Genomic DNA, 72,089 nt, shown 5'->3' on the forward strand with positions numbered 1-72,089 from the left:
CCTTCTGTAATACAACTGTACAGTACGATATTTAATCCAATAACAGCGCGACTCACACTAACGCACCAATCCTGGAGCGTCTACGTCACCTTGTACCCCTTCCAATCCTTGCGCGGCTCACACCAACGCACCAATCCGAGCGCGAGCACTGTTTTGATTCAATATCCAATCAGAGCGCGGTCTGTATGACGTCAGCAGTCGCTGCAGTCGTTCCTGCTCCTGTCTCCTGTCACTCGTCTACCCCTCCTTTACAAAATCTTCTCAGTAGACTTTGTGTCAAAATTTTACAATATCTATTAGTTACAACATATAAACATCTCCATTGTCTGCTTCGCTAACCATAGAATAGTAAAGAAAATCTTTTTCACAAGAATCCCGTCTTTTCCCTGAAACAGCACTCACTTCTGTTCCACTACGGAATTATTACTCTCGTTGACACAGTAGCACATTCTTCTACTCTGCCCTTCTAACATGCATCCAGTAACTGCTTCCTCCTGGACTGCTCCAAAGAGTCTTACAATCAACTCAATGCTCATACATTCACGCACTTTCATACAAGAAAATATAATACATACACACAGAATCCTGCTTTTCCCGATAACAGCGAACAGTCTGTCCCACTACAGAATTATATCACACATTAACCAAACAGCATTTACCTCTGCCCAGTCCTCCAAACAAGCTCAGAGAATACCTATTACTTCTCCCGCGATAAGCTTTAACGGCAAACCTTACGGATCCCTGGGACTTAAGACCAGAGTTTCACAGATAACCTTCGCTATCATACACACTCCTTTTATACTAGAAATATATCCCTAATAGTAACACACGACGATGTCACTAATTCCGAACCCAGACAATGTGACGCGCAACTTCAATTGTCACACGTTTTTCCTGCATACGTACAGGTAATTCCAACAATCCCGTCTTTCCCGATAGCAGCATATTCTTCCCTCTGCCCTACTACGGAACTGTCACCAGCTCCCAAATTCCAGAAGCACTACATAAAACTCAACACGACGACTCCAACATATAGTATTAGTACATATACCAACATCAATCAATAATCAATAAATCAAAAGCCAATATACAAGCAATCTAATCAGATCAAGACAATAATCAAAACCATCAAATTCTGCTACCAGGAAATTGGTGCAGATCAGGGCATATAAATTCTCCCTACTTCCATGGATAGAGTAATTTCACAGATATACACACATACACTCACCATACACTTGGGCCCATTTCACTAACATACACTCAGATTACTCTATAAGTACCAACCATGAGAGAGGAATCCTCCTAAATACCCTGCATCTACAACAAGGTCGATAAGACCTAATTGACACTGTCTTGAGTCATGATTTAAACAACAATAATCACAATAGAGTACTCAATAATTGACAAGAAATAACCACCAACACTATATTTTAAAATTATGATTCTTTATCTAAAATTAGTTCAATTAGAAATGCAATCAAAATAAAATCATTATTCTCATAGTTACCTATTCTAGCTAAATGTCATAAATGGGTCAGGACAGGTCTCTTAGTAGAAGTCTCCCAAGTCGCCGTCCTCACAGCATCGATCCTCACCAACGCAAGTTCGGAAAGAAGTGGCCTCAGAAATCCAAATGCAATGACCACGAACCCTCTCTAGTCTAGTATATTTATAATCAAAATTACAAAATAATAGCAACATAAAATGTTCTTGATTTCCGTTGAGCCACTGAGCAGAGCGAGCAGGAAAGGATGTAGCATCGCTACATTTGGAAAATCTCCGCTCAGAAAAATCACAAAAATAAAAAACGGAAGAAGGAAACTCAAATTTACAAATGCTTCTTTCGAAGCCGCTCTTCCTTGATATCTCTAGCAGAGTCACCACAAACTGGACAATGTTCATTGTACTTTATCCTTGCCCAAGGACTTGGACTTACGCCCAGAACTGCTGTCCTCACGGAAAACTTTTAAACCAGGCGAAGGCTGTGGTCAGGTGACTCTCGACCATGTTCAGCAAGGCCCTCTCATCAAAATTCAATCACTCGAATACAGGCTGCAAACGGTAGCCATCTTGTCTTAGGCCAAAATGAACCATCTTAATCGAAAGAAATACAAACAACATTACTACATCATCGCAATGATTAAACAGTGTTAATTCCCACTAATACCCTTATGTGTATGTAATTAACTAGCCATCTGCAACATATTTAAGCATTAGTACACGTTATTTCAAAAAGCGTTTTGTGCTTTAAAACAAACAACACTTAGCAACATCCATTTAATAAAACCTGCACATTATTATTAGGCAACACGTATGCTTTCCCACGTGTAATTTCTCTTGTTAGTTCATGTTGATTAATCAGAATTTTCACACAAAACAAATAATTAACGTTACAAATTAATATTTTTAATTTTCGACATATAGACAAACCGGAGCGTAAAAACCCAATAGATTTTCAACAGAAAACTCTGCTCCAGCATCAGCACAATGGTTTGTTATACCTGCAGGCACCAGATGTTTTTTTTAATGTCTTAGTATCATCTCAAGTCTTTTGTTTAACGCATTTTGCTTTCAGTTATATGTTTTCATGATTATGATTTGCATGCAAACCTACATCGTTTTTGGGTCAAGAAAGTAGGTCTAATAAGAAGCGGTTCTAAACTATAGTATGGACAGTTTTACCAATACTGTTTCATGATGGTGGGAGTCAGGCACGCAGCACCCGGGTCTTTAGTAAAGTTACTGCTTGCAGTAGGTAATTAGTTGCATGACTAAGGACATAACTATTCGATACGTGGTAAATGGAAGCTATTTTCTCAAATGGTTGTGGAACCCAAATAAAAGTTGCGATTATACATATTTAAGTGGCACCTGGTGCACATTTCAACACAGAAAAGGCATAATGTAAGGGGATAACAGCTGTTTAATAGTAAATAGTTTTTAGTCCTGTTTCCAACCGAGGACCGCATCATAGTTAGAGAAACTCTGTAGCTAAGTGCTTTTGTTTGGTCATGAGGCACTGTCTTTTGAGTTTATATTTTTAAGCTGGTGTTTCATAATAATTGAATTTGTCTTTTTGGATGGACTAAGGTTAACCGATGAATCCATGTCATCATGGATGCCATTTTCCAGTCCTGGACTTTCCTTATTCACTTCCTGTATTGCTAGGGGTTTTGGTCTTAGTTAATTTCAAGTGAACCAGTTGGACTAACACTCTTGATAACAATGATTGGTAAATGTAAAGCCTAGAAATGTAACTTCATATCACTGTTGTCATGGAGCTGTATGGACGCTGTACACATCCCTTGTTTTGCATTAAATCTTATAAATGTTTCTTTTCTCACAGCTATTAGTTAAATACTAATTCTAATTTTATATTTTTGTCCCCTTCACATGTATTTCATAATTTGAAGTCGTTCACCCCCATATTCCATTGTCTTTTATTTCACAGGGGCGTACAAGCTATTGAAAGAGGTGAATGGATTATATTGGCCGCTATAATTTGTTATGCAATCTTAACTTTAAAAAAAACTAGATTTATGACCTGTGATGGCATGTTATAGATATCTCATCATCCTTTAACTAGGTCCAGGATTTTTTTTAGAAACTTGAGACGGCCAAATACCTGTCAAGAATGAACAGATAATCTTGGACAAACCTAGTTTACTTTCTTGTCATCAGCCACAAAGGAGCTAATTTGTAACATGTAGATGTACACCTGGATTTTTTTGCATGTTATCAGGATTTCAAAAGTCCCTAGAGCACTGAAGGGACACCTTCTATATGAACACCTGCAGATAACTTAGAGGTGGGCGAGCCACTGAAAGCTTGAGCAAGTCTTGAGCTAAATGCCTGGCTGCGGTGCAGCTAGAGGTCTTCGTTATCCATTGAGCCCAAAAGGTGCCGAGCTTTCATGTGGCTTCTGTCTGTTACCCACACTCTAATCTCATTTACCAAGAACAAAAGACAATGTCTTCATTTTTTTTATATATAACAGGGGAACAAGATAGCGGTCTAATATACATCTACAACACCTGGGATCAGTCCCGTCTTCCCTGCTTAATTGTGGGATACTTGTTGACTATTTTATGTCTCTGAGCCTCCTGTTTTGTTTAGCACATAACACCACACCTTAAAATACATGACTTGCCTTTTATTTCAGTAATGGCATTGACCTCTGGGCAGAGGTGGGGCATGAATGTGTCAGAGTTGAAATTTAAAAACTGTCAATGCCCCTCTGTGTCATCTGATGGGCCAAGGGGAAACGCTCCTGCATATTAACCCCTTCGCTGCTAGGCCTTTTCCCCTCCTGTGCTAAGCCTTTTTTGGGCTATTTGGGGTAGTGCGCGCTTAGGCCCCTGTAACTTTTTGACCACATTAGGTATCCACGCCAAATTTGCGTCCTTTTCTTCCAACATCATGGGGATTCTAAAGGTACCCAGGGTTTGTGGATTGTCCTAGAGGGTTCCCAGAAATTAGTCAAAATACAGCAAAATTTAGTTTTTTTTGTGAAAAATGGGGAAAAGTGGCTGCAAATGAAAGCGTCTGGGTTTTTCTCTGCAAATGATATCAAAAAAGGGTTTGTGGGGCTGAAGTCACCATTTCTCCAGCTTTTAGGGAATGACAGATTTTTGTCAGAAATCCAACATTTTTTACACAGTTTTGACATTTTTCTGGGACATACCCTATTTTTGCTATTTTTGTGCTTTCAACCTCCTTCCAGATAATAGTAGAAATGGGTAGAAAAGCAATAATGGATCCTGGAAAGCTATACATTTTTGAAAAGTAGACAAAATTCTGAATTCAGCAAGGGGTCATTTGTGTAGATACATCAAGGCTTCTTTATAGAAATAACAGTTAAATATAGGAAAAATTAAAAAATTGTTGAAAAAAGCAGCCTTTTGAGTCAACGTTTTCACCTGTAACTTCTTCTAATTATGACATCTATTTGAAAGCAATGTACCGTTACATCCAGTGGACCTTCCTGGTTGTGGGGATATATAGGACTTGTAGGTTCACCAAGAACCCAACGAACCCAGAGTAAAAAACTGAGCAGCATTTTGTAATGGTTTTTTTTTTGTTCCGGGTATATAGCAATTATTGTGGGAAAATGTATACATGGAAAAATCGATATGAAAGACACCTATGTATTTCTGAAATGGGAACAAATTACAGAGGTTAGAAACAGTGCATATTTGCACATTTTCGAAATTGGGAATACTCATACTTGCATGACAATTATTGGTCATTTTTCAAAATGACTTTTTTTTTACACAATGTCTTTCATTTGGAAGGGAGAAATGCATCAAAAATCAATAGGTAATAACAGTTGCTTTACAAATCTAAACTACCCTAAGTCTCCCGATAAAAATGGTATCTCACTTGTGTGGGTAGGCATAGTGCCCACGACAGGAAGTGGCTCAAAACCTAAGGTGAACACACCACATTTTCACACTGAAAATTTACACTTTTTTTGCGAAGAGTCTAGCTGTAGTTTTTGAACCCTAGCCATGCCGGCACCTAGGGAAACCTAGCAAACCTATACATTTTTGAAAACTAGACACCCACGGGAATCCAGGATGGGGTGACTTGACTGCCTCCCACCATGGTCTGTTACCCAGAATCCCTTGCAAACGTAAAAAATTGACAAAAAAAACACATTTTCCCCACATTTCTGTGATGGAAAGTTCTGGAATCTGCGTGGATCCACAAATTTCCACCCACCCCGCGTTCCCCAAAGTCCTACGAGAAAAATGGTACCTCACTTGTGCGGGTCGGCATAGTGCCCGTGACAGGAAATGGCGCAAAACGCAACGTGGTCACACCTCAATTTTGCAGTGAAAAATGACCCCTTTTTGGCAAAGTGACTAGCTGTAGTTTTCGAACCCTAGCCCTGCCGGCACCTAGGGAAACCTAGCAAACCTATAAATTTTTGAAAACTAGACACCCAGGGGAATTCAGGATGGGGTGACTTGACTGCCTCCCACCATGGTCTGTTACCCAGAATCCCTTGCAAACGTAAAAAATTGACAAAAAAAAACCACATTTTCCCCACATTTCTGTGATGGAAAGTTCTGGAATCTGCGTGGATCCACAAATTTCCACCCACCCCGCGTTCCCCAAAGTCCTACGAGAAAAATGGTACCTCACTTGTCCGGGTCGGCATAGTGCCCACGACAGGAAACGGCGCAAAACGCAACGTGGTCACACCTCAATTTTGCAGTGAAAAATGACCCTTTTTTGGCAAAGTGACTAGCTGTAGTTTTTGAACCCTAGCCCTGCCGGCACCTAGGGAAACCTAGCAACCCTATACATTTTTGAAAACTAGACACCCAGGGGAATCCAGGATGGGGTGACTTGACTGCCTCCCACCATGGTCTGTTACCCAGAATCCCTTGCAAACGTAAAAAATGGACAAAAAAAAAACAAATTTTCCCCACATTTCTGTGATGGAAAGTTCTGGAATCTGCGTGGGTCCACAAATTTCCACCCACCCCGCGTTCCCCAAAGTCCTACGAGAAAAATGGTACCTCACTTGTGCGGGTCGGCCTAGTGCCGGCGACAGGAAACGGCGCAAAACGCAACGTGGTCACACCTCAATTTTGCAGTGAAAAATGACCCTTTTTTGGCAAAGTGACTAGCTGTAGTTTTTGAACCCTAGCTCTGCCGGCACCTAGGGAAAGCTAGCAAACCTATACATTTTTGAAAACTAGACACCCACGGGAATCCAGGATGGGGTGACTTGACTGCCTCCCACCATGGTCTGTTACCCAGAATCCCTTGCAAACGTAAAAAATTGACAAAAAAAAAACACATTTTCCCCACATTTCTGTGATGGAAAGTTCTGGAATCTGCGTGGATCCACAAATTTCCACCCACCCCGCGTTCCCCAAAGTCCTACGAGAAAAATGGTACCTCACTTGTGCGGGTCGGCATAGTGCCCGTGACAGGAAACGGTGCAAAACGCAACGTGGTCACACCTCAATTTTGCAGTGAAAAATGACCCCTTTTTGGCAAAGTGACTAGCTGTAGTTTTCGAACCCTAGCCCTGCCGGCACCTAGGGAAACCAAGCAAACCTATACATTTATGAAAACTAGACACCCAGGGGAATTCAGGATGGGGTGACTTGACTGCCCCCACCATGGTCTGTTACCCAGAATCCCTTGCAAACGTAAAAAATTGACAAAAAAAAACACATTTTCCCCACATTTCTGTGATGGAAAGTTCTGGAATCTGCGTGGATCCACAAATTTCCACCCACCCCGCGTTCCCCAAAGTCCTACGAGAAAAATGGTACCTCACTTGTCCGGGTCGGCATAGTGCCCACGACAGGAAACGGCGCAAAACGCAACGTGGTCACACCTCAATTTTGCAGTGAAAAATGACCCTTTTTTGGCAAAGTGACTAGCTGTAGTTTTTGAACCCTAGCCCTGCCGGCACCTAGGGAAAGCTAGCAACCCTATACATTTTTGAAAACTAGACACCCAGGGAAATCCAGGATGGGCTGACTTGACTGCCTCCCACCATGGTCTGTTACCCAGAATCCCTTGCAAACGTAAAAAATTGACAAAAAAAAACACATTTTCCCCATATTTCTGTGTTGGAAAGTTCTGGAATCTGCGTGGATCCACAAATTTCCATGCACCCCGCATTCCCCAAAGTCCTACGAGAAAAATGGTACCTCACTTGTGTGGGTCGGCCTAGTGCCCGCGACAGGAAACGGCGCAAAACGCAACAAGGTCACACCTCAATTTTGCAGTGAAAAATTACCCCTTTTTGGCAAAGTGACTAGCTGTAGTTTTTGAACCCTAGCCCTGCCGGCACCTAGGGAAACCTAGCAACCCTATACATTTTTGAAAACTAGACACCCAGGGGAATCCAGGATGGGGTGACTTGACTGCCTCCCACCATGGTCTGTTACCCAGAATCCCTTGCAAACGTAAAAAATGGACAAAAAAAAACAAATTTTCCCCACATTTCTGTGATGGAAAGTTCTGGAATCTGCGTGGGTCCACAAATTTCCACCCACCCCGCGTTCCCCAAAGTCCTACGAGAAAAATGGTACCTCACTTGTGCGGGTCGGCCTAGTGCCGGCGACAGGAAACGGCGCAAAACGCAACGTGGTCACACCTCAATTTTGCAGTGAAAAATGACCCTTTTTTGGCAAAGTGACTAGCTGTAGTTTTTGAACCCTAGCTCTGCCGGCACCTAGGGAAAGCTAGCAAACCTATACATTTTTGAAAACTAGACACCCACGGGAATCCAGGATGGGGTGACTTGACTGCCTCCCACCATGGTCTGTTACCCAGAATCCCTTGCAAACGTAAAATATTGACAAAAAAAAAACACATTTTCCCCACATTTCTGTGATGGAAAGTTCTGGAATCTGCGTGGATCCACAAATTTCCACCCACCCCGCGTTCCCCAAAGTCCTACGAGAAAAATGGTACCTCACTTGTGCGGGTCGGCATAGTGCCCGTGACAGGAAACGGTGCAAAACGCAACGTGGTCACACCTCAATTTTGCAGTGAAAAATGACCCCTTTTTGGCAAAGTGACTAGCTGTAGTTTTCGAACCCTAGCCCTGCCGGCACCTAGGGAAACCAAGCAAACCTATACATTTATGAAAACTAGACACCCAGGGGAATTCAGGATGGGGTGACTTGACTGCCCCCACCATGGTCTGTTACCCAGAATCCCTTGCAAACGTAAAAAATTGACAAAAAAAACCACATTTTCCCCACATTTCTGTGATGGAAAGTTCTGGAATCTGCGTGGATCCACAAATTTCCACCCACCCCGCGTTCCCCAAAGTCCTACGAGAAAAATGGTACCTCACTTGTCCGGGTCGGTATAGTGCCCACGACAGGAAACGGCGCAAAACGCAACGTGGTCACACCTCAATTTTGCAGTGAAAAATGACCCTTTTTTGGCAAAGTGACTAGCTGTAGTTTTTGAACCCTAGCCCTGCCGGCACCTAGGGAAAGCTAGCAACCCTATACATTTTTGAAAACTAGACACCCAGGGAAATCCAGGATGGGCTGACTTGACTGCCTCCCACCATGGTCTGTTACCCAGAATCCCTTGCAAACGTAAAAAATTGACAAAAAAAACCACATTTTCCCCACATTTCTGTGTTGGAAAGTTCTGGAATCTGCGTGGATCCACAAATTTCCATGCACCCCGCGTTCCCCAAAGTCCTACGAGAAAAATGGTACCTCACTTGTGTGGGTCGGCCTAGTGCCCGCGACAGGAAACGGCGCAAAACGCAACAAGGTCACACCTCAATTTTGCAGTGAAAAATTACCCCTTTTTGGCAAAGTGACTAGCTGTAGTTTTTTAACCCTAGCCCTGCCGGCACCTAGGGAAACCTAGCAAACCTATACATTTTTGAAAACTAGACACCCAGGGGAATTCAGGATGGGGTGACTTGACTGCCTCCCACCAAGGTCTGTTACCCAGAATCCCTTGCAAACGTAAACAATTGACAAAAAAACACATTTTCCCCACATTTCTGTGATGGAAAGTTCTGGAATCTGCGTGGATCCACAAATTTCCACCCACCCCACGTTCCCCAAAGTCCTACGAGAAAAATGGTACCCCACTTGTGCGGGTCGGCCTAGTGCCCGCGACAGGAAACGGCGCAAAACGCAACGTGGTCACACCTCAATTTTGCAGTGAAAAATGACCCTTTTTTGGCAAAGTGACGAGCTGTAGTTTTTGAACCCTAGCTCTGCCGGCACCTAGGGAAACCTACCAAACCCATGCATTTCTGAAAACTAGACACCCGGCGGCTTCCAGGGACGTATGGCTTGTGTGGATCCCCCAACGTTTCCTTACCCAGAATCCCCTGCAAACCTCAATTTTTGCTGAAAAAATCACTTTTTTCACACATTTTGGGGTGGGAAAGTTGTGGCATCACCGGGCTCACACAAATTTACCACCACCCAGCGTTCCCCGTGGTCTCCCGGTAAAAATGGTACCTCACTTGTGTGGGAGGCCCAAGTACCCGCGGCAGGCAAGGGCCCAAAACATAGTGAGGCGACATTAAAATGGCCTATCGCAAAACCACCTGGTTTTGCAAGGGGGGTCACTTGGGTTTTTGGCCCGGTGCTCGGCGGCCATCTAGGGAAACCTACCAAACCCATGCATTTCTGAAAACTAGACACCCGGCGGCTTCCAGGGAGGTATGGCTTGCGTGGATCCCCCAACGTTTCCTTACCCGGAATCCCCTGCAAACCTCAATTTTAGCTGAAAAAATCACTTTTTTCACACATTTTGGTGTGGGAAAGTTGTGGCATCACCGGGCTCACACAAATTTACCACCACCCAGCGTTCCTCCAGGTCCCCCCCCCGGTAAAAATGGTGCCTCACTTGTGTGGGAGGCCCAAGTACCCGCGGCAGGCAAGGGCCCAAAACGTAGTGAGGCAACATCAAAATGGCCTTTTGCAAAACCACCTGGTTTTGCAAGGGGGGTCCCTTTGGGTTTTGGCCCGGTGCGTGGCGGCCATCTAGGGAAACCTACCAAACCCACACATTTCTGAAAACTAGACACCCGGCGGCTTCCAGGGACGTATGGCTTGTGTGGATCCCCCAACGTTTCCTTACCCAGAATCCCCTGCAAACCTCAATTTTTGCTGAAAAAATCACTTTTTTCACACATTTTGGGGTGGGAAAGTTGTGGCATCACCGGGCTCACACAAATTTACCACCACCCAGCGTTCCCCGTGGTCTCCCGGTAAAAATGGTACCTCACTTGTGTGGGAAGCCCAAGTACCCGCGGCAGGCAAGGGCCCAAAACATAGTGAGGCGACATTAAAATGGCCTATCGCAAAACCACCTGGTTTTGCAAGGGGGGTCACTTGGGTTTTTGGCCCGGTGCTCGGCGGCCATCTAGGGAAACCTACCAAACCCATGCATTTCTGAAAACTAGACACCCGGCGGCTTCCAGGGAGGTATGGCTTGCGTGGATCCCCCAACGTTTCCTTACCCGGAATCCCCTGCAAACCTCAATTTTAGCTGAAAAAATCACTTTTTTCACACATTTTGGTGTGGGAAAGTTGTGGCATCACCGGGCTCACACAAATTTACCACCACCCAGCGTTCCTCCAGGTCCCCCCCCGGTAAAAATGGTGCCTCACTTGTGTGGGAGGCCCAAGTACCCGCGGCAGGCAAGGGCCCAAAACGTAGTGAGGCAACATCAAAATGGCCTTTTGCAAAACCACCTGGTTTTGCAAGGGGGGTCCCTTTGGGTTTTGGCCCGGTGCGTGGCGGCCATCTAGGGAAACCTACCAAACCCACACATTTCTGAAAACTAAACACCCGGCGGCTTCCAGGGAGGTATGGCTTGCGTGGATCCCCCAACGTTTCCTTACCCAGAATCCCCTGCAAACCTCAATTTTAGCTGAAAAAATCACTTTTTTCACTCATTTTGGTGTGGGAAAGTTGTGGCATCACCGGGCTCACACAAATTTACCACCACCCAGCGTTCCCCCAGGTCTCCCGGTAAAAATGGTGCCTCACTTGTGTGGGAGGCCTAAGTACCCGCGGCAGGCAAAGGCCCAAAACGTAGTGAGGCGACACCAAAATGGCCTATCGCAAAACCACCTGGTTTTGCAAGGGGGGTCACTTGGGTTTTTGGCCCGGTGCTCGGCGGCCATCTAGGGAAACCTACAAAACCCATGCAATTCTGAAAACTAGACACCCGGCGGCTTCCAGGGAGGTATGGCTTGCGTGGATCCCCTAACGTTTCCTTACCCAGAATCCCCTGCAAACCTCAATTTTAGCTGAAAAAATCACTTTTTTCACACATTTTGGTGTGGGAAAGTTGTGGCATCACCGGGCTCACACAAATTTACCACCACCCAGCGTTCCCCCAGGTCTCCCCATAAAAATGGTGCCTCACTTGTGTGGGAGGCCCAAGTACCCGCGGCAGGCAAGGGCCCAAAATGTAGTGATGCGACATTTGGGATAGGCAATGTTGATGTCGCATCACTACGAATTGGAGAAACTAAAGACAAAGATTCCTACACAACCATCTATTCCTCAAACACACACACATACTGGTTGGATTTGGCACGAGGGCGAGTCATGGTTCAGTGTATTAAATTTTATTAACAAGAGATTTCACAAAAATGAAATGCACTGTCAACAATTAAATTCACAAAAAACCAAACCAATGACTCGCAGCTCGTGAGCTGTAAAGCCACGTCAAGGCACCAACCACTTTACAGGCCATTCACACACCTTTCATACGTGATACAAACAAGACCATTCGCACCACCAGGCACAAAATCAACACATTACAAAATTCACCAAAAAGGGACAAGGTACACCCTGCTTCAGAAAGACAAATATTACTGCACAGCCATCTAATCCGCAAGCACACACACATACTGGTTGAATTTGGCACAAGGGTGAGTGATGGTTCAGTAGATACAATTGTATTAGCAAGTGATTTCACAAAAATGAAATGCACTGGTAATAATTGAAAAGGCGAGAAACTGAACCATTGACTCACAGCTCGTGAGCTGTAAAGCTACGACAAGGCACCAACCTCTTTACAGGCCATTCATACACCTTTCATACGTGTGAGACATACAAAACCATTCACACCGCCAGCCGCGGGCCCATCACATAACAAAACTCACACCAGCACACAGCGCCATTCAAGGGCCCATCACTTTCACACGCCCACAATTCAGACACAGCAACTACACAGGCTGATGGATTGCGTGGAGTGGCACTAAGCTAGCAGTGTGTGTAGTGACCAGCAGAAAGTCACTACTCACACACAGCCAGCCGAGCACCAGTCCACACACACCGCTAGCAGAGCGCCAGTCCACGCACACTGCTAGCCAAACACCAGTCCACGCACACCGCTAGCCAAGCGCCAGTCCAGGCACACCGCCAGCCAATCGCCAGTCCAGGCACACCGGTAGCCAATCGCCAATCCACGCACACCGCCAGCCAAGCTCCAGTCCACGGACACCACCAGCCAAGCACCAGTCCGCACACACCACCAGTCCACGCACACCGCCAGCCAAGTACCAGTCCACGCACACCGCCAGCCAAGCACCATTCCACGCACACCGCCAGCCAAGCTCCAGTCCACGCACACCACCAGCCACGCACCAGTCCACGCACACCGCCAGTCCATGCACACCGCCAGTCCACGCACACCGCCAGCCAAGCACCATTCCACGCACACCACCAACCAAGTGCCAGTCCACACACACCAACAGCCAAGCGCAAGCCTACACACACCGCCATCACATTTAGGATTTTTTTTAGAAAAAAATAAAAACACAAACAAATCGCAAATAGATACAAATCTTCTAACAGAAAATCAGCAACTAAATACATTGCACTAACACCAACCTTGAAACAGAATCAAATTATCCAAAGAATACAGACCAGGCAGTTCACTTTACCACTCATGAATGCTCCCAAAAATTCTTTTGCGTGTGGTACGCTCTAAAACTAGCAGGGACACACAGTGCAGGATGAGAAGGACAGTCAGGGCAGTACATACGACTCTCCTTCCGCGTACCCCTTCGCCAACAGACTCTACATCTCCTACTGGGAAAATCTTTTGAGGGTGTGGGAGGAATGTGATCTGGAAAGTGGCGATCTTTCAATCTAGCAACATCCTCCACCACTCCAACTCTAGGAACACTTGCCTGTTCCACTACAACAAGGCTGCCTATTACAGACTCCTGAAACTTAGCAAAAGTCATCTTTGACTCAGGGCAAGAATCCTGGAACACAACAAAAGCATTAAACATTGCCAAGTGGAAAAGATGGATAGCCAACTTCTTGTACCAAATGTAAGCCTTACGAAGAGCAGTGTAAGGTTCCAACCTCTGATCTACTCTGTCAACACCACCCATGTGCCTATTATAGTCTAAAATGCACACAGGTTTGCGCGCTTCAGCGACCTGACCCCAAACAGTCACAGGTGCAGTGCTTTCTTCATGGATGGTAGTCAGCATATAGACATCTCTCCTGTCTAAAAACTTCACAGCAAGAAGCTCCTGGCAACGCAACGCACTGCACTGTCCCCGCACAAGCTTTTGACAAACAAGTTCTTTTGGGAAACCTTTACGGTTAGAGCGGATTGTGCCACAAGCAACAGTGTCCACTTTGGCCAATTCCCTGAACAACCGCACACCAGTGTAGAAGTTATCTACATATAAATGGTGGCCTTTGTTAAAAAATCCTCTACCAAGTTCCCAAACAATTTTCTCAGTCACTCAAAAGTGGACGGACAACTAGGGAGGTTAATCCTAGATTCCTTACCGGTGTACACCCTGAAATTAGAGACATATCCAGTCCTACTGTCACACAGCATATACAGCTTTATTCCATAGCGTGCCCTCTTACTAGGAATGTATTGCCTAAAAACCAAGCGGCCCTTGAACAACACCAAAGACTCATCCACTGCAATTTCTTTCCCAGGGGCATAAATCTCAGAAAATCGATCAACAAAGTGATCAAGGACAGGCCTAATCTTAAAAAGACGGTCACACTCAGGGTGATCTCGTGGCAACGCTAAACCATTATCAACAAAATGCATCATCCGAAGCAGAAGCAAATACCTGTCACGAGTCATGACTGCCGGAAAAATAGACGTTGCCATCAAGGGACTGCTAGACCAATATGAAGACATCGATGGCTTCCTTAGCAAGCCCATCAAAAAAGTTAAACCCGAGAACTTCTTCATCTCTTCAACATTTGTGGGAGTCCACCGAGTAGCTCTAAAGTATGGCTTAAGACTGGCACTGTTGTCCCTCAAAAACTGTTCGGCATACAAATTAGTCTGCTCAACAATCTCTGCCAAAAACACATCGTCCATAAACAACTGAAAAAAATTTACCGGCAAAAAGTTTTCAGTATTCACTCTAGACCCTGGAACACCAGTAAACTCTGGCAATGCCGGCTGCACCATGCCAGGGGCAACCCAGAGGTCATCACTTTCAAAGGGAAGCCTTGCAGCCCCAGCCTGCAGCCCAGATGCCTCTTGCCGCACTACACCAATGGGAAGCCTTGCAGCCCCAGGCTGCAGCCCAGATGCCTCTTGCCGCACTATCGGCACATCAGTCTCCTCCTCTAACACAGGCACTTCATCCGCACTAAGAGTATCTTCATCATCCGATGACTCCATACGGAGAGAAAACTCACTGCCAGAATCGTCCCCTGCCTCCTCTCCCTCAGATGCAGAGTCAGTCTCTGAACCATGGTCAGAGGAAGACTCAAACAGCAAACCAACAACCTGCTGAGCAGTAATCCTGCGGCTAGCCATTATACTTACTAAGATAGACGACTGCACAAACAAGTCAACAACAACCAACAATGTGCAAACCAAGTAAGTAAAGAACTGTGTACCTTTATCACAAAGATCAATGTACTCAAAAACTATACAATTCAATTACAAGAGACAGCTGCACTCACCAGAAACCAACTCTGCAGTGACACAGCAAAAACCAACGATATCCAACTAGAAAGAAGAAAAAAAACCAAATTACTCACAAGACAACAAAATACACATCGAGCACCAATGCAAAAAGTTTTTGACACTCAAAAAACTAAACATACTGCTATTATTGCACCATTTGCAAAAAAAATTCATGCAGAGAAATCAAACACATTTACATTGTACAAAAAAAAGTCTCTTACCAAACTACACAAACAGCAGAACCACCAGTAACAACACGGCAAACTGAAAAGAGCAAAAGCCTTCACCTAGAACAAAAAAGTAAAAAAAAAAACATTACTATTGCAATTCACAAAAAATATAACAATAAACATTATAACATGCTATGTTACTACTGAAATGGTCAATCGGGTTGTGTGCCAGGTGGGGCAGAAAACAGCAGGAAAAAAAAAGGCTACTCTGTCCCGGGGCGGGTGGGCCAAATACATATTATAAAAATTGCACCCTGGAAGCGACACTTGCCAAAGGGGTCACTTCCATTTTTATTTACACTAATTCCCTGGTGTCTAGTGGGCTTTTCTGCCCCCCCCCCCGGGGCCAGAAACGGCTACACAAAAAGCCGCTTCCTTTACTCAAAAAAACACATCCCTGGTGTCTAGTGGGCTTTTCTGCCCCCCCTGGGGGCAGAAACGGACTGAAAGTCGACCGATCTGCCCCCAGGGGGGGCAGAAAAGTCTTCCACTAAATTATGCCGCCAAGGAAGCGACCCTTGCCCAAGGGGTCGCTTCCTAAATGAAGATAAAGACATCCCTGGTGTCTAGTAAGCTTTCGGACCGAAAGTCGACCGATAAAAGTCTTCAAGAAAATTATGCCCCCAAGGAAGCAACCCTTGCCCACGGGGTCGCTCCCTAAATGAAGAACAAGACATCCCTGGTGTCTAGTGGGCTTTTCTGCCCCCCCCTGGGGGCAGAAAGGGACCGAAAGTCGACCGATCTGCCCCCAGGGGGGGCAGAAAAGTCTTCCACTAAATTATGCCCCCAAGGAAGCGACCCTTGCCCAAGGGGTCGCTTCCTAACTGAAGATAAAGACATCCCTGGTGTCTAGTGGGCTTTTCTGCCCCCCCTGGGGGCAGAAACGGACCGAAAGTCGACCGATCTGCCCCCAGGGGGGGCTGAAAAGTCTTCCAGAAAATTATGCCCCCAAGGAAGCGACCCTTGCCCAAGGGGTCGCTCCCTAAATGAAGAACAAGACATCCCTGGTGTCCAGTGGGCTTTTCTGCCCCCCTGGGAGCAGAAACGGACCGAAAGTCGACCGATCTGCCATAAATTATGCCCCCAAGGAAGCGACCCTTGCCCAAGGGGTCGCTTCCTAACTGAATAAAAACACATCCCTGGTGTCTAGTGGGGCATCCCTGCTCCACGATCGCGACGCTGTGCGCGATCGTGGGACAGGAATGCCCAGCATTGAGACATCAGGGGAGAGGAAATACTCTTTCCTCTCCCCCGATGCCTCAAGGCCTCCCAATTCCGCCCCCCCCCGCCACACCAGAGCCAAACACTCACCTTCTCCGTTGGACGCGCTGGAAGAAATGAATTCCAGCGCGTCCAACGCTTCCTGATGACGTCGGCGCGCGCTGTGCGCGCTGACGTCATCAGGAAGCGTGGGGGGGCTCGGGGGTGGCAGCGGAAACTCTTCCACTGCCAACCCCCCAATTGGTGTCAAGATCGAGCCCCCAGGGGGGGAGCGCCAGCGCTTCCCCCAGGGGCTGTGCTCATGACGGAGTGGTTCCGTCATGAGCACAGCCCAACCGATGCTCATGACGGAACCGCTCCGTCATGAGCATCGAAGGGGTTAAAAAAAAGAAGAGTTTTGAAAATACAGACTTTATCATACTTTTAAATGGTGTTTGTTGACCGGTTTCCCAGGCATACATTTTCAGGGCCTGGCCTGTGCACAGGCTGTTAGAGCCAAGCCAGATCATTGGCTCAGCTCTCCCTGTTAATTTTTTGGCTCACCCCCCTCTCAGATTACTTTCAGGAATAGTTTATGAGGAAATACTCATTTGTACAATTCCTCCCCTTTTTCAGTGTGGAAAATATAGTATGGGGATGTTCTGTGCTCTTTTGGTATCTAGTTACACTACTTCTACATAGTTTGGGATTTGTGTTTAAAGTTAGGGTGACAAATGCATTGGTGATGTTGTTAACACAGATAAAATGTGACTTTGTAGCATTCCATGCATTAACAATAAGCACTCTGGTGGCAACCCCACTAACCTCCACTTCTGATTTTTAGGTCTCGCCTACGTAGCGCGCATGTGCTGCTTAGGAGGAGACCGTTAGTAATCGATTTCCTTTTTCTGCCAAAAACGTGCACGCTTTACATTGCTTTTAATGGCAACGTGTGCACGTTTGGCGATTCCCTTGCAGGAGCGAGCTTTGAAACCCTCTGTTTGTAATTAACAGGTGGTTCCTGCTCGCTCCCGCAAGGGAAACAGGCGCAGGCCCCCTCCTCTCTCCCCTCCCCCTTTTGCCTCCTCCTCTCCTCGTTTTATTACCTTGGAGGCCATGCACGATGTTTACAAAATGTGCGCTCGCCCGACTAAGGTTGGTTGGTCTCAGTTTCAACAAATGCAGCGACTCCATTTTAAGAACCGTTCCGCGGCCTCCATGATCAGAGGACCAGACCCCAAGTGCCCCCAGCAGGATGACGCCATGCGCAGCCACATCGGCACCCACAATGGCAACTTCCACGGCAACAAGTGTTTAGCCATGCAACAGTTGATGTTGTTGCACCAAGGATATTGTGCTGGATAACTAAACACTTATAAGGTCCCAAAGGCAAGACCTATTGGCTATGCCAATGCTTGTTGTTTGTACTACCTTTAACGATTCATGGCATGTGTGGAGTTTATTTTGGTTCAGTGTAAAGTATTGGCTCATAGAACAAACATGTAATACACCCCACTTCCCTTCAGGTATTTGGTTTGGTGTGTACCATTGTGTGCTCGTCCCTGATTCCTGCATGACTTGCCCGTTCATTTCAACCGAAAATAAATGCCCTGTCTTGTTTTTGTAATCAAATGCATTTTCTTACCTTGCAGCAAATGGCGGACAACGCCGGTGAAAACAGGGGAGGCTTCCGAAGCGGCTTTGGTGGCAGGGGCCGCAGCCGTGGAAGAGGACGGGGTCGCGGGCGGGGCCCGCGGGGAAGGCAGATGAAAAAGAGGTAAAGTTGTTCAGGGTTGCCGTGTCTGAAGTTATTACTGTGAATCTTGCTCCCACCACAGATTTGTATTGGAAACTGCAAAAGTTCACAGGGGCTGATGGGGATATTCTTTGGGGGTAGAGCTAAGATAAAATGTTAAATTACTTTTTTATACTGTTACACTGAACTAACCTTTTCTGCATAGTGAAGCTTTTCAAGTAAACAAGTGTTCATTTTTTCTCAGTGGGTGCCGGTGACTAAATTTAGGTCGGCTTTGTCAAGGACATGAAGATCAAGTTTCTGGAGGAGATTTATCTTTTTTTGCTTCCAATCAAGGTACCTGTGAAAGAGGAATTCTGTGGTGAAAGCTGCATCTAGTTAATTGGCCAAGAGCAGATATTTGATCTGTGGGGAAAAGGATGGGGTGTGGATGAACGCTGTGGAACTTTGAAGTAGAAAGGTGCGGAGGCAATCTTCATATAGAATAAGGATTTATTGTAAAATCATTAAAACTTTTCTTTTGATCATGCACCATTTTCTTATAAGTTTGCTTTTCTAAAACTCATGATGCAAGATTTATATCCTGAGGCGTATTCTTAACTTTTTTATCCTGCAACCAATTAGGGCACAACGTAGTGTGAACATTCCTACCTCTTCACAGGGAAAAAGGAGGAATACCTGTTGCGCAATGTGGTGAAATGTTATATGACCATCACTTGTCCTCAATAAAATCCTGAACATTTTTTCCTGAGGAAAGAGCTACTTGAATGGCATCCTTGACCAATCTGTTAGCCCTTTCAACTAACCCATTAGATGATGGTGAGTATAAAGCAACCTTGAAATGAGTGGCATCCTTTTCCGCTAAAAATGCTGAGAATTTCTGGGAAACGGAATGTGTACCGTTGTCACTAACAATAATGGAGGGTGAACCATCAATAGCTAACACCTTCCTCAAAAATCTAATGGCATTAGTAGAACTAGGTGAGTCACAAAACATATGATAAATCCATTTGGAATGATAATCAATCAATAAAATTAAAAACTTTAAATCATGAGATAAAAGATCATAAGGACCTGAAAAATCTATAGCAACCTTTTCCCATGGTTTACTTGGAATTGGGACCGGATGTAGGGGTGTTTTCATAACTTTACACTTTTTGTCTGATAAGAGGCACTCTGAACATGAATCAATATAAAACTTGACCTGTGATTCTAAGGGTGGCCACAATAATACAATTTAATGAGTTGAGAGGTTTTTGAAATCCCCAAATGACCCTGATGTGCAGATTTAATGATGTCCTCCCTTAAACTCGATGGGGGAACAAAAGATTCAGTCTCATAACCATTCCATTGACCAAAGAAAGTTCAGAAGCTACCATGGAAAAGGCTTTTAACTCATTTGACAGCTTCCTATTTTCTGGCCAACCCTTTACAATATATTGCACGACCAGTTTAAGAGTATCATCCTTACTATAAGCTTCCAACCAAATTTGTTCAGTAATGTTAGGACATTCTTTGATGGCATCAAGTGCCGCAACAACACATTCTGTGTCCTCAACAGCATCCAAATCAGGAGCCTCATGAAATGCCATGCGTGAATGACAATCAGCCCTGAAATTTCTTCCGCCAGAAATATGGATCCTACCTGGGATCAGAAGATCAGCGTTGGTGAAAGAAGGTAGTTTAAAGTGCCCAAAAGCATGATTGAACCTCCATGTAGCCATAAACGAAGAGCGTCGAGATTCCTGTTTGAAGCTTGCTCTCGTTGCTAAGATACGCCTACGTGAAGCGTAATAAGCACGGAGCGTCGGCTTGAATGAGGCTTGCTTTCCCTCGTTGCTAGGTAACAGCACGTTGGAAACGCGATGTCTCCGAAGGCGAAGAAATCGACCCAAAAGCTTAAAAATGCAATCCGGAAGTCGGGAAGCAAACCGGAATACACCATTCAACAAGCTGCCAGCAGGAGCGAGTGGAAGCAGCGAGAAGGAGGAGGCTCATGAAAAGCAGAATACTTTAAATGATAGGAATCATGCTGGTGGGTGCCGGATGCGTTGATTCGTCCTTCGTCCTTGTCGCCAATTGAAGTAGAAAGGTGCGGAGGCAATCTTCACATAGAATAAGGATTTATTGTAGGTTTATGACACCCACAGCTAGCCGCTCCCGCTGCGTACCAGGATCTCCACCAACTGATTAACGTTGGTAGAATCCTGGCACGCATCGTTCATGGCCCAACTGTGGAACACAACTTAAACCAACACATGAGCTCTCGCGCTGGTGGCGCGAGAGCATATAAGAATATGCAGCACACTACAAACTTCAAAGTGTATTTTGTCGAGTGACCCTTTATTAGAGCTTATGGCTAGATATGCACACCTCTGCGCAGACGGGTGTTCATGCAGGGGTCCTAACATTCCAACCACCTCGCACGAATGTGATGTCACAGCGTTACCATACAGACTCTGACCTACCTGTAGCTGCAGCAAGTTTGCTTTTGCCCTGCTGCTAGTTTTTGCATTTGTTTAGCCCACGTGGACATTTAACATCAGTGATGGGCATAGTCCATAGAGGACACGCTGGGCTTATGCACAGGACGCAGTTGGACCAGAAGCTTCTCAGCTGTAAATACATACAAGTTTAGGTCCGTTATTACATACATATATAGAATAGAAATCAAACCGAATGAGTGATCTGGCCAGGTTCGGTCAAATGGCATTAAAGTCTGGTTTGAAGTTGGGAGTCTGGGGACAAGTATATTACATCCTGGCGCACATTTGTGTGCAGGGTGCAGTTCTTGAAGGTTTCCTACCATCATTGAGCTCACTTGAAGCCTTCCCTTGCAGGAGTCCGAGATCATTGACTTCTTCCTGGCCTCTTATCTGAAGGATGAGGTTCTGAAGATCATGCCGGTCCAGAAGCAGACCAGAGCCGGTCAGCGTACCAAGTTCAAGGTACATCCCATACTTTGCTTGCAAGATTTGTAATATCACCTTCCTTTATTTTACTTCATGGAAGCATAAAAAGTTCTGTTAAGTAATGGTTTGATGCCATTACTGGTATAAACCTGTGAATATTGTGTTCCCAGCTGAGCTTTGCTATCCGCCCCCAAGATGTTTGACAGCTAAATCTTTCGAAACGCATTCTAGCATGCTGGTGCCATTTCGATTTGAAACGTTAAATTCGTTCTGCAATGTATTCTGTGCTGTACTTTAAGTGCGTCTTAATACTGGTTGGAGCTGTGCCGCATATTAGACATGCAAAAGTAGTTGGTAACTTCATCTTTCTTTTCCAGGCTTTTGTTGCCATGGGAGACTACAATGGCCATGTCGGGCTGGGTGTGAAGTGCTCCAAGGAGGTTGCTACTGCTATTCATGGGGCTATCATTCTCGCCAAGTTGTCCATTGTACCTGTGCGACGAGGTTACTGGGGTAATAAGATTGGCAAACCCCCATACAGTGCCTTGTAAGGTAAGCAATTTGAGAATTGGGTAGTGTAAGGGACAGAATTATTTCCTTTTGAATACACTTTATTACGAGGGCAACTTTGATGGCAAGTTTGTAAAGTACTGCTTGAGAGGTTCTTATGCCCTATGGGACCCATCCCCAACCTGCTTACAACCTGCAGAGGTGAGCTTTGAACTCTCATAATCCAGGGTTTCCAGTTCGCCTTTCCTCTTGTTTGCTATCCTCTCTCCATGGGGTGAATGACTGAAGGCAGCCGATATTCTTCCACTACGACTACTTACATCCACAGAGATATCTTTTAGCCCGAGTGTTCTAGTGCTCCCCCCCCCCCCTCCCCCGCCCACCTGGCTTTTTTTTTGCCTGTACTGGGCCCAGCCCCACTCAGTGTTCCTCAAACCTCTGGAGATCCTGAACACATTTTTATGGGGGGGGTCTGGCAGCTGCCCTTTGCAAAAGGCGCTTTTGCACAGATAACATTTACATTTTTATTTTGGAACTGATTCTAGCAGTCTGGTATGGTAAAGCTTCTTGTGGAGCATGCCAAAAACAGTGACCTATTATCTCACACATTTCTTAACAGGGTAGCTTTGTAACTGATTTGCTTGACTTACTCTTGCGCTTGTTCCTCCCTTGGGACCAGGGCACAAGTCCTAAAAAAAGAATTGGGGGGACTAACCTAGTTAATCAGTATGCAAGTGACATGGCGGCACGTGACATGGTGGTGCGTGACATGGCGGCGCGTGACGTGACGGCGCGTGATGTGGCGGCACGTGACGTGGCAACGGCACGTGGCGACGCGTGACGTGGCACGTGACATCGCGACGTGTGACATCAGATCTTAAGCACTCACGTATATGTTTAGCAGGTGTATCATGAGTACATTTGAGCACATTTCGAGTATACTTGCAAACCCTCCTGATTTATGCAGAAGATTCACACTTTTGTACGCTACACATAAAACAATGTTGCATTTTGTCAGCGTAAAGCTTCCTCTAGCCATAGTGCTTTAAAAAAGAATAGTGATATTTAAATTATTACAACGCTTCCTCAGGGGTAGTAAGCACTATATAAATGCTATTTATTTTGTTCAAATACTGGCAAAGATCAAGAGATCTGACAATCTTACAGTGCATGCATATCTTCTAAACAGAGCTTGAACAAAGTGAAAAGCTGCCTCTCAAGTATGTGTGAAGTGCTAACAAGGTGTGAGCCTTTTACTTAGCACGTTACACGGTCGGCTTTATCTAAGGGGTCAGAACTATTTTGTTTATGGGGAGAATGGCGGATGGTATTTTTTTGTATTTGTATCCTGAGCGCGGCGCCTGCTTTAGGGACACCGCGCTCAGTTTATTTATATTTAACTTTCATGTTGAGGGCGGCTTCCACTTCTGGGACACCACGCTCTGTTTATTTTATTTTAGCTTTCTTAGTGAGCGCGGCGCCCGCTTCAAAGACACTGCGCTCAGTGTTAAAGTTAAAAAAAAGAAACCAAACGCAGTGTCCTTGAAGCAGCACCCTGCTCAGTTTTAAACTTAAACAAGCATTTGCAATGCAATAGGTGTCGCATTTACGCGAGTTTAAGCTATTGGCATTGTGAATGACAATGCCTTTCATTTGTTTTAAAAACCAAAAATAGGCATTGTCATTTACAATGCCAATAGCTTAAACTCTCGTAAATGTGAGACCTATTGCATTGCAAATGCTTGTTTTCTGATGTGCTTTAATAGATTAAGCTACACTAACTAACTAATTCTTCGTACTCTCTCTGGTTCTCATTCCAGGTCCGGAATACTTTCGAATCTGATAATTTATTTAGAACACAGCACCGACTCCATTTGAACTTGAGGCTTCAATAATAGGCATTTCTGTTGCCTTCTCAGTGGTATTTATTTTATCAACATCATTCAGATGAAAGTCTGAATTGAATCTTGGCGGAAAAGACGCCCATAAACTTCGGGTTACAAACTTTCTACCAGCTGATGGTTTCTAGGAGCTATAAGGAAGGCTTAATATTAGACAAAACTGCGGCACAGATTGATCTGCGGAAAATGCAAATATATGAGCCACCCACAGGTTTCCTAATTATACACAATTTTTCCACCTTATATACATTTTTAGGAGATTTTTGAAATTAGGGTAAATGCCTTAAGTACTTTTCAAATCTAGATGAAAGACTTGCTTCTCATTTAAGAATCAGATGATGTTTCAAGTTTGATCCAGAAGTGAAGCAAGTTTATTATTAGCTTTGGTTATCAACTGGAGAAAAGAAAAAAAATTTGGGGAAGAAAAAAATACTGGCCGGCTTTTGGTAATACTGCCATGACCTTTCTCAAGGTGCATACCTTGTATACAAATCCTCAAACTGAGCGATATAGAGATCGGAATGAAAAGGAAACCAACATGAAAACTGGGCCTTGGCTCATCTACTTGTCACTCACGTGTCACTGAGGTCTCGTGGTGGCATGTCCAGGCACCAATGGATTTTTCCCCCCTACTTTTGAAGTGTGATTTCTGAGGGAGACAGAGCCTGTGGCATCAGGATTCACAACTGCAGCTGAAAAGAAACGTGCATGAGGGACACATCAACCCTCCACATTTCAATTGGCCTTTTTCCTTAATATTCCCTAAAGTTGAATGTGATCTCACTGAGGCCTATTCACAAACTGTATTTTGTATTGCTCTTATAGTACTACAAAATCCTATTCTTATAACTACTTGCAGAATGTCCACCTGTCTTAAATCTTTCTGTGCAGAGATCTCTGCCCGGAATGCTGAGTTTCCGCACATTAAGGGGGATATTCTCAAGAACGTGCGATAATCATCGCCAAAATAAGTTAACGCAATGTTTCATGTCGCCGTCTATCGCGGGAAAATAACTCAGTGTTAACATCCTATTCACAACACGGCGGTAACATGCAATAGTTTCCCGATAACACGTCAAAAGTCCACGATAAAATCACCGGGACAGCAATAAAAATCTAAACCCGAACGTGAAAAAAGTTGTGATGGGCCCAACCGCGAAAAAAAAAGCAGCAATAATGTGCGCCAGGCCTGCAATTCACACACGTCAGGTGGGAAAAATCACTATAAAAGTAGGAAAAAACCCACAAACAAAACCAAAACAACTGCGAAGCACAATGGAAGTAGCCGGAGCAAGCACAGAGGACAACCAGAACCCCACAAGCCCCACGGAGGACCAGCCTGGGACCTCGGGGTCAGGGAACGGCAAGGAGAAGAAGAAGAGGAAGACGCGGTTCAGTCCGCAGGAAAACAGGATCCTGATAATGGAGGTGATAGAACACCATCAACTACTGTTCGTCACCTCCACTGTGCCATTGGCAACAAAAAATGGAATATGGCAGTCCATTGTGGACAAGGTGAATGCAGTCGGAGTGTTGAGGACGACAATGGAAGAGGTCAAGAGGCGCTGGAATGATGTGAAGCGCAAAACCAAGCAGAAACTCGGCAACAACCAGAAGGCAGCAATGCAGACTGGAGGTGGAAGTCCAGCGCCACAGGAGGAGTTGGATGAGATGGAGGAAATGGTGTCCACAGTCATCAGTGTGGAGACGGTGGAAGGAGTTGGGGGACCGGACACTGCTCAACATGACCTGACAAAACAGCAACAGGGTGAGTAACAACCAGGGACTGGGGGGACGGGGGGAGATGGGCACAATGGCACACATGCACAATTAAATATAGCACAGTGCACACCCACAATGACTGTGGATCATGTCCCTAAGCCCCTTGGCACACTGCCGCACACCTAGAAACGGCAAATAGGCCCCCGTCGACTATGTGCCCAGAGAGGGCACTTCCCACACATCATCAATGTCAAACCCAGCAAAGCGGCGTGTCTGTGAACAACACTGACAATGCAAGTGACACTTCATGACGATTAGCATTTGCTGCAGTCAAGATATCATGACATGACATGTTGCACGCCACAACACTGAGGTGGCTGAGTGTGGACCACATCCGTAAAGGAGCAGGTCACACTCTGACACATCCACTTGCACAAACAACCCCTGACATCAACAACACATCTGCGAACAAACCATGCCCCAGACTCCCAAATCCCACCGAGCCCAATGTACCCAAGTATGCAACATCGCAGCACTGTATAAGCACAGAAGTCAAAGGCACACCACCTGAAAGGGATAAGGGGCAGCAAAATCTGAGCTGCATGGGCGACTCTCCCAAAATGCAGCACACTCACATAACATGCAGAGGACAACAATGTGGTACAAACTGCAACACGTTCACAACAAACAGAGGACACAACTGGTGCCTCTTGTGTGTAGAAACTGGCCAATCACATTTGGCATAGCCGGGAACTGTGAGATGATAATGTACAAACACACATCCGTGATGTTGTCAAAATGTCCACTGTCCCGCATCAAATAGGCAGCTCTTCCCAAACAATCACAATGTACATTGTCATGCAGTCTGTGTGTGAACTTGTACAATGTGTCAACATACACGTGAACACAATGTTAAACTGCATCTCCCCTTCATATTGCAGATGGAAAATCAACACCTCCTGCAGAGCAGACCGAACATCTCTTCACTGATGACAAAGAGGACCTCCACACCTTCGACAACGACGCCCACCAAGAGCTCATGGACAGCTTCGGCACCCCACCTCCAGGAGCAAGGCAGCCCAGCTGCATTGAGGAGACCTCACCCCCTGCACAGACCACACAGCAGGAAGCAACCACCACCACGGCTGCCTCCCAGGACCCCCACGAACAACACATGGCCTTCCAACGCCATGTGTTAGGATGCCAGGAGAAGATGGTGCGGGTGGGGTTCGACCTCGTGGCAGCCAAATTAGATGCCATACGTGGGTATCTAAGTCCCATCAGGGACCCCTCACAGTCCCTAACGGACACCCACAGTCCACTCCATGATCTCCAATGATCCATGGCTGACATCGCTGGAGTCCTGACTCTGAGACAAGAACAACTGTCTAGTCAGAGTGGCTCCAGCGATGTCAGCCGGGAGTTGGGACACATGCGGAGGATCATGGAGAACATGGAGCTGACGCAGGTGGAAAGAACGGCTGCCACGGCTGCACACCAGCGAGAAGTAGCTGGGTTCTTCCATGCGCTGCAGACCCTCATCATGGCATTGCTGCCACAAGGCCTGTCGCAGATGAATGCTGCTGCTACCACTCCATCCACATCTCCGCCCCTTGAAGTGTCAGTGCCACACAGTGTGGCAGACATTCTACCTCCGGCCCCTGATGTGTCACTGCCACACAGTGATGCAGACAACACAACACCACCCACATGTGAGGCACATGATATATCAGAGGACGAAGATGCAGATGATTCTGCCTCAGTGGTAAGAAGGACGCAGTAGCATTCATCTCCACCATATGGCCTGTTTCTGCTTGGTTCTGCCCTCTGCATCATCACCTTCCACTGTCCCCCGATACACTCTGCGACACTCACTTTGGACCTCGACATGGACTGCCATATTCGGTTTGGTAACCAATGACACAGCAATCAGAATGCGGTCTGAACTCTTCCTCTTCTGATGAACTTGTCATTCCCTAAAGGACTCTTGCTGGCCCTCCACAGGGCAACAATGTGAAGTGGGGTTTGCATGGCCCTGTACTGCTCCAGCTTGAACACTCCACTGAATGTGAATAAAACATTCAAATTCACACAGATATGTCATGTCTATGATCATTCAAGTATGAAAGTATGGATGTATGTAGGGTCAGGGATTCCCCCTTACGTCCATATTGCTCATGTTGTGAGACTTGAGTCACGGTGCAACATTGCCGATTGCGGTCCGGGTGGCGCAGACACTACAACAGAGACATTTGCATTAGTTATTTACTTGCCCAGCCTAGAACTGAACCACACCCAGAGCCCCGGGCTCATTGTTCACACCCCTACGCTGGACTGGCATACCCCAGCCCAGCCCACTCCGCTTACGCTTACAGGGGACGACGACAAAGCTACATGTCCTTGGTCTTCCCGGTAGTGATCTGCTTATCACTGGTCTAGTTGTCAGCATGCCACAGCTACTGCCTGAGGACTTATTTCCAACCACACCACACCCATCCAGCACAGGCATCAAATTACATGTGACCCTGTCAATAAAAGGGGCCTACCACATCACATTCCCCACTGCCGGAGGTGACATGACGGTGTCCGCACCACGAGACACAATCATAAAGGGTCCATGACCTGTGGCGCACTGGGTTGGTGGCACCCGATGCACTGCGGCCGGCACGGGCCCACGGCCACGGGACGATGACTTGCGTTGCACAGAGTTGGTGGCACCTGATGCACTGCAGCTGGCACAGGCCTCCCGCCACGGGATGATGACTTGCGTTGCACAGAGTTGGTGGCACCCGATGTACTACGGCCAGCACGGGCCTCCCGCCACGGGACGATGACTTGCAGTGCACTGAGGTAGGGGCACTTGAAGAGCTGAGCGGGTGTGCAGCCTGCGATGATGCGGAGACCTTGATACGCCATCCTGCAAATCAAGATTCTACTTGAATTGAGGGCCATGCTGGACCGCAGTGTACGCCAAAGGCAGCAGTCAGCACACACATGACTCCGCGGTGCGGTGCCGCTGGGTGAGCTGGGGGCCTGTGGAGCGGAATCCAGCAATCGGCTGAGGAGGTTGCACTGGCACATGGTGGGCCCTCTTGGAGACACGCTGGTACCGGCAGGTGAGCATTGAGGCCTGGGTGCGAAGGGGCACCAGTCATCGCTGGGTGGCAGATGGGTCTGGGCACCAGGGCTGGGTGCAGCAGGCGCACAAGGTCGTGCAGCCACCACCGGTCATGGCGGCGGCCTCGTGGCTGGGTAGGGGGCGCCACCCTGACAGACACGACCCTGCATGCGATGATGAGATGTGCGCGGCTTGGCTGGGGACGTAGCCACCTCGTCTCCATTGTAAATCTGCCCATTGAAGGTGGTCAGCCACGTGTGTGTAGACCTATGGACAGGATATGGCGGACACAGACACAGACACACACACAGTAGTTACTTTGGTGGCCATCTCGGACCTGAACCACACCCAGAGCCCCGGGCTATTTATTCATGACATATTACAGCCAAGGCCACTCCGCTCATGCTTACAGGAGGGGACGACAAAGCTACATGTCCAAGGTCTTCCCCACTGCCTGAAGTGACCTGTTTTGAGTCCACTGTCCACAACACTAAAAACACCAGCAGTATCTGTCCACATGGATATATCTGTGCTCTGCATACTGCAGTCTTTCCAGCACATCACTGCCACAATTGCCATTGTGTACATTCTCATTGATGGGTCACTTGCCTCCTTCGCCCATTCTTGGTTCCCACCTCTCCCCACATTCTGCAATTGTGTGGCAGAGGTGGCATGCCGTGGATGGGTTGTCTACATGGCTGGCCACGGTTACCACAGTTACTTGTGTTGTCGTGTCTGGTAGTTGGGCATGTTGATTCGCGTGTTGTATGTGATTTTGTAACGTGTGCATTCCGACAGTTGTGAGTTGTATAATTGTGGAGTTGAGGTGTGTGGTGTGTTCAGTTGGTACTTACCGATGAGCAGTACATTTCCATAGGTGCCATCCTCAAAGCGCTGGTTGGTGATGGACTTGCGGAAGATGTAGAAATCATGCACACTGCCTGGGAAGTTTGCGACGACATTGGTGAACAGGCCCCGGTGGTCCAGTTTTGCCTGCACATTGATGGAATGCATGTGGTTTCTGTTGCGGTGATTGTGTGCAGTGTAGGCAGGGGGCACAATTAGTACATGTGTGCAGTCAATTGTCCCTAACAGGTGCGTGAAGCCAGCTAAGGCATAGTTCCCTTGTTTGGTCTCCAGCTGTTCCTGCGTAGTGTTGGGGAAGTGAAGGTGCAGGGGTAACAAGCTGATACAAACCATGATGCTTACTGGTATGATAAATCCTGTGCAATGAGACCGTAACAGAAGTTTGTGTGGTCGTAACCTTCCTTTTCTTTCCTACGAAGGTTACGACCACACTAACTTCTGTTCTTTTTATGCAGGATTAATCATACCTGTAAGCATTCCGGTTTGTCCAAGTGCAATACACTGTACCAGATTACGTTTGTGACTATACGGATGCTTGACCATTGTCATCATTTATCCAACAGGTTTCTAAATGCTGACTTTCGGAATATGGAATTGTATTGGGGAGTTCCCACAGCATATTCAGTTAATGGAATCCACATGTTGCCCTGATGAAGTTCCCCGTTGGGAATGGATCGCGTTGGCTGAGTTTTTGGTATTGTTGATTTATGTATTTGTAATAAAGAACTGTTTGACTACTGGACTTCATGACCTGGTGCACCCCCATTTCAGTGGCTACAATCTTGGATCTGAGGCACAGAGGCATCAAGCAACGGCTGGTGTTGGGATTGGTTGCGCAGGAACACTACGAAGTTGAACTAGCGTGTGGTGCAGATACAGGGGCCCGCCGTTGCTTTTGTGGAAATGCATCCAAGACATGTGTGAGGAAGTTTGATAGGGCTGGTTGTGAGACTCCTCTGACTGGCAGTTGTTGGTTGGGAGGTACCAGAGGCCAACAGGTGCGGCACTGCCATCAGCTTTGTCTGCAGAGGGATGTTGGTTCTCCGCTGTGTTGGTACCATCAGCCTGTGGGCAATGTGGGTCAGGATGCGGAGGATGGTTGTCCTTTTGAGCCTGTAGTGGGCAATGGTATCCTCTGGCATTGAGTCTCTGAGGCTGGTGCATTTTAGGAACGTCCGCTGTCTTGTTCTGCGCTGCCTAGGTAGTAATCCTGGGGAAGTGGGTGTGGGGGGGTCCTGGGGGTGATGGTGGTGGGTGTTGTGGCCCTCTTGGGTGTCTGAGCTGCATGATCAGTGGCTCCATGACATGTGTTGGTCTTCAGATGTGGCTCTGGGCTGAGCTCCCTTTTATTCGGCAGGTTGTCATCCTGCTTAACACTGGTAAGCGGCAGGTGTTAAATCCCCGCTGCTAACGCGCCTTATCGCCTGTTTTTGGATTGCATCGCAGATCTGGCGGGTCGTTGAAAATATTGTGAAGTGGTGTTTTCGTATGTTTTTGCACAGGAACGCCTACTCTGCATATTATTAACGTTAGTTGTCGCTCTCATCTGTGACGATGCTTTTTGTGCCAGCAATCGCTGGAAAACTGCCGTTATAGGCAGTTTGCACCAGCTTGAGAATAGGGCGACAAATCTATTGCCACTTTTCTGGTGCTTAAGTGCCGATAAATCGGTGATAAGTCCTTGAGAATATGCCCCAAGTATATGTTTTACTAGTAAATGTGAGAGGGACAGGGGAGTGGGGATGGTTGGAGTTTAGGGAGGCTAATGGATGGATTTAGGGAGGCACTTGTACCCACCCACAAAAGAGTAAGCCCATTGCTATTCACTAAACGCACTTCTAAAATTACTATAACCAAAAATTACTCCATCTCAGAGCTGAAGAATGTCCAGCACCACAAATGGCCAATCACTGGTACTGTAAGGACCTAAAATAAAATCCATTTTAAATTTAATTACATTCTGTTATAAAATTAAAAATATCAGGACATTTAATGTCAACAACTATATATATATAATTTTTGCAAAAATATATGTTAATAACCTAATTTGTAATAAAAAATTAATGTAAGTAAAAGTTTTAATAAAATCTAAATAACTTTATTTCATATACATTTCATATTGATTTCTAATGCATATAAAATGTTTATTTGACTTAATTTGCTAATTTTATTTTAAATGAAACTTCTGAAAAAGCTGTAGAATATAACTTTGGCTAATTGAAAAATATATTTATACATTTAAGCTAATCATGCTGTATAATTTTTCTTTTAAAATAAATGTATACATTAAGGGCCTTACTAACAACAACATTATGCAGCTCGGCAAGCCATTTTGCTATGCCGAGCTGCATCTTTTTAAAAGCACAGGGATTAGTCATATTTACAACAATATGACGCATCTCTGTGCTTTCTCCTGCGCTGGCGCACAATTTGCTGCTATGTGCCAACGCCGGCACCCATCCACCATAGTACAAGGGTGCCTGCGATGTGAGGATGATTATTTTTGTGCAGGAAGGCACACCTTCCAGCACAAAAACAATCATTGATGGTGTTGACCTCTTTCTATGTTTGCTGCAGAATGCAGCACACCTAGAAAGTGGTAAAGATGAGGAGAAATAAAAGTATTTCTCCTCGTTGCACCTCCTTATGCCTCCCCTGGGGAGGCGAAGAATTCTGATGCATTCCCAGGTTTATGAAAAGTTGTAAATCTGGGAATGCGGCAGAATCCATGCGGGTTGCGCTGGAACACCCATAGCAGTTCCTGTGGCACGCTCCTTTCAAGCAAAGTGATGTGTGAAAAAGGGCTATATTTACAAGGTCATGAAAAGCCACGCAGGCTGGCTTTGTGTGGCCTTGTAAATATGGGCCAGCACACTGCGCCGCAGGTGCGTCAAAAAAAGTGACACACAGGTGGCACAGGGGGCTTGTAAATAAGCTCCTAAATTTGCAATAATATTTAACATTGACATATTGTGAATAATGCTTTTTAATAAAATGAACTTTTTTATTTTTCGATATAGTTTACCATAGGGATACTCCGCAACTAAAAGGCTGTTTAAACATTGAACCTGGGGAATGTTTCTACAACACTGGAATTTTTCCTTAGAGCCAATTGTTGGATATGTACATAACAAGCATTACAACACTTGCAACACACCTGGTAATGAAACAAGTGATTATTCTCAACTCCATTACCCATCTCCAGCTAAAACTCATCTTTATTTTGTAGTCCTCATACCTTCTCCAATCTCAAAATAAGCAGCTTATTCGTTGTGATGACCCTGGTGCCTAGTGGATTGGACTAGTTTGTTCAAGCAACAAAAAACAACAAACGTTGTTTATTGGGCCCCCCTTTTGTGTGGCTTGCTTCTTAAGCCCGATGCTATGAGAAGATGTAATCATCGGACCAGTGATTTACCCAGCGCAAAATAAGTCCCATACTATGCCCCCGGTGGTTCTCGTAGATTCTTTCCTGTCCACCTTCTCAAAGAAGGTCACTGAGCTCCTCCACTCCTGCCACAAGAGGACAGAGCTTTCAGTCCATAATTTACAAATGTCCCTTTTTGCTATGAGGATTAGGTAGAATATCAAATACCTTTGTTTTACATTAAGACATGAACCCTTTAGATCTTGCGGCCTTATCCCAAACATGATTAAATCCGTGCTTACCTCCACTCTGGTGCTAATCACGTCAGAAATGGTCTTACCAACAGCCAACCAGAACACTTCAAGGTCTACAACAAACAAATGATGGACGGAATGCTGACAATGCAGACATTCTCCCCCAGTCAAGAGATCTGGGTTAAATCCATCGTTCTTTTGCCCACTACACCACCCCAGTTCAGACATGGCCATATGCAAATCAGTCTTGACCCTGTGCCTCATGGGAACATTCCAGCCCGAACTGCCAAGCCATGTCTTCCCTGGACCGGAATCAAGCATCCTAGGACCCTTCAAGGTCTAGACAGGTAGCGAACATATGCATATCGTCTGCGTAAACTCTTCCACAACGTTTGCATTTGGAGTCGCCATTTCTCTTAAATTTGGCCAATTTTGGAGAGTTCAGTTTATTCCATAGAGAGTAAAAAAGTGGTTCTTCCTTAATGCAGTGGATTTAACTATCATATGAAGTGTAGATATAGATACTTGCCATAATTGTCCAGCTTGGCGTACAGCAAGTATCCTTCCCATGGCAAAAAGGGAGTACTCATCCTTTCGTTGGCAGCCGCAAGTAGATGTGGGTCCCATAATGCCACTTCCTTCTTTCTTGCCTGTGGGCTTTGAAGGTCTGTTTCCATTTGGTTGGGGTTTTTACATATCCAATCTTGTTTTTCATCCATGATTTTATTTGGAATATTTTAAATCTGGAGATTCTCCCTTCGGTCTTGTGATTCCAATATTCCCAACTCAAGTTATGTTCTTTGTCTTGCAGGTGCCCCCATCTGCTTATCCCACTCCGTCTCAAGAGTTCTGCAAGGGAATCTAACATAAATTCTGGAGTGCCAGGAGAATCCCATATATAAGACCACGAGCTATAATATGGGATACCCATGACAGATTTACCTTCAAACCAGATCTTGGCTGCCGCTTTAAGGCATTTTAGTCTGACCTTCTTTAAATATTTTGGGGCCCCGAATTTGTACAGGAAACCTTCCGCTGACAGCTCGTAACGCATTGCTCAATACATTCCACGAACTATAGTCTCATCTGGGCAGGATAATAACATACTATTATTTTTGAGTTGAAAGGCCCAACAGTATAATTGCAGATCGGGAAGCAGTGGAAGATTCTGCCATCTTTTTAACAATATCCCTGCTCCCTGGCTAATCTTCTCAAAGTTTACGGTAGTCAGTTTCCCTAGGTCCCTAGTTATATAGATTCCCAAGTACCTCATGACTGTAGCACTTCTTATTTCCCCTTCATTTTGGTTCCATCCCATTACTTCCGTCTTTTCCTCACTGATTTTATATCCTGAAACGGTACCAAATTCTCTTGCCTCTGCCATAAGTTGGAGTAGCGCCGAGTGCACATCCGAGGTGAAGAGCATTAAATCGTCTGCGTGTAATGCGATTTTCCTTGAAAAAGTTTCAAACTTTAATGGTTTTATGCCCTCGTTCAACCTCAAGCTTTGAGCAAACGGCTCAACATAGAGATCAAAAAGTATGGGCGAAAGAGGGCAACCTTGCCTTGTCCCTCTTTCTATCATCACAGGGGGTGATAGGCCATCATTCACTAGAATGCGAGCAATTGGACTATTATAAATCTTCTCTAGCATACCTATCATTGCTTTACCCAAACCAAAATGATCCATTACTGCCTTAAGATAACTCCAGTTGACCCGGTCAAATGCCTACGCGGCATCTACCGTCACAAACGCCAGGGGGAGACTTTTTGTTGTAGCTAGGTCTAGGGTGCCAATCAGGGCATGATTCAACTCCCTCAAGTTCCTCCCGGGTATTAACCCCATTTTGAGCTTCATGTATTAGGTGCCCAACTACCTTATTGATATGTGCTGCCAATATACTGGTAAAGATTTTATAATCAGTATTGAGTAGGGAAATGGGCGGAATGATTGGCATTGGAGGATGTTTTTGCCTGGCTTCGGGATAAGCGTTAAACAGTTTAATCCAAATTTGAACGATCCCATCAATAATTGCAGAATAAACTTCACCCGGGATTGTATTGGGGCCCGCTGCCTTGCCTTTCTTTATTTTCTTAAGAGCGGTAAGTATCTCACTACCTGTTATCTCCCGAGATAGATAACCCTGCTGTTCTAAAGTTAATTTAGGGAGCTGCTTCTCCTGGAGCCAGGCATCTATCTCTGCTCTATTTATTACGAGATCTTCCTTATATAGATCCTGAAAAAACTCCCTGAAGTCCTCCCTTATTCTACTACAATCTTCGGTAATGTGCCCGGAATCATCCACTTCAATCCTTCTAATGTAGTTTTGATTTGTCTCTAACGTTGTCTTCCATGCCAACAGTTTCCCACAGCATTCCCCCTGCACTTTATCCCTGGCTCTACTTACTTCCCATTGTTGTCGCACCTTATCTCCCATCTTAACCCTAAATTTCACCTGTAGTTCCTCCAGAGCCCCAGCTGTCACCTTCCTATATTCGTCACTTAAACTATCTCTCGTCAGTATTTTTTCTAATTCTCTTATCCTTTCCTCCAGGCTGGAAAATTCCTTTCTCTCCTCCCTTGCCCAGTTCACTGATATACTTTTTAGTTCCCCTCTTAACCAAGCTTTATATGCATCCCACACTACATTCAGTGGAGCCGATAACAAATTAATAGAGAAAAACTCCTCTGAACCTTGTATCAATTTTGAGACCACCCCCACCTGTAGTAAAATCCTTCTATTGATTGTCCATCTCCTGGGACTCCGTAAATCTTGCAGTTCTAATTTGAGAAGGACTGCGGTGTGGTCTGAAAGGTGACTAGGGAGGTGCTCTATTTCTACCACTTTCTCCACTTCATTCCTGTCCATGAAGTAATAGTCCAGCCTAGAATATTGACTATGTTTTTTTTAATGTGGAAAATATAATCCCTATGATTTCCTTTAACTCTGTGAAAAACATCGCACAGATTATAATGTTCTAACATGTCCACCAAATATGCCCTCATATTCGGGGAATTAATTTGTAAACATAAGGAGGGTCTATCCAGAGTGTTATCCAAAAGGATGCTAAAATCCCCCCTAAAATAATAGGAGCCTTAAAATCAACCAAAGTAGAAAACATATTTGCCATGTGCGAATTATCGTCAATATTCAGACAATAGTAGCTTGCCACTGTAAATAACTTCTGGCTTATTTTAACTTCTGCCACGATCCAACACCCCCCCTCATCTGCCTTGTGGCGAACCAACTCAACTCCTGATTTCGCTCTGACAAATAGTGCTACCCCCTTAGTGCAATGTGCCTGGTCTGTGACTACGAAACTTTCCACCCACTGGTGTTTGGAAAAGAGATCTCAACATTCCTGCCTCCTAAGATGTGTCTCTTGCAATAGGATTACTGAAGCTTTTTGTTGCTTTAGGTAGTGCATAATAGCCTGTCGCCTCTTCCTAACCCTCAATCCATTTACATTCCAACACAGAATTTCTAAAACTAATTTCAACAACAACAAATCACAGCCAGGCTGACCACATAAGAAAGGAACACACACCCAAAACCTATTTTCTTACATCATTATGTCGGGGAACGTTTTTGTAGGTTTGCCACTTCCTTTAATAATGAATTATTTGATGAGGAGGTGAGAGAGGGTTTACAGGCATAGGATCAACATATTTGGTATGTTCCGTGAAGCTGTCATTGCCAGATGCCGCTTCTCACCTAATGTGATCTTGGACATGATTGCTGACTGGGAGGAGGCACTAAATCCACCTACAGTCCTCTCCCAAGCTAGTCCAGTCTATGTCCTTCCTCCCAGGGCTCCCATTTAAATAGGGCCTCCAGCTTTACCCATTTCCCATGCATCACCTCCTCTTCCCAGTGCCCATCTAGCATAACCTTGAGCTGACAAACACTCCTGCCCTCGACACCCCACATCCCACTTGTGCTGCCCAATCCCTTCCACAAAATATCAGTGGATGCTATCAAGTAGGTCTTGATGCCAATTGTAGAGGTTTAGGGATTGTTCTCTCGCAATATCCGGGACTTCGTTGTGGAGGTCTGGATGCTAAGAGATGGTCTCTGGTCAGCCACAAACTTTATAAGGTGGCATGACCTCATTAACAGTATGTAGGTAAGGGCCCTTTTGACATGGTCACTCTTTTTGCATGGTATATGATGTGATTTCGGCAGGAAGTGCCCTGGGTTCCTGCTAACCAGGTTCCCAGTGCCAGATCTCTTTCCCAAAATTGTGCAAGTGTTTTCCCCAATAGGTAATACCTTTAGTACCCTCAGTAAGTCCCTAGTAAATGGTACCTCTGGTACCTAAGGCATGAGGTACTAAAGAGGGTCCCTAAGGGCTGCAGCATGAATTGTGCCACCCCAAGAGACCCCTTACCAAGCTCATGCAAACTGCCACTGCAGACTGCGTGTCTTGGTACAGACAAAAGTAAAAACATGACATGCACACAGCCAGTGTGCCAGGCATGCAGACACTGCATGGCACACAGGCTGTGTGCATGTCATGTTTCCCCCTGGGGAGACGAGGCATTCAGACGTATTTCCAGGTTTACGATTTCTCACAAATCTGGAAATGTGTCAGGTTCCATGGGTGTTGCGTGGGAACACCCATGAAACGCCCTTTTCAAGCAAAGTGCTGCGTGTAAAGCACGCAGGGTGGCTTTTCGTGTCCTTGAAAATATGGGGCAGCAAAAAGTGACACACCAGCGGCACAAGGGGCTTGTAAATAAGCCCCCAGGGCCTTACGTGGAGCAGTGAAGCTGCTTTCCTGTATCAAGCAGACACCCGTAAGAATATTGTGGGACTCTGAAACTGAAAAAACCTGACGCTGCAAAGCTCCACTGCACAAACGCTTCCTATCCCAAGCTGAGGTGCACAGTGTCCACTGTGGACTCCACGATGCCGTCTGCAGCCTCTGTTCTCATGCCCCCTCTACCAAGACTGCTCTCGGTAACGAAAACTGATGCCTAGCGCCACCTCTGCAGTCATCACCCCCGGCCCGTGAAGAAGAGACCTAAAGGTGTCCCCACATCCCGAAGCATCGTGAGGCTTGATCCCCTTTGTTGGTTCAGCCCGACTTGTCCCCCAGTCCGAGCCTGCAGCCTCTTTTCTGACGCACCGATCTCCATGGACTTGAATGGGGCACCCAACGCAGTAAGGCACCTCTGCACCCACCCGCCCCAGTGCTGCCCAAAGTGAACTATTTGTCCTCCCTTGGACCATGCCCCATACTCACCTTAAGTCCAGAAGATTGGTCCCGTAACTCGTTGTTCTGTGCCCAAATGCAATACATTTTACCTCCGTAGGTTAACATTACCTCAAAGTGTTTCAACTACGATTTAAAGTATCAAAATCACCCGATGCTGAAAAACACACCTCTGCACCCGGACCCCCCAGTGCCTCCCAAGGTGACCTGTTGGTGCTGCCTTAGACCTTGCCGCATAACCCCCCTTAAGTACCGGGGAAGGGTCACGTAAGTCATTGTTAAAATTCTGTTTATTGAATTTCAAACAATACAGAGGTATACAGAATGCGGTGAGCATGACATATAAGGTTGTCAAAGATATACAGACCAGTATATGCTAGTAGTGAACATTGCTCTTCTTAGTGCACTGTAAAGGAAAGAAAAATAATAAGAAAAAACAGAAGGGGCTGGGAACATAGAGAAAAAACGGTCACACAGCAGAATCATGTTACAAGATTCAAAGTTTAGGTGGCGACTTAGAGGGGTCCATATTGTGCAGGGAACTGCAAAGTATATCAGCTATTGGTCAAGTCAATGCAAGATAGGGTAGCGCACCGCCTTCGGGCGCTGAAAACTCATCCTCTCCATCTTGCTCATTGTCTGCTGCATCCGCCCGGGCATAGAGATACAATTCAAGGGGTGCTATAAATCCTTAGGCCGGGAGCTTATGGGCATGAGTTCCTAGAAGGCATCAAGTTGTTCCTGTCAGTATGCTGCATCTTTAAGCCAGTCAGCTGCAAGTGGCAGTGCGTGTCTACCCCATTGCACCGCAACCCTGTGCTTGGCGAGCAGGAAAAGCATTGCCGTCAACATTTGCATTTTGGGAGGTAGTTCTTTGAAGTAGCCTAGCAACGCAACTCTTGAAATGTGCTCAAGAGGTTGTCCTGTGATGTCTTCAATCAAGGCGAATATTTCAGCACAGTAGGCAGAGATTTCCAAACAGTCCCAAGTGAGGTGGAAAAAAACGGCTGTGGGAAAAGAGTAATGTACACAACGCACATTTGTACTCAGGTCCATACTGAACAGTCGCTCAGGGGATTGATAGAGATGATGGATGCATTTGAAATGAATAAGGCAAAGTCACTAGTTGGGGGGGGGGGAGTGCGCATGCTTGGACGCAGCAGTAGCGCCATTGTTCATCTGTAAGGTGAGGTGTTATGTCAGTGTCCGATGCATTCTTGCTCATTGGGGTGCGTACTGGCACAGTGGCCTGCATCCCTGCAGACAGTTGCGTAAGAGCTTGCAGGGAGAAGGGGTAGAGACACCTCAAGCACTTGAAATGTAGGCGGGGCAACTGGGAACGAGGTATGTATCTCACGAGTCACAGTGCATAGTTGATGATATGTAAAAGTGTATAGTAAGTTGATATCTTCACCTTGTAGAGCTTGCTGATGTGAGAGAAAAGTGGCATCCGGGTAGATTGCACTCATGGATGTAAATTGAAATTTGCCCAATCTAGAGTGTGTTCCAGAATCGCCAGTGATGGGGAAGGAGGGGTGTTCAATGAGCGGCACAGATCGAGTAAAGAGATGCTTAATGCGGGCCCTTCATCTAAGCACGTTTCACGCCCAAAGCATTCCTACCACAATATCAATCTGCTCTCGCGGGCACCTAGGGGTCATAAACATTGCCGTTTGAAGAGGGCAGTGCACTGCGTGGTCAGATTTAGGGACCATGTGGACAAGGAACTGGGTGGGGAAGAGCCAGTAGTGGGCAAACTTAGCCTGGGCACTTAAGTAATACATGTCCATATCAGGGGCACCCAAGCCTCCTTGCTCAAACAAAAGTGTCATACTTTCCCATGAGATACATGGCTGTCCACCTGCCGACACCAAAGAAACAAGACGCCTTCTAAACTGTCGGTGGAAGTGTAGTGGTAAGGGAAGCAGCAAGTTGAGGAAGAGGTAGAGGAATTTAGGGAGGATAATAATTTTCGCGATGGCCAAGCGACCAGTTAAGGACACGGGGAGTTGCATCCAGCACTAAACTCTCTCATCCAGCCATATAAGCCGGCGACCATAATTGAGTTTCCCTATATCGCCGATGTCTCTAATGAGCCAGACCTGAGGTACTTGATGGGCCATCTTCTCAGGCAAGTGAGAATTCTGAGGTGAACGGTGACGTCCTGACCGTCAGTGGGAAAATAATCCACTTCACCCAATTAATCTTGTCACCAACAAACCACTGAATCTGGTAAATTCCCAAATGAGAGGGTTTAAATGTATATGTGAGTATCTGACATACAAAGTGACATCATCCGCATATAGTGACACAAGGATTCTGCAAGGAGAAATGCAAGTGTGTTGGGCACAGTGCACACCCCCATGAGTGCACCTGACAGGTTTCATTGTTACCAGCAGTATCCCAACAGAGGGGCACATGCAGGATGCCCCCAGGGACATCCAGCAGGTAAAGACCATGCTCCTGGGGCACTTGCCCCATGTTTTAACACTGTAGTATTCTGGCCCAAAAAAGGAAGTAGTTCCCTTTCATCGTGCTGGGGTACATGCTACAGGAAGAGGGAAGTGATGAGATTCAGGGCCATCCAATAGGAAAATATGTCGAGAGTGCTCCCCGACCCATGTGTCCCAACACGGCTGACCCTCTGTCCTTCACCTTCGTGTTTCCTGCCTGCCTCCGGTGACCTCAACAGGATGGAAAGTTCACACCTGCCTGCTACAGACCCAGGGGCAGCTATGGCCTGCTGTTCTTTCTCCAGCCCACACCAACTTGCTCCAGCAATCCCAAACCCTCCCTCCCTCTTAAACCCTATTCTGTTTCTGCAACCAGTACCTCACCCCACCCTGCTCCCATCCCAAAGGCATCTCTTGTCGTACAAGCACCACACCCTGCCCTGCGCCCAACTTTACTTAGCAGGGCTCACTTCTTCCCAGAGTCTGGAGTGTCCTGACTCCTGAGCCATCCTGGACATAGAGTGTCACGGGTGCCAGGGAGCATGGCCAGGGAGTGGGAAGCCAAGAGATGGCTGGCTGATCAGGTCAGAAGAAAGTTGCCCCCCCATTGCAGGTCAGCTCAGAGCCGAGATGCAGCTTAATAACGTGCCACGTAACAGGTAATCACCCCCATTGATTTCGCTTCCCCGGGCTCCATACTAGCAGCGCATGTCCCTCCCTCCCCTGTCCCTTTTCTCCCTACTACCTGCTCCATCCTACAGCACGTCACTTGGCCTGCGCCCTTTGCCCCCCATCCCACACACACACGCATTTAGGGTTCCATAGTCATAGCACCCTCCTCCAGGCCTGTGTCTCCTCCTTGCTCCGCTGTGCCCCTGTGTGCCTCCCTTTCTCAACGTGCCAGACCCTTTTCTCGCTCTAGGGAATGACGGCAGGGGCAAGCTCCGCCACACAGTGGAATCACCGTTTTTTTGAAAACTCCACACTCCCAGAGGAGCGCAAAGTTGGAAAAACTCTGCAAACTTCGCTGGCAGAGTGGAGTTCACCACCCACACCTAGACTAAAGCATTAGTTTAATTAATGTAGGGCTCAGTCCAAGGTGTGTCAGCAGGGTGAAAATATATATGGCCATTTAAGAGAACTGAAAGCCTTTGTGGCATCCAAGAAGACAGCTGCCACGTGCAAGATCGGATCAATAGTATGGAAGGCAAAGAATCTGCACAGGTAGCAGGATGTGGACTTTCCTGTGGTTGGTAGGAGTGGAAGCTTTAATTAAGTGCATTATGGTGCGGGACTGAGGTAAAGAAGCAGTTGTTTCCTACCTTAAAATTGCATGCAATGACCACAGAAAGCACAGGCTGAGTGATGCTTAGAAAGAAAGCTACAAAAACAGTTAGCAGCCAAGTGTCTGCAGCAAACACCCATATTAAACAGAATCCCCACCACCCACTTTGGTCCCCCAAATGGACCAAATTCTCCCTTCCATGAAACCCCAACAGCAATGAGATGGAACATTTCCGGGAATTTTCCCGTAGGGGTGAACTACGAGACCAACTCCCTACCGAACTAAAAGTAGGTGGGTGGCTGGAGGTATAGTATGGGGAGACACCACTGTCCCCCTAGGCGTTATACAACCAACCATTTTATTACTTGGGTTGAAATCAGAACTCAGGGTGGCGGCCCAGGGTAAAAAACGCAGGAAGGTCCTCTGTAAGGCCACCCGCCATATACCCACCAAGTAGTCCCAAGGGGAAAATTACTACAGTCATCTCCAGTCACAGTGGTGTGCAATGTGTATAGGTCTGGAGAATGTCACACAGTGTCTCTCCTGCCAACCAAATGAGTGGAGATTAATCAGTCTCCCTGAAGCATGAAGCAGTTCGCTCTCGATCTCTCATGGGCGACCCACTTCTTTTCAGAGGGATGGTCTTGACAAACATGGTGGCGGTTTTTGGGTCAAAGAAAAGGAGAGTTTTGCCAGCGTGGGAGAGTTGCAGTTTGGCAGGGTAAAAAAGCAAGTCAGTGCACAGAAGGGAACGCTTAACTGGCAAGAATTCTGGCAAAAAGGCCCTGCGTGCAGCCTGCACTGACATTGTGAAGTTTGGAAACATGGAGAAGTCAATCCCCTTGTTATGCAGAGGTCATCGCTCCCTTGCAAGACGCACGGCATGTCTCGGTCTTGGAAATTTAATAATTGGGCAATGATGGGGTGAGGCGGTGTACCAGGCATTGGCCTAGGACCAAGCGATCTGCAGGCCCTCTTAAAGGTGAGCATGGGTGAGAGATCAGTCCCAAACAGTGTACATATCATGTCCTCTACAAAGTCCTCCATTTTGTTCATCTGTCGACTCTGGCACACCGATAAGTCACAGATTGTTCTATCAGGAACAAGCCTCCTATTCTTCATTTTTATTCTGTATTACCGCAGTACCGTTTCCATGTGCAGGAGCTTTTCCCTGCCTATAGCATTTTCATCTTCAGACGTGTGGTGTTCCAGTTGATTGAGGCAGTCATCATGTTGATCAAACTTTTCTTTTAGTCGATAAAACCAGCAAGAAAATCAATTTGGGTTTCAATTGTCATTAAGCTCTGCTTCAGGTCTAAAAACATGGTGCGGATATTAAAGTCCGGGGATGTGCACTCTGTGCCGAAAGGTGCTCTCTGCACATCCTCAGGGGGCAGCTTCAATGCATGTGTCTGTCTTCGATTGTCAAAAGAGAGTTTGGATTGCCTGGTATCGCCCATCCTATCATGTAGGGCAACCTGGGTGGGGAGTTGTTCGACCAGCTGCTAGAGCACAATTGGCTATGCAGAGCGCCAGTGTCGACAGAAAATCAGTGATTGCCATGAAGCACAGGGCTGCAGTGAAAGGTAGGTCAACATTCACACAACTGCTCTTAGTTGAGTTTAGGTGTCACCTAAGCCATCTCCCACTTACAGCAATTTATTGTGGAAGTCAGGGGCGATTCTCAGACCTCGTCACATCCTGAGTGGTCACAGAGGGCACACGCAAGTCAGGGATGGGCCCATGGTGGAGTCGAAAGGAGCACCATAGTCCTGGTTATGTGCTGCAAATTTTTACTGTGCAGTTCCAAGTGAGTCAGTGGTCTGCAGCCAGCACCCCAGTTATCGAGAGGCATGAGCAGGTCGACAGGTGTTGCACAGCTGCATCCGACCAGTCCAGTATCTGTAAGAAGCATACACAGTCACGCAGACATAGTCATTGGATGCAGTGGCCAAACTCGAAACTGAATAAATATGTGGTGTTTTAACGCTATTGAACAACACAAGAATGCACACCTTAACACAGAATATGGTGAGGACAATTTTAATGCATCCTGGTACATGTATGCTGGTGTCTGTTGGTCACATGACAAAATAGAATTGAAGCACCTGTGTCTGGGCAGTGCAAACCTCGACACCTATGACTAAGCCATTTTACCAAACGCGTCAGGAAGAGATAGGACTTTGAACTTGAGTTACTTTAATTTCGGAAAATAAAACGTGACGGTGACAGCATGAATTGGCTGCAGCACCTTTTTATTCTGTGATGATTAACATGATGCTCTGTCCACGCAGGCTGAGGCCGCCCTGCAGAGTTGGGGGGCCCCCAACGATGGAGATTATTTTGATATATATATATAAAGAGAGAGAGAGAGAGAGAGAGAGAGAGAATCCTCGATGAAGTGCTTTACGGATTTCAGTGGTACACAGTTATATATTTTTAGCAACAACAAAGTAAGAACGCTCAGTTAGGGGAACAGTTTGTGAGCTAAGATTTTAATCCAGATAGACATTTTTGCTCATACACAGAATTTAATTTTCTATGATACTAGGTGTGTTGATATCACATTTGTGTACAGTTTTAATGATCAATGTTTTTTAACCTTACAACTTATATTATATTCTTCACTTCATAGGAGGAAAGGAAGGGGCCTACCATCAAATGGAATAGCTGTTGAGGTCACCTACCTTTTTCTTCACTATCAGGTCGATGTGGTACAGAGCATGGTTTAAGATAAGAATATGTTTTCACTCTCTTTTGTTATTGTCTATACACAAGATTAAGGAAATGTTTACCTTAATTTACTAGTCTAGGCACCATAGGGTGAGGAAACCCAGGGTTCATGGGCTGCTGACTACAGACCACCATTTATCCCACTTAGCAATCAGATAACAACATGGCAGCTGAGAAAATCAGTCTTCTGACTAGTTCCTTGCATCATTAGCCACTAGGCGGAAATATTGGGTTGAGCTGATACAGTATCCAAGGTAAATAGCACTATACATGGAATGTAGCAGAATATGTGGAACCACTGGGCGACAGTATAACAGGAAAGTACACAGAACAATTGGGCCTTTGAAGCATGGTTTCCATGTACCTACCCATTCCACATAGCGAGCTTACAAACACGGAACTGGGATTTTCCCGATGACAAGAAATTTAGGCTGCATTCCGACCACAGGGCATACACATATAGAGTTGTAGAGGAGATTCTCCCACTATTTGTACTTATTAGTATTAGTGCAATGAACTAACTCGGATGTATATTTTTTTTATGCCTTCTTATACTTTATAAATACTTTGAAAGTCTATTTTCACCTCTTTATGTTTTAAGGCTGTTGTCTCGTGATTCAATGCAGATACAATGCAATGCACAATACTATGTAAATAACAGTATACGTTACAAAATGAATGCCACAGTAACCATAGACCAAACAGGATGTAAAGAAAAGCTGTCCTTTGTCTATGTTGGATTTCTGTCTCTAATTGTGTGGTTTGCTAAACTACCCAGTGTGTGAACAAGGAGACTTTGTTCTCCGAAGTGCGTAACTGGATTAAAATCTTAGCTCACAAAGTGATCTCCTGAGGGAGCGTTCTTACTTTGTTGTTGCTAAAAAACAGATGTCCGGCGGGCTTTGCCAGCGCACGCTCCAACTACCATTTTATATAGCACAAACTTGACCCGGTATTGGGTATCAGAGCGCTTTACATAGCACCATTTGCGTTACATGAGGACACATTCATTTTTGTTAGGCACGGGGAGATGAAGTGATTTGCCCAGAATCACAGGCTTTTCAGCGTCATTGTCGAAACTCGAACCCGGTTCCCCAGATTTGAGGTCAACCGCCATAGCTGCTAGGCCAACTCCTCTCCCTCTCCTCTGGTGCATTGTAAATTGGGGAATTAATTCCCCTTCGAATACTGAGGGTCCCTGGGGGCCAACTAGCCCATCAGGTACCTCCAGTATGCGCCAGGGAGCTGCGTTGCAGAGAGGTGTTCAGAGGCCACGTCCCTTTTTACACCTCTCTTGCGCAACTCTGTGGCGCTTACTGGAGGTACCTGGTGGGCTAGTTGGCCCTCAGGGACCCTCATGACTCAAGGGGAATTAATCCCCCAAATTACAACGCACCAGGGGGCGTGTTTGCACAGTGGTGCAGGGAGGGGGCAGGGCCTGACATAGCAAGTGTGCAAACGCACCCCCTGGCACATTGTAAATTGGGGGATTAAGTCCCCTTCAATCCTGAGGGTCCCTGGGGGCGAACTAGCCCACCAGGTACCTCCAGTATGCGCCACGGAGCTGCGTTGCAGAGAAGTGTTCAGAAACCACGCCCCTTTTTACACCTCTCTGTAACGCAGTTCTGTGGTGCTTACTGGCAGTAGTTGGTGGGCTAGTTGGCCCCCAGCGACCCTCGGGACTCAAGGGGATTTAAACCCCCAATTTACAACGCTCCAGGGGGCGCGTTGCACAGTGGTGCAGGGAGGGTGTGTGGCGTGATGTGACAAGTGTGCAAATGCGCCCTATGGCGTGTTTTAAGTTGAGGGATTAAGTCCCCTTGAATCCTGAGGGTGCCTGGGGGCTAACAAGCCCACCAGGTACCTCCAGTAAGCGCCAGGTTGCTGCATTGCAGAGAGGTGGTCCAAGGCCATGCCCTCTTTTTACACCACTCTGCAACACAGCTCTGTGGCGCTTACTGGAGGTAGCTGGTGGGCTAGTTGGCCCCCAGGGACCCTCAGGACTCAAGAGGACTAAAATCCCCCAATTTACGACGCACCAGGGGGTGCATTTTCACAATGGTGTAGGGAGGGGGCTTGGCCTGATGTGACAAGTGTGTAAACGCGCCCTGTGGCACGTTTTGAGTTGGGGAATTAAGTCCCCTTGAATCCTGAGGGTCCCTGGGGGCCAACTAGCCCACCAGGTATGTCCAGTAAGTGCCACAGAGTTGCGTTGCAGAGAGGTGTAATAAGTGTCTTTTAGCATAGCACTGGCTCCGGTCCTGGTTAGTCAGAGTCAGTTACCACAAGTACCCGTCCTTAAGAAGTTGGGGGCACAGGAGGACTTTCTGCTTCTCTGTTGGTTCTTTCTGCACATCTCTTGCTTCTTCCTGCACTTTTCTTCGCTCTTTCTGAACTTATGTTGCCTCTTTCTGTATTTGTCTTGCTTATTTCTGCGCTTTTCTTCCTCTTTCTTCACATGTCCTAACTTTGTAGGCAAAGTTAGAAATTAGCATTTAAAAAACCATTGAAATTCACTGAAAAAACCATAGGTTTCAGGGACGTTATAGTTAGTTGGACATTTCACTCATACAAAACCATAGAAATTCCCCCCTTATAGTTAGTTCAGCTAACTATAACTTGCGCCCCAGCAATGCACTGCTGATGATGTCACATATTACATCATTCATGTCATGTGCAGTGACATCACTGATGACATCTCAAATAATATCACTGATGACATCACTGATGACATCATCCACGTCAAAATCTGATGCACCTCCTCACACTGTAATATAACCTTTGATACACCCACTGTAAAAAACACAGACTACCATTTTCGAACCATCGACACACCAATACCAGTTACTACATACACACTCACTGATTCCTAGGTCTACACACACATCCACTCATTCACCCATACAATCACTCATACATACAGTCACTCATCAATACAACACTATCATATGCACTCATACACCTATACAGACACTCACACACTGCCACTCATCCATGGAGTTACTCACACACCTAGTCAGTCATGCAAGGAATCAATCACACTCCCATTTCCTCAGCTATACAGTTATACACACACCACCTCACTTATTCAAACATTTACTAACACATACTTACTCTCTTATACAATCACTGAGACAAGTACACACTCATCCATACAGCCACTCTCACAATCAATGACTCTCACGTATAGTCATTTATATACTCCAACTCTCACATACACTGCCTTTTACATATGTAGTTACTTGGACATGTGCCACTGAGACATCCAATCTCTCACCAACACACCCATACACACACTCACCCGCCCATACAGCTGTTTCCACATGCAATCTTGAACCCATACATCCAGTGATTCAACCACTCACACATCTATGCACAGTCACACACCTCTCACCCACACACACACTCAGTCTCCCATACAAATACTCAGGCAACCAATCAATAACCCATATAGACACTCATGTAGCTACCGACCAACACATGCAGCAGCTTACACAACAACAGACATACTGATACACACATTCAGACAGTTTAGTCACTAACCCATGCATTCAGTAAGACACATTTAATCACTCACTTATACAGTCAGTCACACACCTACTAAATCTTTCATTCAGACACTTATACACCCACTCATTCTTCAATACGCCTTGGCATAAATATAAAACATATTTAAACTTTACAGAAACACACAGTCACTGGATGATGTCATCAGTGATGTCATTTGAGATGTCATCAGTGATGTCACTGACCATGCCATGAATGATGTAATATGTGACGTCATCTGCAGTGTATTGCAGGGGCGTGAGTTATAGTTAGCTGAACTAACTATAATGGGGGAATTTCTATGGTTTTGTACAAGTGAAATGCCCAACTAACTATAACGTCCCTGAAACCTATGGTTTTTCCAGTGAAAAAAAAATATATATATATATTACCTACTGGCTGTCGCCAGCAGGTAGATAGAGTTAGGACCTATTTCCCATAGGAAATTCGCAACATTCTATTTTGAATAACGTTGGCGCCGATTGACGAATCTTCGCGAAATTTTCCAAACTTTTGGCCAGCTCCGGTCCGCTCCTATCCTGAATATTTCACGGTGATTCGTTAAGCGGGGGCCGAGAAAAAAGGGGGGTCCCAAAACGCGTTTTCCCCATGCATTTTCCCACAGGACCTGTTGACGCAGCTACAGCCCGAACTGCTGAACAGAATTACACCAAATTTGGCAAAGAGGTAGTCCTCAGTTCAGACTCGTACCTTTTGCTTTTCCACATGGGGAGCAGCATGTTAGCTGCTCCCTAAGTGGAAAAGCAATACCGGCTCTCGCAGGACGCGGGGAGCTGGCTGGGACCGTGGGGGGATTGGGGACCCCCCCCACGGCCCCCAACAGAGGCCAGGCCCCCAGGGGATGGGGTCCCCGGGGCCATAAGTAGCCTGGGAGGGGGGCCATGTGGCCCCCCAAATAAAAAAAATAAAAAAATAAATAAACAATTGCCGGCCCCGGGGGATGGGGTCCCCGGGGCCTTAAAGTGGCCAGAGGAGGGGGGCTACGCAGCCCCCCTCCATAAAAATAATTTTTTTTTAAAAAAGGGACATGCCCCGGGTGTTGGGGTCCCCGGGGCACATTATGGCCTTGGGAGGGGGGCCTCCTTCCCGATTTTTTTTTTTTTATAATCAAAAATTGGGGGCAGACCCTGGGGGATGGGGTCCCCAGGGCCAAAAAAATGGAAAAAGAAGGGGGGCTACACAGCCCCCCTTCTAAAAAAAAAGAAAAAAAGAAAAAACCAGGATTGGGCCGGAGGCCACGCCCCCTCCTTACACCACTCTGCAAACGCGCCCCCTGGCACGTTTGCAGAGGGGGAACTAATTCCCCTTGAATACTGGGGGTCCCTGGGGGCCAACTAGCCCACCAGGAACCTCCATGGGGCTGCGTTGCAGAGAGGTGTAATGAGGCCACACCCCTTTTTACACCTCTCTGCAACGCAGCTCCGTGGCGCTTACTGGAGGTACCTGGTGGCCTAGTTGGCCGCAAGGGGACCTCAGGATTCAAGGGGACTTAATCCCCCAACTTAAAACGCGCCACGGGGTGCGTTTGCACAGTGGTAAAGGTAGGGCGCAGGGCCTGAGGTGATACTGTGCAAACACACCCTGTGGTGCATTTTAAGTTGGGGAATTCATTCCTCTTCAATCGAGAGGTCCCCTAGGGGCCAACTAGCCCACCAGGTACCTCCAGAAAGCGCCACGGAGCTGCGCTGCAGAGTGTTGTAAAAAGGGGCGTGGGCTCTGAACACCTCTCTACAACGCAGCTCCCTGGCGCATACTGGAGGTACCTGGTGGGCAAGTTGGCCGCCAGGGGACCTCAGGATTCAATGGGACTTAATCCCTCAACTTAAAACACGCCACAGGGTGCGTTTGCACAGTGGTGAAGGTAGGGGGCGGGGCCTGAGGTGATATGTGTACAAACACGCCCTGTGGCGCGTTTTAAGTTGGGGAATTAATTCCTCTTCAATCCGGAGGTCCCCTAGGGGCCAACTAGCCCGCCAGGTACCTCCAGGAAGCACCACGGAGCTACGTTTCAGCGTGTTGTAAAAAGGGGTGTGGCCTCTGAACACCGCTCTGCAACGCAGCTCCCTGACACATGCTGGAGGTACCTGGTGGGCTAGTTGGCCAGGATCACAGCATTTACGACAACTCTCACCGTCATAATAAACAACATAGACCATTGGTTTGTAGAAGGAAATATTCAGAGCCTTATAAGAGCGCTGTGTACCTTTGGAGCTCAGCATCAGGCTCCATGTGAAATATGGGCTCCAGTAGTAAATTCTATATTGTCTCTCCAAACCCAGAAACCTAAGTTCAGTACACGCTACACTCAAGGCTATGTCCAGTGGAATTCCTGGTTTACACACGAGTTAAGATCCTTAAAGAAACATTAAAAAAGGTTTGTCAAACAAAACAGAGCATTACAATTTGACCCAATAAGTATGATAGCCGTAAGAAAGCTACACAAGTACTATACACAGGAAATTTGGAAAGCAAAGAGAACTTATATAGAAAACCAGTTGTTAAAAATAGTAGAAATCAGCAAGGCGGGCTCCCCCAAAAAGTTTGGGCAGTTTATAAACATACTTGGTACACAGCCTATAATTAATGGGGGTAACACCATTTCTGAAATGGTTATCCACATTGAGACAATATACATTGATCAATCGAAGGGCTGGGCCTGTGCGCCCTGGGTCATTGTCTATTAGGTTGGTTTCCCCACACAGCCAAAACTAAAGTTACTAGAAAATTCCAGGATCTCGCATATGTCCTGGTTAAGCGAGAAATTACCAGAAATTGGAAGTCATCGGGAGGGCCTAGATTAGCCACATGGAGGAGGGAAATGGAAAAGTGGGCAGGATGCGATGGTGAGAATACAGCTAAGAGAGGCTAGTCACAGCATAGGCACACTAGGCACAGCTAGGGCCTGGGAAACACTGGTAAGAGGACTGAATGCACTCAACTTGGTCACCCCTGTGGTTTCGTCATATGTAAATTAGCACTCAACGGCCTCTAGAGTACACGGACACACCGCACACACTGACACTTCTGCAATGTGACACTGACTCAAGGGGGTAGGAGGGGGGATGGGAACGTTGTCACACCAATGGCTTGATTACCTGTACCGAATGAATCACTGTGATGCGCTGTATGCATACAATCCCCAATAAAATCTGTTTTAAAAAAGAAAAATCTAAGGGCTGAGTCTGCTCATTCACACCTGTGTACACAGTCACTACTGTGGAGGATAGTTTAGGGCAGACCATAATTAAATGCTGAAAATCTGATGGGGCACCAGGCCCTAATAGTCTCCCAAACAATTTATTTAAATATAATTTCGACCACTGGGGTCCGGCTTTCACAAGCTTATTTACTTACGGGTTTCAAACTCAGATAGTCTCTAAATCATGGCAGGGATCCATCTTACATCCTATTTTTAAGAAAAGTGACCCCTCTAAATCCATGAACTACAGACTGTTTGCACTCCTTGACATAAAAGCAAAATATTACGCTAAAATTATCTTTGAGTAAGAGGAATCTTGGGTATAGACCAATAATTTAATACCACCCACTCGAACAGGCTTCAGGGGGACAGTAATACATCAGATAGTATTCAGAATCTTTCACTACTAATACATGCAACATGCAAGGTAAAAAGTTGCACCCTTTTAGCCTGTTTTAAAGATTGTAAAATAGCCTTTGATGGAGTGGAATGCTCAAGTCTTTGATCCAAATTTCAAAACTAAGGGATTACATCCCCCACTGAGAGTCATTCAGTGATTATACTGGAACACTTGGGTTCAAGTCAAATTGGCAGATAATGGACATAGCTCTAAAAAAATACAATTTAATAGAGGCCTAAAACAAGGTTGTGTGTTGGCACCTCTGCTTTTTCATTTATACACAGCAGATTTACAGAATGCCATTAAGGTTCAAGGATCCTATCCCCCCAAGCTTGCCTCATTGTCTCTTCAGTTTCTGCAATATGCAGATGATACAGACATCTTAGACCAAACATCTTAGACCAAACGGATGCAGGTCTCAGGAAAGCCCTTAAAGCTTTGAATACTTATAATTTTGCCAACAAATTAATAATGAATACAAATACATCTGCAGTGCTAGCCTTTAGGAACAAATACTGTAAGCTAAGCAGGTGGCAAATTGAGATGGACATGGTAGAGAGACAAAGCACGTATTGTTATTTGGGCGTTTGGTTTGATGATAAAGGTTCCCCCTAGAGAACATTTGGCAAACTTTAGAGTTGCCTCTGTCACCTGATGGGGCCAGGTTCCATTTTCTAGATTTACTCAGAACCCCTGGACGATGGACCGTTTGTTCCCGCTTATAAGTTTAGAGGGGAAAAATCTCTAGATTTCACAGTCTCAATAAACTATGACTCCAAAGAACCACTGACTCCAGGTTCTAAGTTTAGTTAGTTTATTACAAAGCCAGAAACAATTGGACATACAAGCACCTCAAGATGAAGAACTAATACAAAGTTAAACCTACAGGGAAAATGCAATCTCTGAAGCATACAGAGGACAACCACTTCTAAAATCAGGACGCAGAAAATCACTGCGCCTACATCAAGAGTAGTCTTCATTTGAGGTTCGTAAGTAAAAAGCATAAGTCTGTCCCTACACTACCACTAACGTGACATCCTTACTTAACATTTCCCCAGGCAAGTTCAGGAAAAGGTGTCCTAAGAAGTACACTCATGTTAAAAGGGTCAAGTAGCATAAAGCTACAGAGCTTGTTCTAAGATACTCCTTCGCTCTCCATCAGCATCTCCTCTCCTAACTCCTTCCCTTGGGCACTGTCCCTAACCCCAACACCAAAATCCTAGGACACACCCACCATTACATCACACAATCTTCCCATTTAGCTAGACACCTTCTCATAGGTAACTTTCAAGGCAGCTTCGATACTCCCAGCTTCTGGCTTGATGACCTTGATTACCAGGCTTCTCCAGTAAGAAAGAACACTGCCCCACATTATCAGCACCACTTGCTCAAATGTATCCTCTCCTCCCTAAGCCTAATTCCTAAAACAAATGTATTATTCTAACTAACAAAGATGAATTTTTCCACCTCCAACAGAAATGTGAGAAAGAAAAGATCCTGCATACACATGAACATTACGAACATTTATGTTTCAAGAACCAGGGAAAAATACACAGGAGGCCTACAAAACATCGGCTAACATAATAGTCAATAGGAAACTTCATTAACCTCTTCTGTGCCCATGACGAGATAGTCTCGTCATGGAGCACAGTCGCGCTGTGCTCATGACGAGACTATCTCGTCATGAAACCCACCCACTATGGGAAGCGCCAGGCACAGGAGGGGGAAAAGGCCTGGCACCCAAGGGGTTAATCACATGTATACATGAACAGTATTACTATGCATGTTTAAATCAGTGCGTTACACATTAGCAAGTTCATTTCTCATTAGTCATATGTAAAATCAAACATTAAAACTTCATCATGTAGAAAACAATTACAACGTTAATTTCTCCATGTTCCACAAAATATCTCTATCACTTCACTTTACACGTTATTACATTACATATTCTAATAACCAAATGTTAACACGACAAGTGAATATATGCAGGCGCAAACTGCTCGTGATTATAATGCACCCCTACAAATTGAAGAGCACAATTGCACTTTATCACACCTATACCATGAAACTTCTATTTAATTACCTAGAAGCCCCTTTCTTAGCACCTTTACTACAACTATATGAGCAAAATGTTTGCCCGACATGGTTAATGGTTTGATGGTGTTTCTGGGGAAGATGACACTGTGGCTTAACAGATCTTATTCTAACTTATTTAAACATCATGAGCCAGATGTACAAAGCCATTTAGCATTTTTTATGGGCCGAATCGCTATTTCGACCTGTTATGAAATGCTAAATGGTCTTTTCTTATGAACAAAGGCCAAATCGTGGTCGCAATTTGTGATTTCTACCCAGTAGATATTGAAAATAGCGATTCCTACTTTTTGCAAATCGTAAATTACAACATTGGTTTAGGGAATCCCAAATAGAGATTACCTTTGTGTGATTCCTAAATCACATGTACAAAGAATTTCCTAAATGCAAATTGGACATTTAGGAAATGCTATTACCATCTACTCAAAGTTGATGGTAACCATGTGCAAAATTTAAAAAAGCTTTTAAAATGCATTTTTTTATTGTGACATGAAGCGCACATATGCCCCGAGGGCATATGTGCACTTACATGTGCACCACAAACTTTGGGGTGCCTCCAAGGGGGCTTTAAACCCAGAGGCACCCTTCGGTTTGAATTTCCAAAATTGAGATTTGCTATTAGGAAATGAAATCCACTTCCTATTGTACCCATAGGTAGGAATGCAATCTCATTTCCAATTTCCTACTCTGTAGGAATCGCAATTAGGAAATCACACATTCTGTACATATCATATTGAAATTCCGTAATAAGGATTCCTATGGAATCGCTATTTAGGAAATGCAAAAGACTAATTTCGTACATCTGGCCTATTGTTAGTCTTCCTAACGCTGTAAGCCATTCTCACATTAGAGTGGAATTCAATTTACAGAAGCCATCACTAAAGTTGAAGTTAGTTAATTGCCACAGGTTGATGAACGCCAGGTATACGTCTCTTAAAGCTGCTATATCATCACACTCAAACAGCTTTGATCCCTGTAAGGATTAATTTATCAGCACAAAAAGTTGGAAGTTCTATGATCTCTATCAACGTCAACTAAGCAGCTTAAAAAGGTGGCCAAAAAGCAACTGAAAGCACTATCTTATACAATGGATCTGGAATCTTTTAATCTTAAAAAACACACACTATACAGCTGCTACGTTTTCAGAAAACGCGTCACCAGTTATATGCAGTGGCGGCTCGCATAGGGCATGCTGAGGAGCGGTGAGGCAGGCTGGGGAGGGTCAGGGTTGAGGGGGGTAGTAAACTCGGACATACGACGGAATGTAGGAAAGTAATTTTTACTTTCCTCCGTTCCATTGTATGTCCGAGTTTACTGCCCCTCCACCGCCTCGCAGCATGCCCTATGCGAGCCGCCACTGGTTATATGCTCTTTTTTATATTGGCTATGACAGTTAGACGTTCTTTTATTCGACTTTGTTTTTTGTTAATGCACTTTTATAATTTCATCATGCTAGGACAGAATATAAACATTGTACAACAAACTGTTTTAAATAAGGGAAAGAAAAAAATGGCTTTCCCAAAAAGTGGCTTCAGACACATGAAAGATGCTGAATTATGATTTGAGTAGCAAATATGTGCAAATGTCATACTGCCTGGATAAGAACACCAATGTAGTTATTAATATGTTGGGTGCCAAGGAGAATGGGAGGCTCATGAAGATGCCACTCTTCAGCGAACCGTTGTTTTATAGGTAAAGTTAGCTTTAAGTCAAAAGTTTGTTTAAATTTGGTATTTCTGCATTGAGCTTAATTGGTACATGAATAATATTTACTTAATACAGACTGTCTAAACAATGAACTTAATGGATTTATTTTGTCTTATCATATATTGACCTTTAAGGGCATTGTATTTTATGGTCATGTAGCATTTGAAGTTTTGATTTGTGTATTCTTCTTGGATCTTCCTAGTATATGGCCTATTTGAAGTTTTAAGCTTTTATGCAGTGTTATGACTTCGGTTCTCCTCACATGTTTTGGACTGGTGAATCATGTTATTGTTTTAATTAACTGAAATAAAGGTTATCTATCTTCAATGGGTTTCTAGTTAAATACCTCCACGGAGCTGACTTCACATTTCCGCTCCTTAGTCAATGATAAAAACGGTATGCCTGCACTGGCACAGTAAGGGTGGCAGGTCCATTATGGGCCCTACATTCTAGTACATGCAGACTGTACCTTGCTATTGCTCCAGCGCAAAAGGCGGGGCAAAATTTACATATTCTCCCTACGTCACAGACTCATCGTCATACTAACTCATTCACACACGCATTCATTGGTGGGGCCCATAACACCAACACTCATATGTTTCTCTCACGAGTCTGCACACAGGAGGAACGATGCGCTGGACATGTGGGGGGGTACCTTATTACCTATAGGAAAGAAAGATTTATTATAGTATATACATATTTACATTAACACCTATAGGATCCTAACCTTAACATCAAGGCACTCCACCACTTGGTCGAGTGGACCAATTAGTTGGACTTGTTGATGGTGATTTAGAACCAGCTAAAACACATTAAAGCTTCAGAATCCTCTAGTAACCTAAATAAAGAACCACAAACTCATTATTTTGTTAATCAATATTTAGTTTATCTAATGTTTGTTTAAATTTTTCTAAATAAGCATTTCGGTCAATCAAATTTGAATTTCAGTCTATCAACACAAATTGCATGACATTTTATATTTACCTATTCTCGCTATCAGGGTTATTCTCTAATTCAATTGGCTCTGCAAAACCCAAATTCTTTGCTCAATCGTCTCAATCGGAAGCAGGCCAAGACTCAGTTTCAGTTTCAAAAGACCTTTATTCGAATTTGTTAAAATTCATAAAAGTACCGACACATCAAAGAACATATACATACACATAATACAAAACAGTTAAATAATTTACATTTCATAGTAACAAAGCAATTCATACAGAGGATAGACAGTAAATTCCATTAACTTATAAGGTTTTAGCAGTAGTATTTTTTGACTGAATCTGATTACAAGGACTTTCCATAGTCTTGCGTGCACGTATGGCTAGTCTTAGAAAAGTGCTAGTGCGAAATGTCAGTTCATCATTGTCCAGGGTGAGCAGCAGCATGTAGGATTCCTGAAGTGTAAGAGGTCTGAGCTTTCTAAAATATGGGGTTAAAAGCCATTTGGTATATCTCACATAATATTTACAGAAAAACAGAAAGTGCAAATCATCTTGAGTACTTGTACCGTCACAGGGGCAGGGGGTAAGGACAGTATGGTGTTGATACCCCAGAGGAAAAGAGAGCAGAAATTTAACAGTTCCTGCCCTTAGACGAAACAGTAGAGATCGTTCCCAATTTGACATAGGCAGTGATAGGTAGGGTGGCATGATTTGCATACAGAGACCATTACCAATGTATTTTTTGACCCCTAATTTCTGTAGTTCAATTCCAAGCCGTTCATTACGATAGAGTGCATAGAGTGCCTTTTGAACCTCATGTTTGTCCTTTGGTTCAATAGCCGTTGGCTCAGTAAACAAAATACCTCTTCCTATTTCATTAAATATTTTAAAAACTTCTTTAAACCAGGGGATCTGTATGCCATTATCACTATTGAGGCAGTCCCTAATGATGTTTTGCGTAAGGGCAGCAGCCTCATTCCTCCAGATTCTGATCCAGAAGAGTGCTGGTCTTGCTTTAATAAAGTCGTTTATGAATGGGAGGTTAAGTTCGTTATGACAGATGAAATTGGAAGAGGAAATTGGTGCTCCCAGCAGTTTCCTGCAAAAACGGTTTTCCTCTCTTTGAATACCAATGCTGCTGGCCGATCCCCAAACTTCGGCTCCATACGTAGCAACAGGGGAACACTGTAATTTAAAAATTTGAACAATAGCTTTAGTGGCGCCGATTTTCTTAGGGCGTGGGAGACTCAGGACGGAGTTGTTGGCTTTCGAGAACTTGCTCGTGGCGTGGGCCACATGCCCACTCCAGGAGCCGTTCGCAGCGAAAACCAACCCCAGATAAGGGAACTTATGGACAGATTCGAGTTTATCTGTTCCAATTTGAATAGTGCCGAGTTTCCTTTTGCCCGGCCCACAAGGCATAATAAAAGACTTTTTAAAATTAACTTTTAAATCCAGTCCCTCCATAAAATTTACAAAACTATGTACAAGCAGACGTAAGGCGTTTGGTGTACGTGCCAAAAGGACAGCGTCGTCTGCATATAAAAGTACGGGCAAGGGATTTCCTAAAATGATTGGGACATCGGGGGTAGCTTTCTTTAAACAGTTGGACAGGCCATTAATATAAATGATAAACAGCAGGGGTGCTAAAACGCACCCCTGTCTCACCCCCCTCCCTATCTTAATGGCTCCCGATACCTCTCCGCCCATACCAATACGTACCCGAGCTTTCAAGTCAGTATGGAGATAGGCTAAGAATCTAACAAGAGTGGCATCGAGACCATTTGACAGGAGAGTTAACCATAGCTTGGATCTATTCACAAGATCGAATGCGGATGAAAGATCCATAAAAGCCAGGTAAACGGGGGATGAGCGAGCAATGCAGTATTTATCTATTATCAATTTTAAGTTTAGGCATTGCTCGACTGTTCCTACCCCACTCCTAAACCCCATCTGGCAGGGGTCTAAAAAGTCAGAATCAGACGCCCATACCAGTACCCTATTATAAATTATTCGTCCCAGTATTTTTAAAGTATTGTCCAGGAGGGAGATGGGACGATAATTTACTGGGTCAGATCTGTCTCCCTTTTTGTAAATGGGGACAATAATACTAGTAGCCCAGGTGGCAGGCATGGCTACATGTGGAAGACTATTAAAAATATTTAAAAGTATTGGTGTCCAAAAATCAACGTTAAATTTAAGGATATCTATAGGGAGGCCGTCTGGCCCAGGCGCCTTGTTGCCTAGGCTCTCTTTGATAGCTTTCCTGACTTCTAAGTCCGAAATCTCTAAGCCTGCTGTTTGGTTCAGGTTAGGGAGAGGTTGCTCATCAGAGGGGGCAGCATAAATATTAGAAAAATGGGTCTCCCAGGCTGAACTGGTTATATTGCAACTAATTTTAGTAAGCTCTTTGCCCATTTCCCTCGTTCTCCTAACTGCCGTCCAAAATGGGCCGCTGCCACCCAGATTGGCGCTGATAACCAGCTTATCCCAGTGATCGGAGAGCAAATTTGCCTTCCTTTTCGATGTTTTATCTTTATAGTTTTTCCTGGCGGCTCGAACAGCGTCCTTACACCTGGGATTGGCAGAGAGGGCCTTTCTTAACTCTCTATTGGCCACGGAGCAAGATGTATCAAACCACCGTGGCTCTTTATGGTCAGTAGAGAGTGGGACTGACAGGAGAGTTTTTATATTGGTGCATAAAGCTTCAAAATCAGTAATCAGTTCTTCATTATTTGTACTGGGGGAGGAGAGACATTTCAATAGATCCGGATATTCCTCCTGAATCGTATCTATAATGGCCCCACAATCAATTCCTCTCCATTTAAGGCGAAGGCCATCAATTGAGGGTGTGATATCCCTAGCTCCATTTAAATTCATAAAAATCGGACTGGGTGCGAGGTTAAAAATAGCAAACAAAGGATTATGATCACTGAAGGACGTTTGCACCACAGAAGATTTGATTAAACAGTCCGTTAACACAGGTGATGTAAAAATGTAATCGATAATTGAACCGTTATCCCTGCCCTTAAACGTAGGGGCATAGGGAAAATTCATATCATACCCTACACTCATTACATCAACAAGATTAAAATCCGAGAGTATGCTAATCAGTTCCAAACCCCTGCGGTCATTACAGTGATCAAAGTTAGTGGATCCATAGTTATCTATAAGTTTCACATTAAAATCTCCCCCGATCAGAATACTAGTCTTAATATCTACTGACATGGAACAATCAATTATATTTAAAACCTTAGATAAAGCAACAAAATTTTTGTTCGGTACACCATTAAAATCATTATTGTAAAAATTAATTAAATAAATTGTGGTCTTTGATTTCAATTTATATTCCAGAATTTGAATGTTGGAATTAGCAAGGTTATCTGACTTCAAAACATTAATTGTACCGCCTGCCAAAATTCTAATCCCCGTAAAGAGTCCACCCACCGCTCGGCCAAAACTAGGTTTTAGAGATGTCAGGCTGAAACAGTGGTAGCCTTCGATATACAGGTTATCAACAGCCCAAGTCTCTTGGAACATGAGTATGTCTATGTCCTTAATTAGTTCGGTCCAGGCAGGGTCAGAGAGCTTGGATTCTAAACCTGCGACATTCCAGCTTAGGATTGAGACTCAAAAGTCCGGAAAAAGTTCTTTGCTCGGCACGACACAGTCCCAATGATCTCCAAAGGACCAAGTAATCGCGCAAGCGAATCGATCACGGAACACACTCTCCTCCGGATATGATCTGCTCTCCTTATTTTCCTCTCTATTCTACTACCCTTTTAATAATAAAATTCTGGGTAACATGAAACATTTCTTAGACTACGAGAGACTATGATTGGTCCATTTGGTGAAATTTGTAATAAGGTCCAATTTTCCCACCGACTTGGGTTCCCAGAGAAGTTGCTGGGTCACTTCCTCAGTCTATGTCATGCTCATGCAACATTGTTGAATCTTGCTTATGTGCGACCATTGTTTCCTCCAGCAATTTCCACTGACTGAATTTTGGCAGTCCTCCATGTTCCTATCCTTGACCAGGAACACTGTGCTCTGAATTGAGGATGCCTGGAGATCTTCGGAGCCATTCGAGTCTGCGCAGAAGACATCGCGCTCACAAGACGGTGGCCACGTCCAAACTCCATTTTGAATGTCATGGCTTTGTAGGCCCGGATGCCAACTTAAGCAAAACAAACACAAAGAATAATTAATATGCGGAAATGAAGACTCTAATGTTAAAACCCACACTAATCCCTTTATGTATTAGTATTTTCCTAGCTTATAGCGACGTTTAAAGCAACAATACTCACCATTTGGCATCAACAGGAATGCAAACGTCACCAAAGCAACATAAATCGTGCAATATTCTATCAACAGAAATACTATTGTTAATAGGCGTACCACAATTAGTTATTAGGGTTATTCTGCCATGCAAATAGCAATGACTCCCGCGTGTAATTTGTGTTTGCCAAAAATGCGTATTGTTGGTTAGTATAACACAGCACACAGTTAATTCAAATTAAAACATAAATCGATTACGTAATTAGTATTTTGATGCAAAATAGAGAAGGTATACAAAATTTTGCTTTACCTGCTCCATCAATCCCCCCTTTGGTGATTTTGAATATCACCATAAATTCCCTTAAATTTTGATAAAAATTTTAATAGAAATGAATTCAGTTCTCTTAAGTTTTGTTAGGTCACATGATTGTTTCCCCTGTTTCATCCTCTCTTGTCTTCTTATATACATTCTCTTTCCATTCTTCTAATTCTATATCTTCCATTTCTCTTTCCTTTCTTTCTTTCCTTAGCAGTTTCTCTTTTTATATGATTTTGTAATTTTCTTCTTTTGCAACATAAACATCCTAGTCTCAAAATTAATACTAAAAATATCACACATGTTACTGGAATTAGAATTTTACCAATAAATGTACTACCTAATTTTAGTAAAAAGTTTTTAATAGTAGAAAACCCTTTTCCAATCTTTTCCCAAACACCTTCAACCTCCAATGGAACAATCTCCTTGTGCAAGTCAGTTATATTCTTAATGTATGTCTTTAAGTCTTGACTTTCGGCAGGAATATAAGTACAACAATGTTGAACCTTCAGCATTCCACAGACTCCTTCCTCTTTAGCCAAAATAATATCAAGGGCAAGTCGATTTTGAGTTACCATGGCTCGCATGGCAACCATTTCTGTATTTACTAATACAAATCCTCCAGCAGTGCTTGTCGATAAGCGATACACTACTGTAGACACTTTACTAATTGTGTGTGCATTCAGAGATATTCCAACGACTGGTATCAATGCTCCAAAAATATCCCCTACAATTTCTGACCAACTCTCCCTCCTTCTACGTGTTAGTTGTCTACCTATCTCATGTGCACCATCTTTTCCCCTTCCCACATGAAATATCTTTGGGAAGACCAGGCCTAGATAACATGTGCAATACCAATGGTCCGGTAATCGATAATAAGCTTTGTTCCCACAGATAAAATATAATCCAGGGAATACCGGATCATTTCCTCCTTTAATCCCCATCCACCCATGATTCTATAAGTATCATGGCAGTCACTCGCACCTATGAAGTAATTATCATATACAGTTTGATTTCTTCTAAAACACAATTTCCCTTTCTGAGGCCAATCTAAAGCCATAGCAGGACTAGTTTCTTCTTTCAAATGTTTTTCTCTTTCAACGTCCCAGACTGTCTTTTCTTCCTTTCCCTCAGGTATCTTCTTTTACATTCTTATTCTCCTTTCCTCCACCATATTTCGAAAAGTCGTTTCTTCTTTCTTCAAACTACAAGTAAGATTATTTCTAAATACTGATTCAAAAGTTAATTCTCTAGTTTCTAGGAAAAATTCATCTAAAACTTTACCAGGTTTTACTCTATTCAGTTCTGGAACTACAGGTACTTGTGAAAAAATGTTATCTACATCAGAAAAATAATATTCTAGTTTCCCTGTTTTATAAAACAAACTTGCTAATACACTACATGTTATTCCATATGTTACTGGAAGGTGGTGATATGTCACTCCCTCAGACACTGATGCAGGTAACTGCATGCATACGTAGCAGTCTCTCACATCCATTGTTTTTACATATTCATGCAACAATTTTGAGAAAACATTATTAGAAAAATCAGTTATAGACCTATCCTTATGTAAGTAAGTTCTATCTATTTCTTTAATCGGATAAATATCATGAATCTTTTCTACATCAGACTTATTCTCGCTATGACCTTCTATCGTTTCAAATGTTACTTTAAATGAAACTATTAAAGCTAACACACTCCACAGAAGCATTAGTAATCCTGTACAACAGCAACACACCTTGCACCATCTTCGAAGGAACACACATGTAGATTTTCTACTTTCTGTGTTTGCCATTTCGGAAAATGATCAGTGTCTTTTGACTTAGCCTCATCTACACACAACTAGTTTTGTCTAAACCCAAGGCTCTAGGCGCCTACTTGTTTTTTTTCGGTTATGTCTCTTATTTGGTATCTTCAAAATTTTCTACTGGAACACCTTGGTTTCCTCAATTTGGCATTTGATCGTCTTTCAATTTACTCTCACAGTCATGGTTCAGAATTTCCTGAACATCCATCTCTTCCCCGATGTTGTACAAGATAACTTTCAAGATTTCCGATTCTTCGTCTTCCTCAACCACTTCTGGTATAATCACCCCTAGATCCCTTTGGCTGCCTGCTTCCTCTTGTACTTCAGGAAGTGCCATGTATGACCATTCTGGTGACTTATCCTTCTGGTTGGATTTCTTAGTTTGTTTTCTTTCCTCTAACGGTGTCTGTTCAATGTCTTTTGATTTCTCTTGGCTAGACACCTCATTCACTTGTTCGGCTCTAGATGACTTTACTCGTGTCAATCTGTATCTCAATCTCTTTATCTTGTTTGGCCAAACTTCCTCCTTTGCTGGCATTTTCAACTTATTTCCCTTTTCACTTCTCTCAGTTCTCCATGCTCTTTTTCTCAGAACTCGACCTTCCTGTACTTCTTCGTCACTGTGCTCAGATTCAGTTCCACCTTGACTCTTACTTTCAGCCGTTTTTCTTTCCGCAACTTCCTTTTTCTTATCTACTTTTGTCCCTCCTCGTGTTTCTTCCACACAATCTTCCTGCTGACTAACTGTCCCTTCACCTACCTGGATGTGTTGTTTCCCTACATCCTCTGGGTTCTTCCACATCAATCTTTCCCTCTCTCTCTGTATCTAGTACCTCACCATCTACCTCTGTGTTTTTAGGTGGAATTTCTCTTGTTTTTGCATGTGGAGCTTCTTTATCAAGAATTTCTTTGACAGTCTCTTCACTGTTTTCATTTACTCTTTCATGTACTTGTACTTGTTCACTGTCTGACTCTGAGCTAGTGTCAGAAATCTGTAATCTGCTTCTTAATGGTAGATTCTCTGGTGCTATAACTGGACTTGATTCCAAATCCCTTTTCAGGATCTGGTCTTGTTCTTGTTTCTTCTGAATCTGACTCGGAACTGGTATTAGATTCTTCAAAACATTCATCTTCCCTGTTATACACTGGATTTGGAATTTGCAGGGTATGACTAGCATGAATCTAATTCTTTCCTCCTGCACATTTCACAGCTGTCGTCGTGGTCAAGATTACCTGACGTGGTTTACCCCACCGTGGGACCAGACAATTTCTTCTTCTATGCACTTTAACTCTGACCCAGTCACATGGACTTAGATCATGAGCTGGCTTCTTTTCAAGAGTGGTTGCATCCGATCCAACCTGATGAAACACAGAATGAACGGAATCAGCCAACCCCTTGCAATAATCCAACACCAAATCATCAGATATAGGCAATAGTTTGACAGGAATGAAAACATGTCTCATTGCCCTCCCCATTACTATTTCATGGGGACTCAATCCAGTATTCCTATCAGGGATAGATCTAATAGTCATGAGCACTAGAGGCAAGACATCAGGCCATTTCAAACCTGTGGCTAAACACATTTTTCCCAATCTATTTTTAATGGTGCCATTTACTTGTTCCACCACACCAGAAGCCTCTGGGCGATAAGCACAATGCAGTTTCTGTTGTACATTCAATGCTTCACAAATCAGTTTCATGATTTCATTATGAAAATGCTTTCCTCTATCTGATTCAATCATGACTGGAAAACCAAATCTGGGAATGAACTCTCTCAATAGTAGTTTTGCTACAGTGATTCCATCACTCCTTCTTGTCGGGTATGCTTCCACCCATCGAGAAAATAGGCAAACTACCACTAGAACATATCTCAATCTATTGCAGGGGGGCATTTCAATGAAGTCAATCTGCATTCTTGTGAAAGGCCCTCCTTCTCGTGCTATCGTTCCTAGGCTCACCACTGTCTTCCTTCCAGGATTATATTGCTGACATATAAGGCATCTCTGACATAGGCTCTCAGCTACAAGTTTAAATTTAGCATTATACCATGTCTGTTTGTAAAGTCTGATCATAGCATCCCTTCCTACATGTGCTTGTCCATGATACATCCGTGCCATGGTAGAAACCATGCTTTCAGGCATGACTGGTCTTCCATCCTGATAAACCCAAACATGATCGGTCTCTCGAGGTGCACAACCTGCTTTTATCCACTGTTTCCTTTCCTCATCTCCTGCCTCTTCTTGTAACTGCCTTACCTCCTCCCATGTATTCACAGTGTTAGTAAAAAGCAAGGGACATGAATTCATTTCTTTTTCCCTGCCACGATTTACTGAATTCTGGTTTTGTGCACAATATTGTGCCATGTCATTGGTAAACTCGTTCCCGGCTGATATATAGTAAGCGGTTTTTGAGTGAGCAGTACATTTTACTACTGCCAATAGCTTAGGCAGCTGTATCGCCTCAAGTAACTTTCCAACCACTTCTGCATTCCTTATAGGAGTTCCACTCGATGTCAAAAAGCCTCTTTGGGACCAAATTTGCCCAAAGTCATGCACCACACCAAAGCCGTACTGACTATCAGTAATCACAGTGACTCTCAGATTCTTTCCCAACGTGCACGCTCTTGTTAATGCAAATAGTTCGGCAACCTGAGCTGATTTTACTCTTTTCAGACAAGATGCTTCCAATACAGCTGCTACAGTACATACTGCATAAGCTGCACTTCAAATTCCCTCGTCTGTTCTCAAGCATGACCCATCCACAAACATCACATAGTCACTTTCTGTCAGAGGTACGTCTTTTATATCAGGGCATGGCTTAGTACAAAAATCAAGCACTTCCAAACAGTGATGATCCACATCATCCCTGACTTCCACATTCTCAGCATCAGGTAACAATGTTGAAGGGTTTACATTAAGACACCTCACAAGGCTCACGTTCGTTGCACCTAAAATGACTTTCTCATACTTAGTTAAACGACTATGCGTCATAAACTGAGTGTGACTCCTAGTTAAAAGGATCGCTACGTCATGAGGCACAAACACTCTTACAGGATATCCCATCACAATTCCTTCACTCTGTTCCAGGCTCTTACAAGTAGCTGCTACAGCTTTCAAACAACCAGGTAATGTCACAGCTACAGGATCTAATATAGCTGAAAAGTACGCAATTGGTCTTCTCAATTTTCCATGTTTCTGTACTAGTACGGAAAGCGCACATCCATTTCTTTCGCTGCAATAGAGCTCAAAATCTTTTTCATAGTCAGGCATGCCAAGAGCTGGTACTTCACACAAACCATCTCTCAATTGTTTAAAAGCCTTCAACTCCTCTTTATTCAACTCGATGGGGTCTTTCACATCGCTCTTTGTCAAATGTACCAGAGGTTTTGCAATCAATGAGAAATTACTAATCCACTGACGGCAATATCCAACCATTTCAAGAAACATTCTCACCTCTCTTTGAGTCATTGGGGCTCTCATTCCTTTGATTACCCTGATTCTATCTGCAGTCACTTTTCACAGCCCTTTTTCAATGTTATGGCCCAAATACTGTACTTCTTTTTGACAAAATTGCAATTTTGATGGTGATACTTTAAGTCCTCCATCTGCTAAATGATTTTGCAATGCAACTGTATCCACTACACAAGCTTCTCGAGTTTTCGATGCCACCAATAGGTCATCGATATATTGGACTAGTACCAAACTTTCTGGCATTTTTAAATCTTCTAGCGACTTCTTCAGAATCTGATTAAATATTGATGGACTTTCTGTATACCCCTGTGGGATTCGGCACCATGCCAAAGTACATTCGCCAAAGCGGAACGCAAAAATCTGTTGGCTATCAGGGTGCAATGGAATAGAAAAGAAAGCATGACACAAGTCAATGACTGTGTACCATTCTGCATCATGAGGAATCTGATATAGAATCACAGAAGGATTTGGTACGATGGGACAACATGATACAACAATTTTATTCACCTTTCTCAGGTCTTGCACTATTCTGAAAGTTCCGTTAGGCTTTTTCAGACCCATAATTGGTGAATTACACGGGCTACTCATTATTTCTCTCAAAATACCTTGTTCAATCATTCTGTCTATTATGGGAGAAACTCCTGCAATTATTTCAGGTGTCAATTTATATTGTGGAATATTTGGATAACGTACTCCTTCATTTACAGTAATTCTTACGGGATCAACATTTTTCATTAATCCCACATCTTCTCACGTGAAATTCCATACCTCCGTTTTCACTGTTTTCTTCAATTCCTGAGGCAATTCTTCTGGGTCAAATACAGCAAATGCCTCAGTTACTTCAGGTTCCATATTAGCTATAGTCATTTTGTACAGTACATCCTCATCAGGAGTCTCAAAAGCTATGCCATCAGGCGTACAGAAAATTGTGCAATTCATCTTACACAAGTCCCGTCCTAACAAATTTACAGGGCTGGTATCGCACACGACAAAATGGTGCGTCTCAGAAAATGTCCCTATTTTAACCTTAACTGGTTCAGTAAGATACATTTTAATCTGTCTGTTTGAAACTCCAACTACTTGGATTGTCTCATCCGAGAGAGGAAGATTTTTAACATCAGCTGATCTAACAGTTGAACGAGTAGCACCAGTATCTACTAGGAAAGTAATGTTTTCATCATTTATCTTTCCATCCACAAAAGGGCCTGTCTGGTCTACTTCCAGAGTTGTGCCAAGTACGCACTCTTCTTCCTCTCCCTGGCACCGTCAAAAACTCTCTTCTGACTCACTCTCATCGCGTTGCAGCCAATACTGCGAAACAGCACTAGCGCGCGGCAGCTTAGTTACCTGTTCTTCGGTGCAGAATCCTGTCTCATTACTATCTCTGAGGGTTTACGCTCTGTGGAAAAGGCGGTTTTGACACCTGACACTGTTGGGCAACAACCTGCTGCTGTCACTGTGGTTGACAACTCACCTCATTCTGCACCTGTGGATTTAATGATGCATTATCGCCATTAGCACTTGGGGGTAATTTGCACTCGGACTTCCAATGCCCTATCTTTTCGCAGTTGTGACATGGCCACTTCTTTTTGGCTTCTTCTATACTAATCTGTCCTTTTCCTTTTCCAATATTGGGTTTTTGTTTCATATTGCTCATGCCATTTGCCTGTTCAATCAGTTGGGCTTCTTGTTTTTCGGCCACTTTTACTTGAGCCCACATGGCTTTTTCTTTTAACTTACGTTGCTTGGCTTCAATCTCATCGCTAAAATATTTTGCATGCCTTAATACTTCATCTATCTTTTTATTTTGCCAATCCACAGTATGCTGTTTAATCATTTCGCTTAATTCAGGTTGCAACCCATACACAAATCGATATACAAAATGACTTAAATCTTTCTCACTCAAATTTTCCTTACCACTGTATTGTTTAAAAGCCAATAACAATCTCTCATAATAGGCATGTACAGATTCTTTTACCTCTTGATGAGTTCTATCAATTTTTACCCAATCAGTTTCTTTTGGAGGTACTTTATTTTTCAACAAGGTAACTACCTGTTCGTATTTTCTCATTACCTCTGGATCAGGGGCACCTGTTTTAGGATCTGTAGGGTATTCTTGAGTGGGCCATCCTATCGTAATTTTACATTCTGCCCATAAATCTGCTGGTACAATTATGTCAAATAGACTGTTCAAATCAATCCACAGTACTTTTGATAATTTGACAAACCTGTCTACCTGCCTATACCACTCCACCGGCTTCTCGCGAAGACGGGGGAAGTCATTTGTAAATGATAAAATGTCCTGTCTAGTTCAGGGGACATGCACATAGCCGCCTCCTGGAATCTCCCTCATAGGATACTCAGTTACCACTTTCTCTTTTTCTCTTACTGGGAAAGCTGCAAATGTTTTGTCTGTTACATCGTCTCTTTTCCGAAACCATCTGCTCTTCCATTTATCTACATCGCCCCATTTTCTCAGTAAAACAATTAGCTCTTTAATTTGTGTCATTCTTCCTGTGGTATTCAAACACTCAATGTCTTTTTCAGCAAAATCTACTTGGTATGGTTTCTGTCATTACTTTATTTTTTCAAAATCGATACCCATTTCACTCGCTACTTCTTCCAATTTTTCATGTAAATTTCTCGCTCTGCATGTTATACTTTTACATAGAAACGTTAGTCCTTCATCCTGATATGCTTTTAATTTTTCTGTGGGAATAGTTCCTACTATCAATTCTTCTAAAGTTATTTTTAATTTTGCCACATCTAAAGGTCGAGGTTCAGCATCTTTTTGCTGTAAACTTAACCATTCGCTTAGTTCATCGGAAGTGGGACCTACAGGAGTTATTTCATTCCTCACTCGTTCTGGACTTTTTGGCGATCCTGGTACTGATTCTGTCATTAGTGTTTTATTCGTCAGGCTCTGATTCACTGTCAAATTTTTAGGAGTACTTAATCCAGAAGTTCCTATCACTTTTCCCAATGGATTTTCTCCTGAATCTCTTTTTTCCATTTCAGCTTGCTTATTACTGTTGTAAGGGATCGTTAGACAATTTTCAATATCCTTTTGCTTATCAAAAATAGGCATCACTGGTCCTATTGTTACAGGAACAGTTACAGCTTCCATATTTTTGGTCAGTTTCCTAATCTTTTCAGTTAACTTCAAAGTAGTTCTGGCTAATTCAGCTGAGTTTTCATTTGTCATTCTACCAGGTTGTATATTTTCTGATTCTCTAAAGGGATTATTTTTTCCTACCTCAGGTGGCGCTGACTCAAATTTTATATTTTTGTGGTGACTCTTTCACTGGGGCACTTGGTGTCATCAATGTAGAATTTGATTGGTACGGGGGAGGATTTTTATAAAACATGTCCTCGAGTACATCATCCTCTGATTCATTCACACCATACTTGTAACCTTCTGACCCTGTATTATTTCTCTTCTCTGTACATTTTCTACTACTAGTCTCTTCAGCATTTCTCATAGGGAACATCCCATCAGCCATATTCGCACTCCACCATCTTTTCATTCTGTCATCATGATTTTCCTGTCCACACGGTCTACTAAACATGTATTTATACCTTCCGCCACTCCGCTGTCGCTCTCTTTCATACATCTCATCTTCCCATTCGGTCAATGCTTCAAATTGAGTAGGTCTAGGTCTCGGTTCTAGTCTCATCATCCTTTCTCTTAAGTACGTTTCTTAATACTGCTAAATTAAATGAACCATGTTCTGGAAACAATAAAACTCCATCATCTTTTGTATATTTTGCCCAATTATCTAGCCAAATACATGTATGATACCCATATTTCGCAACCATGAAGGATGCGGGCGATTTCGGTGGAGGAAGCAACTGTCCCTCTCTAGTCACAATCAGTTTATCATTTTTAAATAGGTTCTTGATCTTTCCAAACCAGGACTTTTCTCTTTTTCTGGTGGATCATAATTAGGGCTCCCGGTTTTATGGTATTTATTTTTTTGCCATTTCCGTTTGTATTTATCCATATTTATTTTTTGGGCTTTTTTTCTGTATTTATCCATATTTATTTTTGCCACAAGCAAAAGGCGACGCTACAGCTAGTATTTTTCCACATTTATTTACATTGACAAGGCACACCTGCGCCCGGTTGTTATTGGGCAATAAATATATCTGTGCCCGCCACATGGTGCAGTGATATGTTGTGGGGCATCATAGATGCCCCCCAGGACCAATGTCTGAGGGCCAGGGGTAAAGGGGCCTGCTACGGGCCCCCAATGTCCCTTTCGCCAGCATTTCCATGGCAGGTGAACCGCCATTGATAAACTGGCGGGTAAGGGACATCGTAATCCCTGCTGCGGTGCATGGTAGGCACCACCAGCATTGTAGGAACCACGAGCCCCTCCACCACACCGGCGGGCTCAAGAAGCCCGTCAGGTGCGTGGTGGTTGGTCTTTCCGACCGCCAGGTAACCACCCGCCATTGTAATATGGCGGGCTGTGATGCAGTCACCAATGGCGGTGGGACCGCCACAGACGGGGTGACGTGGCGGTCCCACTGCCATTATAATCACCCCCTAAGTTTGGTGTGCATGCAAAGCCTACATTGCCAACCCCTGGCAAGTTGCACTGCTAGTGCTGGAAAAAGGCCAATGGAGGTACCAATGGGTGAGGTGGACTGGCCTCAAGGGTCTTGTGACCTCAGTGACAGATTCACTGTCGATCTAGGATGTGCTTCTTCATATGCCTGCCCGTAAGACTGGAAGTGAACTGCAGTATGGATTGTGGTGGACAGGTCCACCTGCGGGTGCTAAGACACCTGGGCTTCTAAGGTCTATCGGGCCTTCTAAGGTGTAGCATCGGAATAAGCTCTGTCAGGAGTGTGGTATGGTGAACTGGTCATGAAGGTCTGAACATGGTTCTCCAGTTCCAAATTCAGCAGCTCTGGCCAGAGTGGCACATCCTCTCCCACACTGAACACCATACTGCCCCACTGAGAGAAACTCGCACTGCCTTCAGCTACAACTCGATTGTGCTGCGACTAAATTCAAATTATGCACTAGACAACAGTAAAATGCTGCCTGAAAAAAAAATGAATAACACCCTGGAAAAAGCAAACACTCATAGGGAATGCAAGAATAAGCAAAGCATGTGAACTGTAATCAGAAAAAAACATGGTTACCTTAACGGTTTTAAACTCATTATTCAGAAATCAGTGAGTGATTTTGCCTGAAAAGTTCAAGACATGGCTACAGGACCAGGAAGGGACCCCTTTCAATGTCCATTGCTTATATCCTTTCAAAATGTATGCAGTTTGGTTTAAAAAAGACCACATCCCCGAGCACAGAGCCG

General features: G+C 44.5%; 1 pseudogene; it reads left to right on the plus strand.

Annotated features, from left to right (window-relative positions):
• The first annotated feature begins 18,542 nt into the window (after window positions 1-18,542).
• LOC146855689 (small ribosomal subunit protein uS5-like) lies at window positions 18,543-34,159 on the plus strand (annotated as a pseudogene).
• Window positions 34,160-72,089: the final 37,930 nt, after the last annotated feature.

Source organism: Triturus cristatus, chromosome 4_1 (genome assembly GCF_964204655.1).
Source record: "Triturus cristatus chromosome 4_1, aTriCri1.1, whole genome shotgun sequence".
Lineage (NCBI taxonomy): Eukaryota > Metazoa > Chordata > Amphibia > Caudata > Salamandridae > Triturus > Triturus cristatus.